We start from the raw sequence: 72,089 nt of genomic DNA, 5'->3' as shown, positions 1-72,089 counted from the left end.
AGGTTGCTTGGGAAGAACCTGGGGAAGGAGAAGGTTTAGGCAACTGTGGGAAAGTGGAAACCTTCAGTCCCCACAACTGCCTCGTGGGGCGAGATCTACTGGGACGAGTTGCTGTGCTCACTAGGCCTGGCCTCCTGAGCCAAACATGAATAAAGAGTTAACTTTGCTGACGCCATGTGATTTATTGCTGCCCTGCTCCTGACACTAAAGGTAAAGGTAAAGGGACCCCTGACCATTAGGTCCAGTCATGGCCGACTCTGGGGTTGTAGCGCTCATCTCACTTTATTGGCCGAGGGAGCTGGTGTACAGCTTCCGGGTCATGTGGCCAGCATGACTAAGCCGCTTCTGGTGAACCAGAGCAGTGCATGGAAACGCCATTTGCCTTCCCACCAGAGCGGTACCTATTTATCTACTTGCACTTTGATGTGCTTTCGAATTGCTAGGTTGGCAGGAGCAGGGACCAAGGAACGGGAGCTCACACCGTCAAGGGGATTCGAACCACCGACTTTCTGATTGGCAAGTCCTAGGCTCTGTGGTTTAACCCACAGCGCCACCCGCGTCCTGCTCCTGACACTAGATGGCTTTAAAAGAGGATTAGACAAATTCATAGAAGAGAAGGTAATGGATGACTAGTAGCCATGATGACTATGCTCTGACACCACAGTTGAAGGAAGAAATGCTTCTGAATACCAGCTGCTGAAAACAACAGGAGGGAAGAGAGCTCTTGTGTTTGATCCCTGCTTGTGAGTTTCCCACAGGCATCAGGTTGGCCATTGTGAGAACAGGACACTGGATTAGATGGGCCACTGGCCTGATGCAGCAGGCTCTTCATATGTATTTGTGTTGTTAAACTGAACACACATGGTGTCTCATGTCTCCTTACAGGCTTTAAGTCACTTTTAAGAACAAAACTGATTAAAAGCAGCATAATTGATAGGAGCCACTTTCCTTCACGTAGAAAAACATGAACACACACGCACACACCCAGGTGCAACATGTCACATCATTAATATCAGCTACCAGGCAGCAAATTGCTTGTCATGCTTCATTTGTACTCATTTATGGCTATACAGGAGTATTTGAAAATAAGGGCCATAAATAAATGTTATACAATTTAGTCAAGCAATTTTAAAATAAATTTTAAAAAATTGTTATAACAATACCTCAGGGTGATTTCTCTTTGAAATCTTAGCAAAGAAATAAATCCAATGGGAAGACAGAGGAGAGAAGAAGGGAAGGGAAGACGTTTGCAAATAAGGACATATAAAAATTTACAAAGAGACGACCAGCGAAGATTTAAGTATTTAGACAATTTACCTAAGCTAATCTGTCCTTAATCGAAGTTAATCTGCCATAAATCTCCTCTCTTATTGCCATTCAGAACAGGAGGGCTTTGCCATAATAGAAAATAAGTGAAAGTGTCGATTAGCTTCCTGCGGTACTTAAGCTGTCTCTCCATTATCATAATGTCTGTGTGCCCTGCAATCTTGGAGGCAATTCTCTTTGCACACAGCAGCTAGTGCAGTGTGTGGAGGAAGGACATCTATTTTCGTTTGACACATGAGAATCTCAGACATGGAGTACTTGGATCATTTCTGTTTCCTGAGCACCCCTGAATGCCAAACTATACATCACGTTAGTCATGAAATGGGTTTTTTGTTTTACAAATAGCACAGTATGGATGTTGTTGTTGTTGTTGTTTAGTCGTTTAGTTGTGTCCGACTCTTCGTGACTCCATGAACCAGAGCACGCCAGGCACTCCTGTCTTCCACTGCCTCCCGCAGTTTGGTCAAATTCATGCTGGTAGCTTCGAGAACACTATCCAACCATCTCGTCCTCTGTCGTCCCCTTCTCCTTGTGCCCTCCATCTTTCCCAACATCAGGGTCTTTTCCAGGGAGTCTTCTCTTCTCATGAGGTGGCCAAAGTATTGGAGCCTCAGCTTCACGATCTGTCCTTCCAGTGAGCACTCAGGGCTGATTTCCTTAAGAATGGAGAGGTTTGATCTTCTTGCAGTCCATGGAACTCTCAAGAGTCTCCTCCAGCACCATAATTCAAAAGCATCAATTCTTCGGCAATCAGCCTTCTTTATGGTCCAGCTCTCACTTCCATACATCACTACTGGGAAAACCATAGCTTTAACTATACGGACCTTTGTTGGCAAGGTGATGTCTCTGCTTTTTAAGATGCTGTCTAGGTTTGTCATGCAAAGGGTTAAAGGCCTCCTTAAAGGTTATTTCCAACACTGCCCCTTCCACTAACATGGAAGATTTTGGCTTGCATAACAGAACTTTCTCCTCCTTTTCTGTCCCCTGTGATCCCCTCACACACCCTCAAAATCTGTTCCAGAGGATTGGGGGAGCATCCACAGCAGATTTTGAGGGTGTACAGAAAGAGCAGCAAAAAGGGAAGTCCCATTGCATGAGTGGAATTCTGAGTGAAGTGCTGGAAACAATTATTTTTCTTCTTTTTATTTTACTCTGTCATGGGTTTGAGTTGTTTTATTATTTTGTGTTTTAGGTATTTTCTCTTCTATTTCAAGCTGTATAATTGTGTATTTGTTAAATACCCTGAGGGTGAGATGTAATATCCTGAGGGTGGGATATAAATATTTTTTTCATAGATAGATGGTGACATGAGATCTACAGTGCCCAACATCAGTGTAGTTAACACAAACTCCTGTTCTCACACCAAATGCATAAGGATCGTGGTGGATGGTGGATGGCTTGCAAGCAGTCTGTGGGTGGAGAATTTGTTGGGGGCAAATAGGTGTCCATTTCTCTAAAGTAACGAAGCATGCCCTGTGTATTCTCCATTGCCAGAGGCACCAATGAATCATCACCCTTCAATCCAGAAGCACTGGCAGGAAAGAAACTGCCTTCTTTTCACAATGATAGCTGATTACAGCAAGCTTTATTGTGAATGCTGCCAAGTTTGTCACACTACATTACTGCATTATTTTGTGTTGCAATGGCACTGTTAGGCTGAACTAGCATGGTGATATGCAATGTTCACAAATATTATTACTGCTCAGTCAGAAGAGAAGGCAATGCCCAGGTAGGAAAGACTTGTCGCGGTAGCAGTAGCAGCTTAATGATTCCTCCTTGCACAAATTAACTTTTTTCTCTTCTCCCTTCATGCCTCCTACATTCTCCCTAAATCTAACCTGGAGGGCTGGGTGAACCCTCAAAACAGCATGTGGAGGAGGAGAGGGGAGATTGTTCCATCGGGCAAGCAGAAATGCTTGTGCTGATGGGACATTTCCTTAGCGCTACTTACATATTTGTGTACATTTTCTCTTTGCTAACTTTTTCACCTAGGGAAATTTGGAAGGAACAAAAAAAAAAAAAAAAACCACACAAATGTAGTCAAAAGCTGAACAATGCTTTTGAAAAAAAGACACCTTCATAAATATTTTTAAATAGATTCAAAGGCAATTTACTTCAATCTCTTAATGGAAATTAACTTGAATGAACATTTGGGATCATTTAGGGAAATGTTGACAGGAATTGTGGCTTGTCACAAGATAGTATTCTCCTGATGTTAGTTAAATGACAAGCTAATGTTGATTTTTATTTTATTTTTCACAATGGGAGATTAAGCCCGTGACAATAGTGATTATATTTCAAGTGTTCTCAGTGTGCCTCAGTTCAGTCCTTTTATCTAGTTGGTGACATTATTTGACAGAAATGCTAAGGGCCTGAAGCGATTGTGATCGGACGAGTCCACCCTCCTGTGTACTGTCCCCAAGAAAGAGCACCAGAAATCTCTGATTGTACTGCGTTTGTGGTCTTTCTGTTGTGAGAGTGTTGTGAGTGTTGTGAGACGAAGTTATGGTGAGATGAAAGAGGACAGAGAGAGAAGAGGGACCTGAGGAAGATCTTCCCTCTTCTCACCTGTCATTTATTAAAAACCTATTCATGATTTTTCTTCCCTGTGGGAGCAGCAGCTGAGGTTGTGGGCTAAGACTCTGGTGCAAGGAATTACATAAGAAGACCTTTATGAAACTGGACCATAAAACATTCCATGGTACTTTCCCCATAATAAAATTTGCTTTATGGCCTGAGAGCAATGTGAAGTATCCATTAGGAATCCCATTTATGTGTGTGTGTATCTAATATGTGCATGGATTGGAGGGAGAATATTATATATAACAAATGGAAATAGCAGCTACAGGCGAAATTCACCCATGGCTAGGAACACGATGCTCAAGAAGCAGCTATAAATATAGATGAGACTTTCAGCTTCATGGCCAAAGAGGAGATTGTGGCATCAATTTAGAAGCAGCCCTCCCTTATGCTGATAAAAAAATTATAGGAAGTCTAGGGCAGGATTTATTAAAAAATAAATTGACACCATTCCAGGAGGCTGGAGTGATAAATAACTGAGAGGCATGCCTCCATGCAATATTTTTGTGTAATTAAAAAATTGAGCTACCCCCTGGTTGATTTGATTTACAACATCTTCTTAATTATAAAGTGCCTTTAATTCTAATTTAGGATTCGGCTTCAGCCTGCGCTGCTCTTTGCTGAAAGCACCAGCTAATGGGAAGATGGGCTATTATTCTCCTGTCTTCCTTCTTTAAAGCCAAGGAAGAGGCAGCTGCTCCAAGGGTAACGGAGATGGAACTGTGATGAAGGGTTCGGTTTAAGAGCAGGGCTGAAAAGAAAGATGGTGTTGGACTTTTGAAAAGGGGGTGGAATGGTTCACCTCAGGTAATCCTGATAGAGAAGGCTGAGAAAGAAATAGTTTTCTGTAGTTGTTCTTCAGTTTCTCCCAGGATATTATTTTAATGGCATTCCTTAATTGACAATTCTTTCAAAATTAAATAAATGGCTGCAGATTTCACACCAAGGAATGGGCTGTATCCAAGTCGGAGTAGATCCACTGATATCAACGGACATCTGTAATTTAAGTCAATTGGTTTCATTGGGTCTACTCTGAGAATGATTAAATTGGATACTATCCAACAGGATTAAGATTAAGATTAGAGTTAACTACAAATAAACGAACTAAATGAACTAAAATAAAATGCTGAATTTTTTTTATAAAAAATGTATTTTAAGATTATCAAAGTGCATTGCACCCAAGTTCCAAGTAGGGAGTGTCGTAAAGTAGTGGAGAGGAGGAAAAGGGGTACTAAGCACTAGGCAGAATATGCGTTTGCGAAATTGTTGAAATGGGGTACAGATCCCCTGATAGTGGTACTGATGAAACCCAGCCCAGAGCATGTCACAGCACAAAGGAGTATCAGTTACATAGGCTGCTGGAGAATCCTACCCAAAGTCCAACTGATATACATTCCAACATAAGATTGAATTTAGAGACTGAAGATACTTGTTTGTAGATATTGGATACTTCATTCCTGGGTGGTAAAATACAGAGCACTGTATTTTAATACTTCGTTGGAACCGCACAGACTGGCTGGGGAAACCCAGCCAGATGGGCGGGGTATAAATTATTATTTATTTATTTATTTATTTATTTATTTATTTATTTATTTTTATTATTATTATTCCATGGGATGCAGTGCATCTTAGCTTGGAAGTTGCACTAGTGCAGAAATGCAGTGACAGCTGTACCATAGCAGAGGATGGAGCTGGGTCCTAGTGTTATACCAAGGGGAGAAGTTGCCCTCATGCACTGGTGTTGGGCAAGTCTTATATATCACTAGCCTCAGTTAAAGATGGAAGAAACTCTGTTTTCCAAGTTTCTCATTTTTCCAATTTTAAATTCAGTTTAATTTGTAATTTTGTTTTGCAGCAACTCCACCCCCCATGAAGATTCATCAATATTTTCATGTGAATTTCTCCTAGAATAAACATTTTTGTATGGAATTTTGACTAATATAAGCACTTTGCAAGCACTCCCACCATTAAATGTATTTAAATGTTATTTTCACTAATATATTTATTTCATGCATATTTTCCCCAATATATATACATTCTAATACATATTGTTTAGTTGCACATCAACATTGCAAAATTCCAAGAAGTGCAAATTTTAGAACATTTGGTTCAAGTAGTGCAGATTAGGTAGTTTCTCATTCACATGCAACCAAAATCTAATTTCTCCCCATCCATAGCATCAGTGCAGCAGGGTGTAGGTCAGATGTAAATGATTTGAATGTGAATATTTAAGCAGCTGAGGTGCAGGTGGGGCAACATTGCTCCCCTGCCTTCTGAATATCGCTGCCAGTTCCTGGGAGGTGCAAGGCACAAGGAGCGAAGCATGGTGCACAGGCATGGCAATGGAGCCAATTCAATGCTCCTGCCGTCCCACCCACACCATGACTCACTCCTTACCCCTCACTCCTCATGTAGATTATGATGATGAAAAATCCCATAGATGATGGAGATAAATGCAAAAGGAGGGAGGAGTCCGATAGATGCTGTTAAGATATCCGATATAGGAAGATGATCATAATAATGCATTTACTGTATGGAATGCTTATCCTCTTAGCTGCAGTTTTATGGTGCTTGTTTACAATACTATGACTCTGTCCTGTTGGTTGGTTGGTTGGTTGGTTGGTTGGTTGGTTGGTTGGTTGTATGTGCATGGTTCTATTTTTTACATTGGTGCTTTTTGTTCTAATTTTACAAGGTATACTAGAAATCTTTTAAACAAATCAAAATGAACTGAATGAGAAACGTCTCATTTATGCCTAATCTGTTTAGGCTTCGTCCAGCAGATGGCACTGATTTTACTTATTTAAAGCTCCTGGGCTTTTCTCTCTTGTTTCTTAAGATGCTGAAGGCAGTTATTAATTACCTGTGCGTTTGACTGATCAACATTCAGAACTGTTCTTCAGAAACTCCGTTTGCTTGCTAAATTACCAGCTCACTTCAAACTGCACAACTTTCACTTACCTGTCAGTCCATATACACCGAGGTAAAAGCAGCAGAGCAAAGATGAAGCAGGCAAGTAGCTAGAATTGGTCTGAGCAATGACAATCTCTTGCAGCAGGGCTGGTTAATATTTAAAAGTTCCCTTCTCACAGTGTCTTTGTCATGTGGGAGCAGTTGTGAATGTAACCTGAAAGGCCCTGGGCCATGTGGGAAGAATCCTCATTATATTTCCCTATGCCTGTACTGTTCCAGTTTTTGGGAGGAGGGGAAATGATCTACTCCCAGGTGCTCTGGGGCTTTTAATGCTAACTTCATGAGGAAGAAAGGAGTTGCATTGCCCCATCTTCCATGCTGCAAAAGGAAGGTGAAAAGAACCCCTTACTCTTTCACATTAGACTCAAATACAGTGGTACTTCTGGTTACAAACTTAATTCGTTCCAGAGGTCTGTTCTTAACCTGAAACCATTCTTAACCTGAGGTACCACTTTAGCTAATGGGGCCTCCCGCTGCCGCTGTGCTGCCGCCACACGATTTCTGTTCTCATCCTGAAGCAAAGTTCTTAACCCGAGGTACTACTTCCAGGTTAGTGGAGTCTGTAACCCAAAGTGTTTGTAACCCGAGGTACTACTGTACAGCCCTGTAGGTCTAGTTTAGGGTATCATATTAGTTGGCTTCATTACACTGTTTTGCAGCCAAATCTGAATGGTAACGTGACTTTGTTGCAAAATCCATTCATAGTATGGGCAGGAAACTCCAAATTGGCTTTGTGGAATTTCCATATAGCCAAATCTGATTGATGGCAGGCATGGCATCTTCATGTTTATAATGTCATTTCCAATTGTCTAGAATCACAGCTGCAGGAATAGCATGTCAGTAAAAGGAAGAAAGGGAGCTTTTCAATTCCTGCTAACTTTCTTTCCCCCAAAATGGGAGTAATTTATCTTTTAAATACTCTATTTACTAAATATGAAGCATGCTTCTCATTGAAGGAAGGAATAAAGGTAAAAAGTAAAACATTTTTCCCTGTAGCAACTTTCTCACAAACAGATGCAAACAAGGTTTTTTTTAAAAAAATATCAAAAATATCCCAATTATATAGATAAAAAGTAAGGTGCAAGCTTTAATTTCTCTTAGAATTTCTCATTTGATCAGGCAGCTGCTGTCTATAGCTTTTAAATAATATTCCATTCCACATAACAGATACTATCAACTGGCAAACTAAAGTTTATTTTACTTTTTTAGATGTTGCCTAAAGTATATGCGGGTGGGTTATTATTCTTTCTTTTCTTTTTTTTAGTGATGCAAAGAGATTTATTCTAGCTATCCTCCACAGCAGAAAAAGATTGACCTCTTAAGAGAACCAATTTTATCTCTCCTCTTTATGAAATACTCTAGGCAAATCCTATCATGTTTTCATCTCTACTCTGTTATGGATGGCTGTTCTGGATTACAAGATCTGGTACTGGTCTAATAACCAATATTCCTACTACGCGCAGCTCTTGACATCAGGCACAATTACACAGGCTGCAATACAAACCTGGCTGGGGAGTGGTGGGGGCTAACAGAGTGCTGTGGCAGGGGACACCACCACATCCACAGTCCTGCTGTTCACACTGACTGGGGCAGAATTTGGGGGCAGGCCCAGAAACCAGTGAGACCAGCTCTGGCAACAGAAGATCCAGGCCACGACCAAGGATTGTGACAGTGACAATTCTTTCCACCCACCTGTTTGGGTGTTCTTTTGATGTTCTTCTTCAGGAGGAGGTCAGCAGGGCTTGGCAGAAAAACACCTCCAAGGAATCCTCCAGCCCCAGCCCAGCACAAAGGGGGCTTGGATTGCATTTTTTTGTGTTGCCCGGGAGGGAAACTTGCAATTCAAATGCAAACACATATTTCCACCTTGCAGGCCAGTGTTTCCCAATTGTTGGTGTTTATACTCCTTTTTTTTTTTTTTTAGATTTGCCTTGAGAAAGTCTTTAAACCTCATTTGTTGATCACCAGCATTAGGCTTTCCATTTTTAAGTTCAGAATAGAGTAGTTACTTTGGAATTTGCAGCACACCAGGTCTAATCCAGGCTTATGTTCAGAATGAGAAGATCCACTGAGCATGCACATGGAACGTCTTTGTGGATCGCTGCCTTTATTGTTCACTAGCAGAACTCTCATAATTACGCTGAGCGCTGTATACTGTAGGCTCTCATAGAAAGGAGCAATGTGTATCAGGACCCTGCACAGAGAAATATACATTGTACCTCCCACAGTGTTCCCCTTGGTGGAGGCCAGGCTATCCTGCATCATGGGCAATGGGCAGGTTATCTTCCCATTGCAACGTTGCTTCAAAATGAGTGAATAAAAATAATTTAAAGTAAGGGGTACTGACGACCATTTTCCTACAGGGTACATTTGGGAGCACCACCAGGAATATAGCAATTGGTTTGGGGTTGTTGTTTAAAAAAAAAAAATGTTGACTATTTTTATTGCAGAGACCAGGACTGCTATTTTAGTGCCCCAATCATAGAAGTCCAGATGGGTGGGTTGATTTGTCCTTGCTGGTCAAAGGGAGATCAGACAAAGGAGGTTCTAGTGCAGGGAGATAATGCTTACTTTCCCCTGAGAGACTGTGAGATGTACATATAGTAGATGATGCCCCAAGACCCCTGATACAGTTGCAGGTTGACCTTTTTTAGGCAGGAGTTGCATTCTTCACACAAATGAGCAAGACATCCCTAACCTTTAAAAGTATTTTAGACTCAATAGCTTAGTAAATCCTTGTTCAAAGATCATTAAACATAGCACAGCAGCCTCATTAAGAGCCACAAGGCTAATTAGCAGGTATCAGAATTATGCTGTTCTCCTCCTTGGCAGGAGGGCAGTCAGTCAGCATGCCTGTGGAAAATAAATGCACAAACCCCACTACATCACCTGGCAAAAACATGTGGTGCAAGTGAAGGGGCAACTGGAAATGAGGGGTGCTTGGTTGCCATAGAAGACTATGGCAACACTCTAGTCAGCATCATTAAAGGTGTGCAGGCAGGTCATTTGATTCCTTATGCTTGCCTAATATTAACCAGCTTGAGAGGGAGGTGTGCAAAGGAGTTTGGGTGATGTGACCAGCAGTGAAGAGTAGAAATGCAGCCGTTCCTTATGCAAATTCCCTTTGCGCAATACACTGTTTGCATACTTGTGTGATACAAACATAAAGTGGTGTCAGGTCTGATTGCCTCATGAAAAATGTATATCAGCAGCCATTGTTAATCCCACGGAAACAGGAGGGCAGACATTCTTAGTTATATTAATTTAAGAAAGATCGCAGAGCATCCATTTGGATGAACAAGCTTCCATCCACGTACATTACCTCTTTGTTTCAATAAATGCCCAGATGGTTTGCAGAAGCAAAGCTAGAAGCAAATGTGGATTCCTTTCATAGGCAGCCATTTTCTGTTAAAAGTATATGCTCTGGAGCTTCGTGTTAGTTGTTCTTCAGGCAGATGCCAGAGGTCTAGAACTATAGGTAAATGGGATGCAATCTTCTTATGTTTTTGACAGTTTATTTTGTTCAACAGACATGTTGTCCCTTTTATATATATTTTTTAAATAATATTTATTAAGGTTTTAAAGGTTACAAAAAGAAAAAGAAAACACACCAAGTTGTTCCTTTTATACTTGCTCCTTTGGATTATGTTTATTTTTGTACATTTGTGCTGCAATACTCAGTGAACTCTTCTAATGCACTTCTGTGAAAAAATTCAATAACATTGTAGGAAAAAGGAAAAAGAATGGCTGTGTTTTGGTTCTCATATTGTTTCAGAAAATGTGAATTAGGTACATTTGCCTTTAAAAGTGAAATAAGTTGGATTTCTCTCCCATCCCTATCTGTCACAGAGACTGTTTTGAGGGTGCACACCCAGTTCACAACAGGCCATGATTAGTCCTGCTGGACCTAGGCATCCACTTGGGGTGTGGGGACAGAAAGCATGGATTAGGGCATGCCCTATGTCACAGGGATTTCTCCCCCCCTTTTTTTTTTTTAGTGTGAGCATTCAGTCAACACAATTCCCCCCCTCCTGGCATATGATATGGTCAGTAAACCAGACAAACATTTACCACCTCCATGAGAACCCTCTTCTCATTCCACCCTGTGGAATGCCCTCCTATCAGATGTTGAGGAGATGAGTAATTATATAACCTTTAGGAGACATCTGAAGGCAGCCCTGTATAGGGAAAGTTTTTAAGGTTTAATGTTTACTATGTTTTTATATATGCTGGAAGCTGCCCAGAGTGGCTGGGGCAACCCAGTGAGATGGGCAGTGTACCACTACTACTGCTAATAATAATAATAATAATAATAATAATAATAATAAGGCTTTGCATTTCCACCTGACAAAGCAATCTTTCCTCCTTTGTGTGGAATTCAGCAAAGTGCTAAGGAGATCATTCAATCAGTGCAAGCATTTCTGCTTGCCTGACATAGCCATCTCCCACCCATTCCATGTGCTTTTCTGGAGGCTCTCCCAAACGCCCAATAGGGGGAACACTATTCCACTAGCAAGAGTCATTGCACTGGTTTCTACTAGCAGAACAGAATAGTTGAATCCAGCCCTTTGTCTCTAAGTTCTGGTTCAGTTCCAGATTTTTGATCCCTTTCATTCTTCCCAAAGAAAAACTTCCTGGAACATTATTAGTAGTGTGTATGAATGTGCCAAATGAATCCAGCTCACTTCAGTTGCTGCTTGGCAAACAGTACACAGCATATATCCATCATGAAGATTATGGATTCATGCCGGCCCTCAGTTATTCTCAGGGGAGTGTAAAGCAGTGTGGTCAATTGACCAATCGATCATAGATAGCTGAATGCATGCTGAGGTAAATACCTGAAAAGAGACTATTTGCACATAAGGAGGCTTCAGCATTTAGACCAGACATGAGCAAACTTGGCCCTCCAGATGTTTGGGACTACAATTCCCATCATCCCTGACCACTGGTCCTGTTAACTAGGGAGTTGTAGTCCCAAAACATCTGGAGGGCCAAGTTTGCCCATGCCTGATTTAGACACTCCAAAGGTCTTAAAGAATTCTAGGCAATGGTTGCTCAGACGATAGCTGCCCATTCCAAGCTCTCTCCATCCATGCCACTCGTCATCTCCTGCTCCTATCCTCACCTCCATGATGCTAGCATTACATTCTAGGGCTGTCCTACCGTAAGTGACTGACCCGTAATGGCATAACAAATGATGTCACATGTGCAGCTGCAATAGCTAAGGCTTGTGTCAGACCAAGGAGGCTGTTGACCAGCTACATGTGGGCCAGCTGCTATATTGGCTTGAGGCAAAGGAGTAAACAACAGAAATAAATAACTCTTATCTCTGTTTCAAGGCTCACTTGGCTCACTCGGCAGTCCCTTCCTTGGAGGAGCTAGGAGAGGTCCCTTTAAAGCAGGGTTTGCCAAACTTGGGTCTCCAGCTGTTTTTGGCTACTATTCCCATCATCCCTGACCACTGGTCCTGCTAGCTTCGGGTGATGGGATTTAAAGCAAGGGTCTCAGACTTTGGATGCTATCATGGAGAAAGGCTGGAGATCTGGTTGATGCTGTGAAGTTGGTTTCACCGGCCTGCCCCTTCTACTTGAACCCAGAAGAGTGTGGCAGCAGGACTGGGATCACTCCAACTGCAACCACTAAGAGGTGGGGGTGGGGCATACACCCCATTACGCTCCACAGAATCATTTTTCCCTCCCTCTTTTCCTACCACTCCCACTTTCCCCATAATCCTGAACCCTTGTTCTATGACAATTTATACAACTTTTATATGCCCAGAGGAAGGTCTTCAGAAAGCAGAAATGGTTATTGCTTCAGAGAAACAAATGTGACAGGCCCATTCACAGTAACCTTTACATGCTGCTTTCCAAGATAAAATAACTCAAGGCACCTGTTTGTCATTAAAGGGAGAAGAAAAATGTCAACCAGCTCATTGAAACTTCAGCATCTGATATACCCATTTGCAAAGCTACCGATAGCTTACTCTGGTTCAAAGCAGAACCAATGATTTATTATTTACTTAAAGTTTTATATGTTTTACACAGCACTACAAAACAAAGCCTCAGTGCTGCCCCCTTAGCCCAGCTAAGACAAAGAGACAAAATGAGAGTGGAGAAAAATTGTACAGAAGTGAGGATGACGTAAAGAGCAAGAGATACACGGATTTATGACTCGAAAAGCTCCAGAAATTCAAACTAGGTAGTCGCTATTAAATGTAGTGTTTGCATCGTGAGTGTTAAATGTTATTCATTCGAGCAAATGACTAGAGATTTTTTTTTGTTGTTGAGGGGATTTTAAGATGTCTCATTCATGTTATTATTTAAATACTTGTGTAGTTTATTGCTAGTGTAAATAGGTATATAACCTTCCAGTATGAAGCACAGGCATCTGCTCAAAGCAGCACTAAACATCTGGTTATTTCAGCAAAGTATATAATTATATTTAATGGCAGAGAAGTGTTTGATGGATTGCAGCCAACTTTCCCAATAAGATAGTTATGCAGGAAAACGATTTGCTGGGATTAGACCGATAAAATATCAAGACTGAGCACAATGCTCTTTTTTGTCCCATCATAACACTGGAGTCATCTGGTGCTGTGGAATTAAGACAGATGCTATGGCCATTATTTTTGGTAAGATCTGAGGCATACCGACTTTTAGTTTGCCACTTTACTCATATTTTAAACAAGGATATTTTGAAAATCTAATGTCACTTTGAGAATAATCCCCATTGTATGGGTGGAGTTGGAGACATACATTTAGAGGTGAAGAAATGAAATACCCAACTCTGTGTGTGCTATTTGTGATACCTCTTTGCAAACCATCACCCCTTTTGCAAGAAAAACCTATAATCCCTGCCATTTTATGCCTGTCTGAGGATTAAAAATTCAAATAAAATTTGAAATCTCTGTGAAGCTTTTTCCTATACAAATCTTATGCAATTTTGCCTTACTCAGTCTTAGGATAATTGACTGTTACAGCCGTGTGTGTAAGCCAAGCATAAAATCTATAAAAACTTTTCTGTTCCGGCTGTTCTGATGCCTTTGATATTTGCAGACAGTGGGAATAGAAATATTTTGTCCCTCCCTCAACTTCTGAAAAGAATTTGATTAACATGTTGCAAATGTGTGATGGGAAAGTCAGTGATTTATAGCACCTTTCAGAGTTCATGAACCTGCAGTTTGAATCAAATTTAGAGCATAGTAGACTGTCTAAGCAGGAGGCAATGATGTAGTCAACTGTCTGTGGCTAGTCATAATGTGAGGACAAAGTGGAGACAAGGTGTGTCACGTTATACAATAACAACAACAACAACAACAACAACAACAACAACAACAACAACAACAACAACAACAACAACAATTTATTATTTATACCCCGCCCATCTGGCTGTGTCCCCCCAGCCACTCTGGGCGGCTTCCAACAAAACACTAAAATACAATAACCTATTAAACATTAAAAGCTTCCCTAAACAGGGCTGCCTTTAGATGTCTTCTAAAAGTTTGGTAGTTATTTTTCTCTTTGACATCTGGTGGGAGGGCGTTCCACAGGGGGGGGGGGGCGCCACTACTGAGAAGGCCCTCTGCCTGGTTCCCTGTAACCTCACTTCTCACAGTGAGGGAACCACCAAAAGGCCCTCGGCGCTGGACCTCAGTGTCCTGGCAGAACGATGGAGGTGGAGACGCTCCTTCAGGTATACTGGACCGAGGCCGTTTAGGGCTTTAAAGGTCAGCACCAACACTTTGAATTGTGCTCAGAAACGTACTGGGAGCCAGTGTAGGTCTTTCAAGACTGGTGTTATATGGTCTTGGCGGTTACAGTCAGGTTTCTATGTAGACATGTGTAACTGCACACTAGGACTGCATTCGCATGGCAACTTATTCCATTTCCCTGACATTTTCCTAACTGTTAATTCCCACATTAAATTTGAGCTTTCACACAATCTAAAATTTGCTTCTGGAAAACTGATGGTATATAGTGTGGAGGCAGACAGTCAGGCCATGTATCCACCGCAGCGACCAGAGGAATGACCACTGGAAGGAGCACAGAGAGAAGAAATGCCATGGTGCACCTGTAGCAGCAAAACCAGATGCCTTCATTTCCCCCATCTGCAATAAAACATGTCCCCCCTGTTTACTGACCACAGTTTTACAAGATGACTCCACCAAGCATCATCCTTCAGCCTGCAACAACCTGCTTTGCCAATGTTCTTTCATTTTTATTTTGGGTCAGAAGCACTTCCAGTGTTTACCTGCAGAGAGAATACTGTATCTCAGTGGTAGAGCATGTGCCTTGCATGTAGAAGGTCCCAGGTTTAATCCCTGGCATCTCTAGAGAAGGGCTGGGGGAAACCACTGAATGAATTAATCACAGGGTTGTAGGTTAGAACCCCACGTTGGGGAAAAGATTCCTGCATTTCAGGAAGTCGAATTAGATGACCCTCGTCCCTTCCAACTCTACAGTTCTACAATTCTATGGTTCTATGAAACCAGTCAGTGTGAGCAATTCAGAGCCACAGATGGAGCAATGTCCAATGGTCTGACTCTGGAGAAAGCAGCTTCCTATGTTTCTAACTACTTCTGTACTTTTCCCTTCTCATTACTTTGTTGTTGTCTTGCTTGGTTAGTCATATGTGGACCAGCCAACCAGGGCTCACATACTTTACAGGATGCCATCACAACTTGGAAGGAAATAATTATGTTGTGAACCACCCTGAGATCTGCAGATGTAGGGAGGTATACAAATGATGGTGATATCATCATCATTATCATCATCATAACATTTGTTCTGGAGAGAAAATGGAAGCTTCCATCTCCCCCTCTAGAATATCCTAAAATGATACAACACCCAGAAGATAATTACAGGAATATAAAATGGTGACTCCACTCTTAGTGTTGTTTTCAATATCCTCTCTGCTACTGTCACAGGACAAAGGCAAGCTCTTGGCCCTGTTATGCATATGAAAAATATACTCAATTGTGTTCATTCCTTACTCATGATCTCTGTTTCAGAACAAATCAAAACTGAACTGAGTAGGCTATATTCAGCTCAATTTTTCATAAATTCTGAAGGCTTCACACACCTAATTTATTTATTTGATGGCATATTTTAATCTGTATTGTTCGTGCTTTTGATGTTTTCATTGGTTGGTTGGTTTTATTTTATGTTCTGTTCCCTGCTCTGGTACCTGCATTGTTGTGTGGGTTATAAATATTTCAAATAAATGAATAATAACACATTTAATTGCAGTAATATATTGGCTGCAGGCTAATTCCTGACATCAGTATTGGCAAGTGACAGCAATCCTTTCTGGAAAGGTGGGCATTTCTTATCCCTTTTTATGCAGCACTCACAGAATTGCCAAAATATGGCACTTTTGATGTTCCCAAAATGTCTGTGAAAAGTAAACCTGCTTTCATCTCAGTCTTTGTACGAATGCCCAGTAAGTAGCAAGCAAGCTTTGTTTCATGGTACATGTTGCAAACAGTGTGGTGGAGTCTTTTGAAGATGCAAAGTAATATGGTTTTTATTAGATCTTTGAGGAGATTCTTCTACAGGTTTTAATCTATAACCCATTCATACTCCCCAATGCCATGCCAAGTCATTTATAGCTCAGATATGCGCTGTACACCTATCACCTCTGCCATTGCTTTCATGAGATCATGTGCCCTTTAACTCAATAGCCAAAGCCATAGGCTGCTGTGGTTTACTGGTTGTTTCCCCATCCCATTTCAGGGAAGAGGCAACACTGAGACCCATAAGGTTGTTTTTGGCCTCTGTGGCCTCTTGTCAGCATTGTGCAAAATCCCAGGTTTCCTTTTCAAAGGAGCTTGGTTCTGTTCCTCAGTGACATTGAGAAATGTTTTTGAAATACGATGGCAAAAATAGTGAAAGGTAGCAAGAAATAAAGGCATGACTATGTGTTCTAGATCTCTGGATTTCTTAGTTCACATTTGATGCTTTCAAGCTGGGTGTCTCCATTTCCCCACAAAAAATCAAGAATGCTGTAATACTGTTAATACATTCTTGCCAGCACATGGAAATGACTGCCACTTTTGTGAATTACATGCATCTAATTTATGCAAATTAACTGCAGCCCTTTGGCTCTGGATATTTCTAAATTGCCTCTCGGTGCTGAACAGGTTGCCCACCCACTGATCTATTCATTTATCCCCAGTTGGCAGGTATCCACCCATCAGGGAATAAGCAGACAGCCCAGCCAGTGCCTGCCGACACTTTGATTCCCTTGCAGCCAGGATTTCGCTGCTAAGGACAGATGGCAGTATGGAATAAATTTTGATGGTTGACAGTGGTCTCTTGGATTGAAATGGTTTGAAAACAATTTGCCAAATGGTCGGAGTAGCGGCTAGCCACCTTCCTCTTCACTTGCACCAAACTGCTATAGAATAATGAAGAACAGGGTAAAGGTGTAGCCTTTGAGGTGTAGAGACAAGACCATTAGGGGTATGCTGTAGCATAAGAACAGAAGAATAACCCCACTGCGTCAGATCAGAGACTTATCAGATCCAGTATCCTGTTCTGATAGTGGTCAACCAGTGGGAAGACAACAAGTTGGTCATGAATGCAACCATGCTCTGTAATCCTCAGCAACTAGTATTCAGAGGCACACCATGTCTGATGCAGGAGGTCATATCATCATCATGAGTTGCCACTGATAGTGTCAGGGAATCAGCGTCCTCCCCAGTGGCAGTAAATAAGCAGGTCAAACAAAAAGAAAGTTTTACCAGTTAGTTTCTTTAATAAACACAGCGAGAGACAAAAGGAAGTGTCTCCCTAGAATGGTGGCACTCTCAATTAAGGCTCACTCCCTGCTCCATTGCTATTAATCTATGCCACTCCTACGTCTTGTAATCTGAGTTTGTACCCTCTGTGCTTTCTGTTCTGAGACTTTCTGAACTCTTCTCAACCTTGGGGAGGGTGGTGGAGGAATGCTGTCCAACGATTATGAATCTGTTAACTCTCTCTCTCCCAGTGTTTCTTCTTCTTCTAGCTGTTACCCATACAGTATTTCCCAGCTTCTGCCTTCTGAACTATGCCCCTCTGCAAACCACTGCTCAAAATCTATGTTGTCCTCCTGTTCCTGGGAAGATTCAGGATCAGGGTGGCTCCCACCATGCCTCTTCAGTGCAGCCCTCCTCAGCATGGTCCCTGACAGATACTATACTACAATTCCCATTATCCCAGGCCATTCTCTGGTAGTACCTATAGGAATTTGCCTTCTGTGCTCTTGGGCCCGTGCTTTGAAACATCTTGGAAAAACAAAATTGCTATGCCCTCTGAACCTACCTCTCTAAATAATAGAGATGTTTCAGATCCAACAGGCTGTTAACTTGCTCCTTCGTTACTTGTAGAAAATGAATAATTGGAGATGTTCAGTGTTCCAGGTAAATGGCCTCACATATCCATTTGCTCCTTTGCTGTCTGATGCAACTAGTCACATTAAAGATTACCAGAGCATTTAGAGAAGAACGGTCTCCAAGTGACAGGATAATGCCAGAGTGCAGCAGTACTTAAAGTCCTGCCTGAAATGGCATTTATCTGCACAAATATTGTTAGGGGTACCTATCTTTAGCTTCCTTATATCTTCTTCAGCTTGCCAGAAACATACACACACAAACAAACCTTGATCTGTGTGCTGAAGCGTTATGTAGTTTTTCTGCTTTCCCAGCAGTGGCAGATCTTGGGGTCTCAAATTTCAGCAATTCCAAAATTCAGTGCCTCTCTACCTCTTGCACTCAATTCTAAATCATATTTCTAGTGTCCCTGGCAGTGCCCCCCGGGCTCTGTGCCTATATATATATATATATATATATTTGCCCACAATCACAGCACAAATTGTGTCCAGGCAGGTAATCAGGGACATCAGTTCTGTTCTCCATTTAAATACAGGCCTAGGGACAACTGGGAATTCATTATGTGGGGAAGATTTCGAATGCCTGAACTGACTCTAAGTCACATCTACAAATGCTGTTGGCTTCACCTGGGAACTGCATCCAACAACTCTTTGAGCTCATTTAAAACTTGATAATATTATGAATGTGCAACGTGCCTCAGCAATATAAATGTGCTAATTTATTATCTTTAAATACAAAACATGCTTCCATCTTTAGCTGCAGGGAAACAGATTTTTGAAGCCAGGATTTCAAAGCAACTTAAGCAGGCCACAGAACCAGGTCCCATGGTTGGACTTGCCCATTACTGTGACGTATATCCCTTGTTAGTGTAACATAAAACAAGTGTACCTATTTTCTGCTGTCAAATAATGGGAAGCATGCATCATTAACCATATGGATTTTCATGTATTTGCCCACAATCTGAACAGCAATGTAAATCAGGGGAGAGCTGGGACTTCATTTGCAGCTCTCCTGCAAATGTGGTTTCCTCCCCTCCCCTCAAATTATTCCGGTGGGGCAGAATGAGGTCACAACTGGTCTTCACTTCATCAGGAACGTGCACAATGCCTCATGTCAGAAATGGCAGGAAGAAAAGGCCATCAAATCCAACGCTTGTTCCTCTCCGGCTGCATCTGTGTGATTGCTGCAAATTGTATGCCAAGTACAGCTCTGCCTTCAGGGAGCAGCAAACGGTTCACAGGCGTGGAGGATTCAAAGTTATGAGTAACATCTGTGGTGGGGACATTGATTCTCTTCCCCCTGTGATGTTTCCTCTTTTCTATGGGTTTTGATATCACAACATGCAGCTGATGCATAAAAGGTGTGTGAGAGAGAGCAAAAGAACAAGGCAACCAGACAATATTAAGCTCCATTTGTACTAACATTGTTTGGCAGCAAACAGAGTCGGAGCTAAACTCCTCCGGTTTTTCAAGAGATCTCCCCACTGTGTTTTGCTTGCAGACTCTGTGCTCTCCCTGGCAATAACAGCTGCATTCTCTCTCCAATTGATTTCAGCTCTGTTGTTTACTTCAGCTGAAGTGCTTGGGATGTAGAGCAGGAGGATGTGTAAGATGCTGGGTAAGTAAGTGTGGACCTCAGACTTTGAGACTCAGAGCTAAATTTCAGCACCTGATGCTGTCATGGGCTACCAACTACAAAAGGCCACCTACCTAACAAAGCAGGACCAATACCTAACAAAGGAGGACCAGACTGAACCATGTCACCTGAGGGCCTGCTGCAACAAAGTCCACTTTTTTCCTGGCTGGAGACAGGGCAGTGTTTGATTACAGAGTCATACTAGCATGACTTTTAGCTCTGCAAAGTAATTTCCCTATCCTCTCCTCTCCCCAAATGCCGCAAACTGGGATTAGGCTTGGTTGGGATTAGATTTTCTAGATGCTGGAACAAGACAGATTTTTAGATTCTTGACTAGTTTGGAGCTCCTCTGCTGCTGGTCCCTGGACTGTTGCTTTCTGATGTTGCCCTGGGATCATGACCCTGGTTTGTTTTTCACTTTGCATGCTTGTCATAGCATAACATTGTTTGGCCATCTTGTGTGTGAGGCCCTAACCTCCTGGGACTTCTGAATGGGATTCAACTCATGAGTCCCATCAGCATAAACACTACACAAAGGTTTCTGCTTGTGCAGTGGGGCTTTCCTCTGTTCCATGCACCTCCCCTCAGAAATTGGCTCTGGATGGGTTGGGGGAAACCATGGAACAGCACATGGTAGGGTGAGAGGGGGACCATTTCACCCGGCAAGCCAAAATACTTGCCTTGAAAGAACAATCACCTCAGCACAGTGTTGAATTCCTCCCATTAGGCCAGTAGGTGATAGGGAGTATCTGCCAGAGTACCTGTTGTTGGGGTGGACAATATTCAGTTGGATGGGCAAAAGGTCTGAATCAGTACAGAGCAGTTTCATGTGTTCCAAAGACTGGAAGCAAGAGCCAAAATCATCAGAGAGATGATTCATTCAAAAATACATTAAAATGTTATAAAAATATTATTTGAGTCCATTATTAAAAATAAGAATACTTCCAAGAATCCCATCACAATTTTTTAGCCTATGTTCCTCTGGGGCCCTGTGTTCCTCTTCATCCTATACTTGAGTTCATTCAGCTGAGGCTATGTACCCCAGCCTCACTCAGTGCGAGTTTGACTTATGGGTTCTGCTTCAGTTGCCAAATATGGACAGAATCTGGACAGGAAGTTTGTCTTTCCTAGGAATCGTGGTACTTTGATGAACAGTGCCCTGCCAAGCATAGCTGCCTTCCATCTCCATCCACACTCTCATTTAAATCATACCAGGGCAGACGAAAACTTGTCTTAACCTTCACAGGGCACCCTGGAAAAAATATCCAAGAAAGAAGGGAGCATAATGAATTTCAGAGTGTTTGCTGCTAAATAGGAACAGGACTTTGAAGCCAATTTCTCAACCCTCATACCAAGTGAAGCCGTTCCCCCATATTGAAGTCCTACAAAGTGTGATCCAGCTGCAACTCACAGTTAGTCTTCATATGCTAACAACAGGGTTACCATATTTCAAGAGGCAAAAATCTGGACACAAAAAGTTGTCGAGCTTTTTTAGGGCATTTTAGCACCTCCACCACTGCCAAGCCTGAGCCGCCTATGCCCAGAGCCTGAACCAGAGCCGCCAGTGCACACAAACAAACAAAATTACCCCAACCCCCAGGACAATTGCTTTAAAATGTAAAAATCCCCCCCCCCCCCGATGGGCATGTAGGACCCCAAAAGAGGGGAATTCCCGGACATATGGCAACCCTAGCTAACAGTGTCAGATGAACATTCTCTGCTAACCACTTTTTCTTTGTCTAAGCTATCTTCAGAGGGGACAGGGTTTTTTTTTTTCTTACAGAAAAGACAAAGAGCCTTTCTACACTTATTATTTATAGTAGTGCACTTGCTATTTGACTCAATGGTTTTGACGGTGAACTTGTGGCTGATTTTCTGCACCTGTGGTCAATGGGTGCCATTACTAGTGAATTTTGGGCAGTTTCTTATCCATTCTAATGGGGGGTTGTGCCTGACTTGAGAAAAGTTCTGGGGTTGTAGTCACGCCCCCTAACATACCCTTGTGTTCCCCCAGCCAGCAAATATCAGAGTTACAAGCGTCCACAAAGGGATCAGAGGTTGAGTTACTAAAACCAGCCTCTGCCAGGCAGGGATACAGGCCTGGGGTTGTGGGGCACAAAAATCACCCCAGAAAAATGTCTCCAGTTATCTGTGTAAGGTTGTGAGTTTAGACAAGAGCTGGGAGCTGAGCCGCAGGAGAAATGGCAAGGCTGTATGAAGGCAGACTGCTGGAGGCTATGGAGTGCATGGCGTATATGAATGTAGTGACAGGCCACCACTGCTGTGGTAAGATCAAATACAGGAGAAGCTTCCCAGTCTTCTCACACTGTGGCACAAAGGCTTATGATTTTTTTTTTTACCTCCTCACCTTACCCTCATTCCAGATGCTTTGAGTACTTGGATCACATAAAACGTAGTAAAGTGGCAATTGCAGTAAACTGCAGATCTTTTTTTTTTTCTTGGAGTGGGTGCCGATTCAGCTCCTTGCCAAGGGCGCAAGGGACCCTAGGTATGCCTCTCACAGGAATAGTCCTTTTGTGGCTTTTCTGTTTCTCTAATGCCTAGTATTCTGGAATTCTAATCCCATAGGGCTCTAGGAGATTAGAAGAGGAACTATGTGTCTGCCTGAGCTATGGTGAACCTGCTTGTTGTTATTAAATTTTGTCTGCAGCTAACGTTCCCTGCCATGGACAGTACTTTGACTCCGTACCATCGACTCTATCTGCCATATCGCTCCTCCGAACTGAGCTTTCAGACTGAAAGGTTGCCCCATTCTGAAGGAAGTGACATGAAAGAGACATCTCCCAAAGCACGTCCATCAATCCTCACCCCCTCCACTCAGAAAGTAGGATGCTGCTTGTACACATGCCACACTGATTAAAATACAAAGTCAGTTTCTTGTGGTTAAATAAAAAGCTTTTCTGTATTAGTGTATGATTAAGAAATATTAGCTGGATAATAATGCCATTGTGTGGCAGCATGCCAAAAAATCAGGGAAGGGGGCAATTATACCACTATAGATTGTAAGAGTGAGAAGGTTTGAAGCTAGCAGCCTAACCAAAATCCTCTCCCCATCCCTCATTACCAAGCATGCTTGACAAGTCATTAGAATTTATGAAAAAATAAAGCAAATCCAATGTAGTTATATCACTCTGTATTTACATGCACCAGTGTACTTTATTCAGGAACTCAGTACTAAAAGGAAAGATGGAGAGTTTTAACAACAACAAAAATGCATCTGGCTTAACCTGACATGGCTATCCTTAAGTGGTAGTGAGTTATGCAGAGATGTTTTGGACCATTAGCAAGTCTATGAGACCAGCAGATGCAATGGGCAGAATCACACCATACATTTAAAACACACAACTTGTTCCCAAATAATCCTGGGAACTATAGTTTCCCCTCACAGAGCTACAATTCTCAGCAGCTTCAGCAAACAAGTCTTCCCACAATTCTCTGGGGAAAATTAAATGTGTGTTGGATGTGTTTCAAGACTATGGTGTGGATCTGCCCATTGTCGTTGGCCAGTGTCAAGTAGGTTTCCTCATTGCTTCGCTGAGGTATGAGGAACAGGTACCATCAACAGAGCTGAATTGCCAACTGTGGCCTAAGCACTTTCCAGGAATTTGAATTTATTATTATATATAATGCAAGAGCTAGACATAAAAAGGGCATGGCAATTAATCCACCACAGGTATTGTCAGCAAAAGCAGATACTACAGGAAGCAATACTGGAATTTAACATCTTTTTTTTTCTTCCAATGAGTCCTACAAAGCAGCCCAGGGAGAAGTCATTCTTAGTACTATAATTTCACCTCGTTGTCACTAATATCTAAGCTATTATGGTAATTTAATTTAATTGCTGTGCTTGTCCAGCCCTGTTAATAAGATATACACTTCTGCATGCATGGACTGGAGGATGTGAAAATTAAGATTTTTAACACAGGCCAGTCACTTTGCAAAAGCAACAAAGCTATAAAGAAAAGAATAATACACGTGAAATTGTAGGAGCAAGGAATCTCATTAATTTTAAGATGGAGCTGTTGAACTTATGAAGCATTTTCCCCTTTTCTCTGAGGCACGAGAAATTACATAGGGGCACAACTCATCTGGAATGTAAATTGATAGAACATGATGACATAAGGAGAGCCCTAGTGGATCACATGAGAAACCATTTACCCAAACACCCTTGCTCTAATAGCTATTAGCCAGATATTTCCAATGTGCCTAAAAGCAGGGCATGAAAGCATCAAACCAATGTTTCTTCTCCTTCTTTGGGAGGGCCATACCTCAGAAGTACTTTGCAGGCAGAAGGTCCCAGGTGCAATCCCTAGGTTCTCTGGAGAGGATTATGAATGTCCCCCACATCTTCCAGTCAATGTAGACATTTCAGCTTGTCACATGGAATGATCCCCCTCTGCTCCCCCTGTGCATTGTTCTGTGAGCTCTCCTGACACTCATAAGCAAATTTTGGGTGCACAAGGGTGCACAAGAGAAAGATCCCATTGTGTGAATGGAAGTCTTTGTGCAGGCTTCTGCTGGTGCAGCTCATTAGTTGAATCCTGCCCCATATAGAGAGAGTGTGAGGAGACAGAAACAGAGCAAGAGTTTGCTTATTCATTCATTTTATATGTTTATTCAGAGTTTGTTTATTTATTTATTTTATTTCAGCTATTTACTTGCCACTTAATCAATGAAGTTTCTAACTGGTGTGCATGCAGTTTACAAAACACATACAGGAGGTAAAAATCAGTCAAAAATAAATAATAAAAACAGAAAATCTCCAGCCTGCTGATATAGGAGGGACTTCGGCAAGTGCATGAAGTTCAACAGGAAGGGAGTTCCGCAGGATCAGACCCACAATGCTGAATGCATGGCTTCTGGTGGATCTAAGACAAGGAGGACCAGGACCACTAACAGGAGTTTTGTTCATGTTGCTGTTACTTTTATAATCCAATGGACTGTGTTCTAAAAGATTAGATGGGAACTGGCATTGTGATGCACTTACTTGGAATTAAGTCCCCCCACTTGAAACAATGAAGATGTAGCAACAGTACAGAAAGCAAGAGATATGAGAAAGTTGAAGGAACTGTATCTGAAGGAGCTAAGAAGACTTAAGAAATGGGGGACATGACAGCACTCTTCAAATATCTGATGGGGTGCAACATAGATGAAGGAAAGAAGAGGCTCCTCTGTTGTCCGTGGAGGCAAGACTAGATCTAACAGGCTGAAGTTACAGGAGAATAGATTTTGGATGAACACATCTTAGGTCCAAGCATATCTGAGAAACCATATTCTCTCATATGAACCCGACCAGGTTTTGAGATCTTCGGGGGAGGATCATCTCTCAGTCCTGCCACCCTTACAGGCACACTTGGTGGGGATGCAGGAGAGGGCCTTCTTGGTGGCTACTCCCAGACTTTCAAACTCCCTCCCTAGAGAGCCTAGACTGGCTCCCTCCATGTTGCCCTTCTCCTGGCAGGTGCAGACTTTCTTGTTCCAACAGGCTTTGGGGAATTGGCTGCTTTTAATTAAAGGGCTGGTGCCGTGGTGTTTTTATTGTAATTATTGTTATATTTTAAACATATTTTATATGTAAATGTGTGTGTGTTTTAAATTCTATCTGCATTTAATTGTATTATAATGATTTATTTTTTAGTGGTTCTTGTTTTTAGCTGTAAGGCGCCTTGAACCCAGCAGGGGAAAAGGTGGGATATAAATAAATTAGTAATAGTAGTAGTAATAATACAGTTGTACCTTGGAATTCGAACGGAATCCATTCTGGAAACTCCTGCAGCCAATCGGAAGCTGAGGAAGCCCAGTTGGACGTTCGGTTTCCAAAGAATGTTTGCAAACCGGAACAATCACTTCCAGGTTTGCGGGGTTTGGGAGCCAAAACGTCCGATTACCAAGGCGTTCAGGATCCAAGGTACGACTGTAATGTGGGGGGGGGGAGTCTTGATGGTAAGAGCAATATAGCTGTGGAAATTACATTGAGGGGCAGTGGTCTGATCCTCTCTGGAGGCCCTCATGCAGTGGCTGGACAAGAGAGGCTAGATTACAAGACTCCTACAGGACTCCTGGTTCTATGACTAACCTGGCAGCATTTCTGCGGAGAAGCAACAGGCGTCCACTATCTGCACTTTCCAGAAACAACTGACATTTCTGCCCATATAAGCTTTCCCAGCTGGATAAATAGGTCTCTGCCTTGGGTATTGCTTTTAAAAAATAATAATCAGATTTTTGTGTGTTTTGGGTTTAATTGTTTTTATTCAGTTTTTGGGATGCAAAATGATGATGATGTCTGGTGCTTGTTTACTTCTTCATGCCTATATTTTTCCTCCTTTCTCTGTGAGAAGGTGAATAGGAATGCATGATCCAAGTTTTCCCTTGTTTGCAGATTATTTTTTCCATTTAAGTCATGCTGGGTGTGGGGGAAGGAAGGATGGGGAGGTTCTTTTCTGAACAATGCCAAAGAAAAGATTGCATTACAGGATCAGTGTGTCATGATTTCCAGGGAAGTTTCAGGAGGGCCAAGAGAAAGATCTTCTCTCTGTTCTCCTGGAGGAGTCAACCTCCTGTTTCAAAATCGTGCTAAAGAATGTAACTTGGAGAAAAACAGTCAACATCATCACTTCAATCTTGACAATGTGTATAAATGACAGATCTGTTGAAAGCAAGAGACTAATTTCCCCCCTCTAAACACTGAAAGCCATATAAGCAGAAAAACCTACTGTTTAGAAAGAGCAAACACAGGAGCCTAATCCAAGTATGATGAAATATGCATTTAATTAGTACTTCCAGTGAACAAAAATGAATCATTCATATATCACCCATCCTTAGAACAATCTCCTGACTCAGGTGGCTGTGAAGCCATCTTTTTGACACTAGCATCACTACTGTTTATGTGGAGCAGTGAAGTCACAGCTACATGGCTACACTGTCAAAACCAATCTGGTGCTTCTACCAGTGCATCCATACAGCCCCATCCTTGCCCCTACCCTACCCCAAACCCATCAAAATAAGTTGTAGGAATGCCAGTGTCTGAAAGGATCTTTTCGTAGTTCTGCCCCACAACACCATCTGATAATGCATTGCAATACCTGCCAAGTGCCCCAGAAAAAAGGGGCATCCCAGGTTTATTTTGTGCGAGACCACGGTGGTCATTTTGGGTACAGCATGAGAACTCCCCCCCCAAAAAAAAAATGCTTTTGGGGGGATGAGAGCGAGGTGCAGGTCATGTGACTCATTCGGGAGTTGGACAGTATGCATTGCACACCCCTGTTCTGCAAACTGAATGACTATAGCTCTTAACAGTTAAGAGGATCTAAGGCCTAGCTCTGAATGCCTAGGCCTAGGTCTGAATGCCTCACCATAACTTATCTGTACACTGTCTTACTATAGTTAAGCCATGCTCAAGGCAGCTTAAAACATCAAAAATTTACATGTTTCCAAATGTATAATGAAATGTAAGTAGTTTAAAAGAAAATGTCTCACTAAGTATGCAATGAAGTCAAACAATCCCTATAGAATTCATAAGGTCAATAATCACTGTACAAAAACATAATACCAATAACAACAAAAATTATCTGAAGTATCTGAAGAAGTGTGCATGCACACAAAAGCTTATACCCGGAAGAAACTTAGTTGGTCTGTAAGGTGTTACTGAACAATTTTTTATTTTATTTTTTATTTTAACAAAAATTAAGCATCTCCAAAATTAAATCTTGACCTCCACAAAACCTCGTAAACAATTTCCTCATCCTTAGAGACTGTAGGCATTCTAATCAGCGGGTCTTGCAAGACTCCCATGTAAGGTTGTCTCAGGCCCCATGAGCAGCAACAGCTTTTGTAGCTGGAGTCAGTCAGAACCCCATCCTCCCAGACCAGTTTGATATAGGCCTGCAGAAGGAAGCAGCTCTCACAGGACACAGAGTAAATATGGTTTAATTTACATTTTTAAAAAAGGAAGGATGGGTGGTGGTGACTGGCACTGACAAAGGAAGAGGGGTGCGGGGGGAGCACACCGCCCCTGGCAGCGTGATCCTGGTGGGGTGCCATAGTGGCTGACCCCCGCCCACGCTGGGCGCCATGCCCCAGGATGCATGCCATGCCCCTCTGGGCAGTGCGCCACACCCCCAGGATGTGCGCCATGCCCCGGGATGTGCACCAGTCACACCCCCACCTGCTCTCCATCCCCTGGTGCCAGAGCATGAAGCTCCACCACTGGTGACTGGTGTTGATACTAGCTATTGCTATAATTATTACAAGGGAAGGATATGGCCCTCCAGATGTTGTTGGACTCCTGTCATACACAGACAGCATGGCTTACAGTCAGGGATGATGGGAGTTGTAGTCCAACAACATATGGAGAGTATGGGTCTTGAAACTTACTGAGAATCTTACTCCACACATTGAAATAGCCCCACTAGCCACGAAACTTTGGTAGGGCCATGCTGAAAGTATCATGTTCAACCCCTGGTATCTCCTGACACAGCTGGAAAAGAGGCTACTGTCTGAGATCTTAGATAGCAGCTGCCAGTGAGCACAAAGGGATGCAGGTGGCGCTGTGGTCTAAACCACTGAGCCTCTTGGGCTTGTCGATCGGAAGGTCGGTGGTTCGAATCCCTGCAACAGAGTGAGCTCCCATTGCTCAGTCCCAGCTCCTGCCAACCTAGCAATTCAAAAGCACCCCAGTGCAAGTAGATAAATAGGTACTGCTGTGGTGGGAAGGTAAATAGCATTTCCGTGTGCTCTGGTTTCCATCATTGTGTCCCATTGCCCCAGAGGCAGTTTAGTCATGCTGGCCACATGACCCAGAAAGTTGTCTGTGGACAAACACTGGCTCCCTCAGTCTGAAAGTGAGATGAGCGCTGCAGCCCCATAGTCACCTTTGACTGGACTTAACTTTGCCTTTACCTTTAGATGGACCAATGGTTTGACTCACATAAGGCAACTTTTTAAATTCCTAAATCTGAGATAATTTCTATGTCCATACACACTGGTGAAAGAGACCTATCAACATGTGGATCCCAGTGCTATACAGTACCCTTCTCTTGTTGCAGTAAAGCAACAAATCAAAAGCAAAAAGAAAGACACATGAAGAAAAAAACCCTTTCCTTCAAATGTTTTGATTAGGAGAGGAGTTCATTCATGACTCTGAGCATCGTTTGGTATTGGCAACTGTTCATCACACAGAGGATGAAAACAGGAAGCTCTCAGGATGAATGTCCTCCAAAATAGTCATGTAAAGAAAACCTTGGTGTTGAGAGTGCTGTAATCAGTAAATATTTTCTTGGTGCCTCCGGGAGGCTGATTTGTTTTAGGCACTGATTATAAACATGCCATACAAGCTTGCTGCTGTGTTTTTCTTCTTTGCCTTCTGCAACTTGGAAAATCTTGAACGAAAGCCAATCAGATATAACATGAATGTGCCCCTGCTCTGGTAGAAAAAAATGATCAGTATGCAATTTATTATTAGAACTGGCCCTGCGAAATCTTTACTCACAGTGCAGCAGGCAGATAGAAGGCACCAAAAAACAAACAACTTGTTAAACTTTTGAGGTGGAACCCTAGAGTTGTAACCTGGCCATATCAGAGGATTAAATACTCTTTAGCCAATCTGACTAAAACCCGCAACCAAAATTTCAAAGAAAAGGAAAGGAAAATCAAATAATCTCATGACCGGGGGGGGAGGGGGGTGTTGTACACATGTTGCTGGTGCTGGAAATGGGGAAGGATATCAGTTTTGTTTGCATTTTAATGAGAGACTACCTAATTTTCACTTCTTGAACCAGTAAGTAAATGAAAGCACAACCATCCATTGAAATTCACACTTCTCTGAATTTTGCAATGCAATTCTCTAACCAATGCATGTGCTAGAGTAAAGCTTGCAGAGTGTGTGTGTGTGTGTGTGTGTGTGTGTGAAAATAACATGTGAAATGCACTATATTATGGAAAAATGTTGACAATAATGTGTCCATTTCCATTAGTCAAAATTGCAGTGAAATGTGTTCATTGGGAGAAATTCTCACTAAACAGTTGACAAATTTGTGAGCACCTAGAAAGGAATACTGTGATCACCAATAGTCAGCATGGATTTCTGAAAAATAAGTCGTGTCAGACTAACCTGATCTCGTTTTTTGACAGAATTACAAGCCTGGTAGATGAAGGGCACGCAGTGGATGTAGCCTACCTTGATTTCAGCAAGGCATTTGACAAGGTGCCCCATGATATTCTTGTAAAGAAGCTGGTAAAATGCGGACTTGACTATGCTACCACTCAGTGGATTTGTAACTGGCTGACTGACCGAACCCAAAGGGTGCTCATCAATGGTTCCTCTTCATCCTGGAGAAGAGTGACTAGTGGGGTGCCACAGGGTTCTGTCTTGGGCCCGGTCTTATTCAACATCTTTATCAACGACTTGGATGATGGACTCAAGGGCATCCTGATCAAATTTGCAGATGACACCAAACTGGGAGGGGTGGCTAACACCCCAGAGGACAGGATCACACTTCAAAACGACCTTGACAGATTAGAGAGCTGGGCCAAAACAAGCAAGATGAATTTTAATAGGGAGAAATGTAAAGTATTGCACTTGGGCAAAAAAAATGAGAGGCACAAATACAAGATGGGTGACACCTGGCTTGAGAGCAGTACATGTGAAAAGGATCTAGGAGTCTTGGTTGACCACAAACTTGACATGAGCCAACAGTGTGACGCGGCAGCTAAAAAAGCCAATGCAATTCTGGGCTGCATCAATAGGAGTATTGCATCTAGATCAAGAGAAGTAATAGTGCCACTGTATTCTGCTCTGGTCAGACCTCACCTGGAGTACTGTGTCCAGTTCTGGGCACCACAGTTCAAGAAGGACACTGACAAACTGGAACGTGTCCAGAGGAGGGCAACCAAAATGGTCAAACGCCTGGAAACGATGCCTTATGAAGAATGGCTAAAGGAGCTGGGCATGTTTAGCCTGGAGAAGAGGAGGTTAAGGGGTGATATGATAGCCATGTTCAAATATATAAAAGGATGTCACATAGAGGAGGGAGAAAGGTTGTTTTCTGCTGCTCCAGAGAAGCGGACACGGAGCAATGGTTCCAAACTACAAGAAAGAAGATTCCACCTAAACATTAGGAAGAACTTCCTGACAGTAAGAGCTGTTCGACAGTGGAATTTGCTGCCAAGGTATGTGGTGGAGTCTCCTTCTTTGGAGGTCTTTAAGCAGAGGCTTGACAACCATATGTCAGGAGTGCTCTGATGGTGTTTCCTGCTTGGCAGGGGGTTGGACTCGATGGCCCTTGTGGTCTCTTCCAACTCTATGATTCTATGATTCTATGAATTTTCAGCAGGAGATTATATATATATATATATATATATATGCGCGCAAATGTGGAGAACTGACTTGAAGATTGAGGGGCAAAATGAGAAACTGAAAGAAACCAAAATTGACACATTTGTCTATCTCTAGTTGGAAAGCTGGGCTCACACTGTGGATGAGGAATCCAGTTCCATTGTTACTACTCCTAAAACAGTCTTCGCCTTTAGATTCTCCTGGCACATAATTAGCATGCTTTTTAAACACACAAGCCTGTTTCTAAATCAGGCTTTTCCTCTTGGAGGACATTCTGTCCCCTCTCTACCCTGACCCCCTTCACACCCAGCCCAAACATTGTGCTACACACGTCTGGCATCAGCATGCTCGGCAGTGTGTGCGGGGCGTGCTGAAGTCACTTGCACGTGGATGTCAGAAGTGTGTGGCGTTGGGCGTGCTGACCTCGTCGTGCACACTCCCACGGTGTGTGTGGCCCTGGGCACCTGTGGTTGTGGTGGCAATCTACCGCCACTGCTTCTGCGTGTCACATTCCTCCATGGGTTCATCTCCTGCAGTAGGCAATCTTTCTCCTTTCTAAGAGCAATCCACCTAGGTCCCTGTTCCAGGAAAGTCCAGTCTGCTTCATGGGAAATTTCCTCATCCTGCCCATCCGACTCCCTTTCAACAAAAAGCTGCTTTTACACTCCTTTTTAGCTGCCTCATTTTCACAGCTTTTACTGCCTGCAGCATATAAGCGTAAGAGGAAAGTTCAGACAAGGAGGAATTTAATAATTTAATGGCACAGCAGTCCCGTTCTTGTTTCCTCATTGTCTTATTTCTCAGCATCCCTGAGGGAAGTTGCATTTGAGGTCAGAAGGAAAGAAAGAGAATTAGTCTGTTGTTTGTTCTCAGTGTGTATCCCATGCTCTACATTTAGCCCAGTTCAAGTGGGACTGGGAATGGTCTAATATGGATATTTCCCCTGGGGAACAAGGACAGCCCTTGATGAACCCACGGTAACATGGGGCCAGCGATAGGAGGCTCTAAGCCTCCAATAAGGTTAAAAATCCAGCTGAATATCAAGTTCTGAACATGCAGATGTTTGATAAGCTGCAGGGCCAGAAATCACACTTTGAAATTCCCAGCCTGCATTCTCCATAGTCAGTCTTCTGTTAATCCACTTTTCTCTTTGGTGTCACGCACCATTCATGTTCATGGCTTTTTGTCCTACATCATCCTGTGACATACGTTAAAAGCCTGCAAAGATAAACTAAACAGTTCCCATATCTGAGGTATCATGGGGGCTGATAGATTGTACTCAACAAAATGCCAGTTTTAGTCAGGGCTTTTTCTTCTTTTTTTCAGCCGGAACTCACGGGAACATTTGAAGCCATTCCCAGGGTGGGGCCTCTCTTGCATGCTGACAGTTTCTAGAAGCCATAGGGGAGAGATGAATGCACAATGTGCACTATCCCAGAAGTAACATGATGTGTCCCTCACGAGAGGAACTACCCCTACCCTAACACCCCACATGCTCCCTTGCAGTGCTTCTGACATTATTTGTAACATCATTTGTATTTGTAACATTTACCAACCATTGATTGCCCATGTGGTCCCAAAGAAGTTTCCAACATAAAATAATATGATAATAATAGTAGTAAAAACAGGGCAATCACGGCAGTAATGGCACAATGCTAGGGATGGGATTTTTCTGAAACTCTACACGTCAAGCTAATCCGCATGGATTATTATTTTTCTAATTCCCACCTCGCTCCTTGATCTCAGAGGCAAGGATATTATTATATTTTAACCAGTTCTGCTAAAAAATATTGTCAATTCCACATATTATATGCATTAATATGCACATTATTGTTTGCCTATTATACACATACGCACTCCCAGTTTGTGTATAACTGTAAAAATAATGATGTATTAATATATTAAAAAAATATGCTGCAGAAATATAGTACCACATGGGGTTTGACTCTTTTACACATATTATTCATATTCATATTAGGCAGGCTACTTTGTTGTTCTGCTTCCAATGCATGCTGAAACTTTTTGTTCAGGCAAGTCTATCCAGACAGATCATTGGGGGGGTTCCCCCCCCAAAAAAAATGTTGAACCACTCCTGTTCTGCAGCCTATTTGCTATACAAACAGTAAGGAAATGTAGTCAGGGGTGGACTTGGGGCTCTCAAATTTCAGTGGTGCCCTGTGCGGCACTAAAATTCAGCGCTCCCTTGCCTCTCACACTCCATTGTACAACATTGTGCCTGTGTCCCCAAAAGCATGGCACTCAGTTTAGCCACTCCAGTCATACTACTCTAAAACTGCTTCTGATGCGGGTGAGAGGCCAAAATAGGGATAACAGCCTGGAGGGCTGCAGGACTACAACTCCCATCATCCCTCACCATTGGCCATGCTGACTGGGGCTGATGAGATGAAGGGCAACAGCTCCGCCATCTCTGTGTGCTTTTTAATGTTTAATGTTTTATTATGTTTTTATATATGTTAGAAGCCGCCCAGAGTGACTGGGGCAAACCAGTAAGATGGACAGGATACAGATATTGTTGTTGTTGATGATGATGATGATGTTGGATGTGGGAAACAGCCTGAAATCCTTGCTTGACAATGACATTCATTGTGCGGCCATGTACAATTTCTGCTTATCAATTTAATCTAAACAGGAAGGCAGTTGTGAGGCTAAAATGATTTTCTGAACCCCTTAGAACAGAGGTTTTCAACCTTCTTTAGTCCACAGCTCCCTTGACCAACTGCAGCACCCTTGTGGGGCTCAGGAGCCCAGTTATGTCACCACTTGCCTCACCCTTTTTCAAATACCCTCCCTTATGGAGTGTTCCCTCAGCCTCCTCTCCTCTCCCCTCTCCTTGGGAGTCCTCTGGGAAGCTGCTGTTGCCGCCCCTGGTCTTTGAGCTGCATTCCCCCCCCCCCCGTCATCGCCCCAAAGAGAGGTGTGTCCATTCCCAACAGCAAGGGCTGGTGGACTGGCCGGCTGGGCTCCCTCACCCACTTGCTTGCTTACTCTGAGGCTGCCTCAGTTCCTAGCAACCAGCACCCCCTGGCCAGCCACAGAGGCACCATTTGCCTGTGGAGCTTGTAGACAGGACTGCTGGAACAGTCATTCAAGCCTTTGGGAGGCAGAGACATGACAGTGCATCAGAGGAGGAAGGGAAGGAAAGAGGGACAGTGGTCAGTGTTGCCCGCGACACCCCTGACCCTCATTCAAGGCACCCCAGGGTGCCACGGCACACTCGTTGAAAACCACTACCTTAGAGAATCAGGGTGCTAATACAGTGGAACCTTGGTTCTCGAACGTCTTGATCCTCAAACATTTTGGCTCCTGAATGCCAAAAACCCAGAAGTAAGTGTTCTGGTTTTTGAATGTTTTTTGGAAGCCAAACATCTGATGTGGCTTTCCGCTATGGTTTCCAGGGTGCCTATGCCAATCAGAAGCTGGGCCTTGGTTTTCAAACATTTCGGAAGTCGAACGGACTTCCGGAATGGATTACATTTGAGAACCAAGGTACCACTGTATATTAATCTCTAGCTTAACAGAATGCACATCAGCTTATCCTATTCCCTTGCAGAGAAGTCACAGTGTGCTATGAAAATACCTGGCACCAAAATGATTCTCATCAAAATGCAAGCAGAAACTATGCCTTCTGAACGAGAATTGTGTTGGGCTCTGCATTAGCTCCCCTGCCAGGGTGATCATGACACAATCATCGTGTTGCTGCACTGTCTGGCTTGTTTCCCGGGTAGTTGTGAAAGCACTTTGTAACCAGACAGAAGATCAAGAAAACAGTGCCATTCAAGGAACATTCCCCTGGGCTATGTGATACTGTAAATGTACGGAAGCATCGATATCAGGTGTCACTTGTCAGCAGGGTCCTGGATTTGCAGCACACTATGATGCTGTAATACCTGACTGAATATTAAGATTAAGAAAACCAGTGTGCTGTAGCAGTTAAAGTGTCAGATTAGGACCAGAAAGACCTGGGTTCAAATCTTCATTTAGCCATGAACGTTTCTGGGTGACTGAGCTAGCTGAAACTAGCATATACCACATTGTTATGAGGATAAACTAGATGGGGAGTCAAGCCGCTGATCAGCTGCTAGGCCATGTTCAAGGTCTTGAATCCTAAAGCCCTGAACCACTGAAGCCCAGGTCACCTGAAAAATGGCCTGTCCTTGTATAGATATGCAAGATCACTTAGATTATCTGGGGAAATTCCACTTGTGGTACAACACCCTACAGAATACAATAGGTTAGTAATTCCAAAATGGGCATTTTTCTGCTATAGTTCCTGTACTATGGAATGCCTTTCAACTTTGTCATACATGAAACAGCAACCACCAGTTGCTTCAGATGTCTTTATAAAGGCTTATCTTTCTGCCATACTTTCCCTGACCCATAATACCAGACCCTGTTTTATGTATTTGAATTCTCTGTATTCTGGTTTTTATATGCTTTTATACTACTGCTTTGTTGGTTTTATGAGGCATTTTTGTATAATGTTATTGTTTGTTTTTATACTGCATACCACTTAGAGATATTTAAAATATTAGGCAATTTATAAATGCTTTTAAACAAAACAAAACAAATATAGAGTCAAAGTATCATAGAATTGTAGAGTTGGAAGGGACCTTGAGGGTCACCCAGTCCAACCCCCTGCAATTCCCAATGTGGGGCTCCAACCCACAAGCCTGAGATTGAGCGCATCATGCTCTACCGACTAAGACTGCAGGCACCATGTTGACAGCCCCTGACCTACATCGGCCCTGCAAGATAGGCAAGTACTATCATTAACATAACACAGAGGGCAAGGAGGAAGCTGAGTCTGAGAAGATGTGCTTGAGCAGACCCAAAGTTACATCATGATCTCATGGCAGAGGAGAGGTTAGTACTGGGGATCTTGCAATTTATAGCTCCTGTTTCTTATCCCACTGGTGTATGCAACCAATTTCTTTCCTCCCACTTTTATCCCTGGACAAATTAGTTTCATCAGTTTGGGAAACACTTCCCCCAAACCTGCAAAACCTGTTTAGCCAGAGGCCAAAGTGGACCAAGCACACAGCTTCATTTGCGCTGCTTTTTGCTTGCTGACGCTATGTTTCCTTTGCCTTCAGCTCTCAGAAACAAACAGACACAACCATATATCTCAAAGCTGAACATAGGGGACCGGGGGGTGGGGGGAGTTCTCTGTGCAGCGAGTCAGAAAAGCTGCCACAGCAAAGAGAGAAAATGAAAGTCCTATTGTTAAATTCTCCCCTGCGCAATTTTGGCAGTGTAACCATTTCCCACCCTCCTCCCTTGAAAATTCACTGTTGTTTTTACCTTATATTACGTTATACATTGCTGGCATGAGATGCATTTGGCTCTCGATTTGAAAGTAAGATGTCTTTGTCTCAACTTGTTGCTTGCTGGAGGTGGAAAGGTCCTAGTAAGCTGATGGATAAAGGCAAAAAAAAAAAAAAAAGTTAGTGCTTATCTGCAAACTGGTGCCCCTCCCCTCTTCCTCGTGTGAGCTGGAGAGGCCAAACTGAATGACACATGTGCTGTTTCCTTTTCCAGTGGTAAATGGTCAAGAACCAGACAAGAAGCTCCGGAACAAGAGCTGCTTTCTCTCCTGGTTTCTCCCAGTCCTGCCAGCTGTTGCAGCTTCATCTGCCTTTGGACTGCGGATAGGGAAGCCCGACTGACTGTCAGTAGGGAAAAAAATAATTTAAAAAAAGATAGGCGGAGAGAGAGAGGGGCAGTTTTGAATGCGTAAAGGATGGCTTCTCAAAACAGTACAACATCTGCTCCGCGTGAGTACTCAATATTTCTCCCCCCCCCCCGTACTATAATGACAAACTGTACAACTCCTAGCTTACGTTTATAGCAAAGTTTATATTATATTTAGATGGATACATCTGTATCTACAGAATCCAAAGAGATTGCCTTTCTAAAGTGTGTCCTTGAAACTTTACTCCCTTCCTTCCTGCATTTGTGAGTGTGGATGTGGGAAATCGGCAGAGAGAGAGAATGTGGAGAAGTCGAGGCAGGAATCCAAACATAACAGTCCTTGGAGAAGATAAAATCCAGATTTAAACTTCTGAACCGTTACTGTTCACTTACCAAGAAAGTGTTGTTTCAAGTAGGAATTAATCATATTTCATTTTTTTAAAAATAAAGAAGTTTTTAGCTGTTTAATATCCTTCCCCCACTCCCCTCTTTCTCTTTCCTGGGACATTACTGCCTCACTGAATATACAGAAATGGAACTGTCTATGTAACATGAGAGCCAAGCCCCAAACTGTCAGACTATATTTAGCCACAATGCATTTTTCTTTTCACTAACTGTAGCAAAACAGGCGTGAGGCAACTGAACGTTAGAAAAATGAAGGGGAGAGGAAAGTATTTCCTGTTTCTCAAATTCCTTACACTTTGGTGAAAAGTTATAGCAGGAAGAAAGTTAGTCCAGGGAGATTTGGGTGGGCGGTTAGGGAGACAGAAGCACACCAGTTTCTGCTACGGAGTTTTGTCAGTCCTGAGTGAGCTTTTGAGAGCAAAAAAGTACTAGCTGTAGACTTCCAACAGAGACTCTGAAGCAGATTCTAAGCTGGAGATCATATTTACCAGTATGGGAATGATTCCGTTGAAACCAGTTTAATAATATTACTGCCATTAAGAATTGAATTATGAATGTCTGTAATAATTAAAACATAATCATCATTTAATGTATTACTGCTGCTGCTGCTGCACAGTCAGTTCATATGTAACTGCATGTAAAGTTTCACAAACAAGACTCTGCCCCGAGGAACTTACAGTCTATCACCAACAGAGAGGAATACACAGAAAGGAGAGAGAGACCAAGGTAGTAAGGGGTGGAGATCATCTGTTCTTCCTACTATGTAACTGGTGCAAACTGCATGGGTCCTCCCTGGCAGGATGTGTGTCAAAGTACTGACATATCTATTCATAGATATTCGGTATGCCCATATCTAGCTTATGTGAAACCTTAGAACATGTTTTCCGGTTCACGGGCAGGACGAAAGGAGGAGGAAAAGAGGTATTTGTGCTTCTTTCTTTCCTTCTCCGCTTTTCTTTTCATTAAGCATCAAGCACACAGTGTTGCATGAAAACTTAAGGCATCTATACTGTGCTATGGTGGTTTGGTAGAGAAGATATTTCAGAAAAATATATAAAGTTCTGTCTAAATCTGCCTATGCAACTCTGATGTGTTTTGCAAATGCAACACCCATTTTAACACACACACACACACACTCCTTCCTCCCCCCCCCCCCTTTGACTATTTCACTTTTGCAGACCCATTTGTTAACTGTTGTGAAACTGTGGTATAACACTTGAATGTCACAGTGACTGTCTTTGTGCTCATTAGCTGTGTCTTCAGGGAAAATGTTGTCAGACTTATATACTGTAGATTGGAGACTGATATAACTGCAGGGAAGGAACATAAATGCATAGAATTTTGGGGTTAGAAGGAACCCTGAGGGTCATCTAGTCCAACTCCCTGCAATGCAACTAAAGCATCGACGGCAGGTGGCGACCCAACCTCTGCTTAGAAACCTCCAAAGGAGAGTCCACCACCTTCTGATGGAGTCCATTTTCCTGTTGAACACTTCTTGGTGTTCAACAGGATGGGGCAGTCTTGGATTGCCACAAGTCAGATCAGACCCAGTCCTAGTGATCTGGAATTGTCGGGGGGGGGGTAGAATCTAATGGTGAGGAGGGGGAGAAAGAGACTATGCAAGGCCCCCAAATCAGTTTGGGGCCTAGATCTGGACTGGGTCAGCCTTGAATCATCCCAAGTCAGGGTGATTCCAAAGTGCCAGACTGGGCCCAAATTGAATCCTGGAGGTGGGTCAGTATGCACAGACATTCTCAATGTTTGCAGCTCTGAGCCCTTCACCAGCTTAGATAATCTGTCTAGGGGCAACAGGTTCTTTCTCGTGCCAAAGGATGGTGACTTTATAAATAAATAAACAAAACCCCTGTGCTTTAAACCATTTAGTTCATCATAACTTGTAGTACCACAAAAGTCATCAAACCCCTTTGTACTGAGGGAGGATAATTAATAACTAAACATTCCTAATTGACTAGGCTGTAAAATAGAAGGTTGTCAGGTATGCTCAGTTTGATTCAGACTGCAGCGTGTCAAAAACTGAGCATAATCAAATACAGGTCATTCCTTGCCTCTGTCTGCACCTTCTCTTTTAAAGCCCTCACCATGTCATGCTACCCCTGGAAAACTTGCATGTGAAGGAGAAGATATGACTAAAATGAAACTTGTGGAGAGAAGCAGGGACAGCAATGGGAAGGGCGGAGCTAGCATGCTTGTCTCAGTGATGTAGCATGGGTTGATGGTGCCCAGGGCAGGGCAAGTGTTGTGCCCCCTGGTAGATTGGACAGCTAGGGGAGGAGGCATGGGGTGTTGTGGAGCCTGCACAGAGGGAAAGGAGAGCTGGCCCAAAGGTGTCTGCCAACCAAGGGGCAGGGCACACAGAGACGTCACTTCACTGGCCACACAGAGAAGGGGGCACTGTCCCAGCCCCGAAGGCCTGGGCTGGACATGGATTGCCTCCCTGCAGCTCTGGAAGGCAGTAGGAACTCAGCCATGTTGAGGGAGCCTGTCGTGGGGGTGTCTGGTTGTGCACCTCTCAGAAGTTTGTGCCCAGGGCCCCCGTCCCTCTCAGTAGTCACTATGCTACTAGCTTCTTTGCATTCACTCCCCTCCCCCCCCCCACACATGCAATATTATTTTAACCCAGACACCAAATGTCTGAATGGGCTATGTCCCAGCATTCCCCAGCCTGGTGCCTTCCAGATGCTTTGGGCAGCAACTCCCATCAGCTCCATTGTATACAGTTTTATTGTGTACTAAGACACCACTATAATTTCCATCATGAAATCCATATCTAACGGAGACTGTATTTTTGAAGCATCAGCTACCTGTTTGGTGGATGAAGGCATGTGGACAACCAGAAAAGCCAGTGTGCCTTGAATAATCTCTAAAACGAGTTAGCCTCTTGAATAAATTTATTCTCCAACAAATGTTTTGGGGATGTCTCTAAATGAAACTGAAAAACTCTGCTGAAAAACTCCTTTCAATTTTTTGCACAACATTACTGGCACCACTGCCCTTCACTCTCCTTACTTTAACAATATACAGAAAAGATCATTCCAAGGAAGACTTTTTTTTTAAGTTCCAAGAAGTCCAAATATGTTGTTGAGCTTATCAATAACTTGCACATGGGAGTCTCAGTGTGGAATGTCTTGAGACTGATAAATTATGATATCCCAGCAGGGTTCTGATGGGGAAGCCTCACATTTAATGCATACACGTTGATGAGGGCAGAGATGTAGTTAAGCAAGATAATGTGAAACAGTGTGAACTGCAATGCCAAGGTCTCTTTTCTGTATATACATTTCTTCTTCCTGCATGGCTTCTGAACTTGGAAGTTCTTGATTTGGTGCTTGCTACTTTAGCTAGAGCTGTGCCAAAGATTTCTTTATTGACCATTCATTGTCAGGATGGGAACAATGAAATCTTCAAGAAAAAAAATGTGAACAGTGGGGAGAAAGAGAAAGATTTTTTTCCTTGAAAGGTTTTGGATACAAATGATATAAATAAATGTTTCTCTGCATCCTTAATCAGAAGTACAGTGGTACCTCGGGTTAAGTACTTAATTCGTTCTGGAGGTCCGTTCTTAACCTGAAACTGTTCTTAACCTGAAGCACCACTTTAGCTCATGGGGCCTCCCGCTGCTGCCGCACCGCTGGAGCACGATTTCTGTTCTCATCCTGAAGCAAAGTTCTTAACCTGAGGTATTATTTCTGGGTTAGCGGAGTCTGTAACCTGAAGCGTATGTAACCCAAGGTACCACTGTAACTCTTGTTGGGTTCACTGAAGTTTACTCCCTATTAAGTGAGTTCAGGATTCTATCTTAATCATTTAAACTCATGGCTTTGACTTAGATTAGTCAGTTTCTGGTTCCTGATAATTTGGCATATGCTCATTGCCTGTTTATTGCCTGTTTCCATATTAATATTTTAAAAATACTAAAATTTCATTTTTATCTCACTGTACACATTTCTAAACATATTTTTGTCATATGAAATACATACTTTTAAAATAAAATTTGGTTTTATTTTCTGAGCTGAGAACTTTGAAGAAGTGCAAAATCCGGAAGATTATTACTTTCCAATCCAGGAGGTTTGAATTAAGTCAGTTGGCTTACAAATGCAGGCTGACTGAAATTCTCCTCCTTTCTGGTTTTGGCATCATTAGATTTGAAAACTGAAGAAAACAAGAAGCCTACCCTCTTTGCCTTCTGGATGTCATAATACCCCTATGAAAACTTTTGAATGCATCATTTATATCAGTTTGTTCTCAAAGTATGAAAAAGGGACGCTACTCCTTAGAAACGATTCTCAGAATGCTAGTAGGAGTTTGCAGGCTTCATAAAACACACACACACCCCTCGAAGTATCATGCAGCCTTAGGCCATCTGTTACCAGCTCATGACATGTAGCCAAAAACCTAATAAAGGTCAATAGCAAGATGGTTAAATGGTTTAATGGAACTGCTGCATTTAGAGGCAGTATGCCTCTGAAATGAATACCAGATGCTAGAGAAAAAACAATGCAAGGGGGGTGGTTGCCTGTGTGCCTTGCTTATGTACTGTGCAGAAGCAACATCTAGTTCCCATGCCCTCTTGTAATCTAGTTGATAACTAATGTTTAAGTGTGTGTTACAAACAGAATCACATGTTGCTTCCCTATTTACTCTTGTCTTCAGTTCATTCCCCATCTTTTGTAGCTTGTCCTGTGTTGAATTTTAGATCTTTAGGGCAGGGACTTCTCCTCTTGCACTTGTGTAAAGTGCTATGTACACTGGTTGTGCTATATAAATTAATACAATGGAACCTTGTTTCTTGAACAGCTTAGTTGACGAACAAATCGGCTCCCGAACGCCGAAAACCCGTAAGTAAATGTTCCAGTTTTTGAGCATTTTTCAGAAGCCAAACGTCCAATGCAGCTTCCAACAGGAAGCACTTGCAGCCAATCGGAAGCCACACCTTGGTTTTTGAACAGCTTGGTTTTTGAACAGCTTCGGGTGTTGAACAGTTCTGGAACGGATTAAGTTCAAGAACCAAAGTTCCACTGTACTAAACAACAGACAACATACACTGGCCATGAAAGAACATGGCTGAAAAGAGGGTGCAAGACTAGATCCTAAATGCAGGACTGATTCTTTATTCTTGTATTCTTCTAACAGTGAGAAGGTCTATAGTCCAGACCTTTGGGTCTGACGTTCAATTCATTGAATCTTCAGCTAAGGCTGAGACCCTGCAGAGCTGCTGTCTGTCATTGTAAATAGACATTGTAGCTTTCTATGTTTCTGTCAGTTGATCAGCATGTGATTGGTAAGCTCCAGTTCAGCTCATGCTACTTGCCCCTTTGGTGATTGCAACTTCCATGCTACTGCTTAAAAGTACAGTGCTACCTTTAGTCATGAACTTAATTCGTTCCAGAGGTCCATTCTTAACCTGAAACTGTTCTTAACTAGAGGCACACAATTTCTTTTTCTCATCCTGGGGCAAAGGTCTCAACAAAGTTCCAGATTAGCGGAGCTTGTAACCTGAAGCATTTGTAACCTGAGGCGTTTGTAACTCGAGGTACCACTGTATGCAGCTAATATGGGTCTCCTCTCTGAATGGCTCTGAATGGGCAGGTAACCCCCGGCCTGCATAATCGATCACAAGCATGGGCATCACTGGGGGGGGGTCAGCTGCCCCCCAATCAATAAAAATACATAGCTAACTGAGATTCTGCCTGCTTCCCCTAACAAAAGGCCTACTGCCCCCTAACAAAAATCCTGGCTACGCCCATGATCACAAGTCGTGACCATTTGAATGGCAATGCCCATCAACTTGGGGGTGGTGGAGGCCCCCTCAAATATTTAATGGGGGGCAAAGGGGCCTTGGCCCCTAGGCATTGGCTCCTATGATGGCCAGGAATGTTGTACAGTATTGGGGTGATGGGTGAGGTTCAGGTTCAGGTACAGAAATCAGAATCTAGCTTGGGCTTTAAATACACACACACACACACACACACACACACTTCTGGGCTTTCTTAAGTCTTCTCTCCAGGCATCCTTCATTTTCCCCCTATGCCAAATCCCCATAGGCAGCTTTATGCTGCTTTTAACATTGAATGCACTTTTTTTTTTAACCTCCTTTTCTCTTAGGGTATTCAAGAAGCATTGTCAGCAGGAAGGAAGGAAAGGAAGTTATGGCCACAGGGGAGGAAGGCATAAATCTTTCCTTTTCAACTCATGGCCTGGGGTGTTTTATTTTTTCACTTCCTTTCTCAAAGGATCCCTGCCCATGACACTGGCTGTCCCCAATTCCCATTTCTGCAGGTGCCAGATATTTTTTTTTTTTAAAAAAAAAAAACCCCGCTCATTTCTACACTAGGGCCCTTGGGCGGGGGGGGGGGGACCATATATACACAAACCTCTCATCCTTGCAAGACCAGCGGAGTTTATCAGTCTCCTTTTAATTTCCAAAGCTGCCTCAGTGGATTGTGCTTTCTGAATTGCAAATGAACCCAGGGACCAAGTCTTTTGCTCTTTGCTTCATGCTCTGCAGGTTTTAAATAAGTTGGTGGAGAGGGAGAGGTGCCACTAGGGATTTACCCTTGGTAGTGAGGCACATGGCAATGGCATCTCTGTCTCTGCACAGAAAGTTGCTGTTTTCCTTGGGCGAGTCAGGCAACCGGTGTAACTTTTACAGCCTGCAGCAGCGACTGACAGCCCCAGGAGCCAAGCGGAGAGTGAATAAAAAGCAAAGCCTTCCTCTGGGGATAAGTTTCGTCACCTCTTCTTAAGAACTAGCTTCCTTCCTGATGTGTGAGCATAGCTCAGCAGTTGCCAAAGTCCCTTTATGTAACAAAATTGGACAGCAAAATGCCACAAGTCTTACAACCTCCTGCAATGCCATATGTATCTGCAGCTCACACGTAGCCACCTTTGCTGCAGAACCCATTTACCAGAGGGATGTCTCTTTGGATCCCTGACCTGTCCACAGCCCCATTCTTCACTCCCTCGATTTTATCCCCTCTGCAACCAGGTTGCAGGGATGCAAGGAGGGATGAAGATTTGGGTAGGGCATATCTCTACTGAAGACCTCTCAGAAATTGGGCTAGCGTGAAACACAGCTGCGAGAATTATGGAATAGGAGCAGCTATGTGGAATGTATTTTTGCCAGTGCCTGAACATTGCTTGTTGGTTCATTTCAAGCCCTAAGCATGTGGCGGAGAACCTTTATCAGCCTGACTTCTGACTTTCTAGGGAACTTTCTGGGTGGGCACATGCTAGTACTGTGCAGGGCTAAAAGCAAATGTTTGAGGGCAACAAATGTACATTTCACCTTTGGAATAATAGGTCAGCTTCTACACACACTTACACACCCCTCTGTATCCTTCATCCAGGCAGGCAAGAGGCATTATCAGAGTTGAAAGAAAACATTTCAGGGGAAGAGGCAGAGGGGCTTGCAGACAGGGGAGGGAATTGGGTTGCTCAACTGTTAAAGCTGAACTCTTCTTCTTTTAAAGAAAAGTTCATTCATTTATTTTTTAGTGTTTGACTTGAACAATTGAGCAGGGCAATTGATCTGTGGACTGAGCAAGTTGCAAAATTCATGTCTTTCAGTCAAGGAACCCTGGGGATTATAGTTCTGTAAATGAGTCTGGATACAAAGCACTAGCCGCACATAACTATAATTCACAGGTCTTTCTGCAGAAAATCTAGAACTGTTAATCTGTTATTAACTGGTTTCCATTTGTACAGAAGGCCCCTCTGCCAGAGATTTATAATGGAGATTCAGAGCATCTATAATGGTTCCTGATTCAATCCGTAGCAGATTCCATCCCCCCCTCCCCAATAAGCCAAAAGGTCATGACCTCTGCAGCTTCTTCACACCACTTGCCCCGTTTCGTTTCCTCCTTGAGAGTCCCCAAAGCCTTGCATCCTGTTTATGGGGCATGAGCCAAGGCTGATTTCAGCTAAACTGTTTTACTTGTTTGAAACAAATCAGGCCTTTGGGCTTTGGTAGCATCTGATTTTTGGTCACAGGACTTGAGACTGAACGGAGCGCAAGTAGCAATTTTGATGGAATGCTTGTTTGAAGAGTTTCTTGCCTGGGTAAACACATGATGGATGAGGCTCAGGCGAGGGGACCAGCTTGAAGAACAGAGAGAGAGTTGATGTGTGAGGATGGTTTAAATGAAAAGAAGGAGCCTGAGGCGAAGGTCTTTCCCCTTCTCTTAGAGGCCTGTCTTTTCCTGAAAGAGAAGGGCTGTGTTTTCTGTCTTGTGTTGTTAACAACATTTCCCAGGCAGGAAGTGAATCCGGCATTATGTTCGTAGCCTCCCTGCTACCCTGCCCCAGGCAGTAATTGAGGAGATGAAATTATGAATTCCATGTGTCCTCTCAACAGTATTGCTTTTCAGTAAAGCCCTCTCCTTAAATCAATGAGGTGGTGTGCACGAGACGCACTCTGCCCCGACTCCTCTTTTTTAAATGGCGCATAAACCGGTGCTGTGACTTACACATCCTGACAGCTGCCTTGAGGTGACCATTCGGTGCATGTAGAAGTGAAACAGTAGCTTGTCTGTCTGAAGTGCAACATGACTATTTTTGTCAGATTGGTAATTGTAGCTATCTCCAGGCGTCTGCCGCACATGTCTTGTAATTAAAGATCATGCTGGTTATTAATTCCACCAGAGCTATTCTCCTTTTCCCTTGTAGCACAAAGGAAACTTAACTTTCTTGAACCAAAAGAAAGAGAAAATCCCCCCAGTTTTTGGTCACAGAAAGGAGGAGGTATCTAGAAAGAATAAATTATATTAGAGTCCCAACAAGAATGGGTGTATGTTGTAATAAGCAAACACACCAGACACCATAAATTCAGGTCAAAGTAACTTAAAGTTAATAAGATTGGTATTTTGCATGCCCTGGTTCTGTGACATCTAGTCATGAGATGCTCAAGTTATAAGGATGAGAGACTGAGGCTTAACATACTGCCTAGTTTTCTTAAGCCACTTTAGCTTCTCTGATGCAAGTATAGAGGAATAATTCACCTCTGCCACTGATGAGCGTGTCAGTATATCTATAACAGGCCTCAGGGCCAGCTTTAGTTTTTGGAAGGCCCTCAGAGCAACATGACCTGGGAAGGCCCAGTGGTCTCAGAGGTCAAGGTGGTTAGGGCCAAAGGATGTCTGAGACCACAAAGACATACCCTCCAACATCCTGCTGATCAAAATTTGGATGCTTCTTTTTTCAGTCCTGAGCTCTCACAGGAGCCAGCTGACTTAAGCCAGAGCTCTGGACCAAAAAAACCAGGACATTCAGGGAGTCAATCAGAAACTAGTATGGTTTCTTTAATTCCAGAATGTCCCACTCAAATCACAATGGTTGAAGTGTATGCAAAGAGAATATCTTAAACTTCCTATATGGTCAAGATGGTTTTTTGGAGCAAAGCCTGGCCAGATCATAGGTCCTGAAAGCTAATATGGTGGCACTGACTTTCTGTTGGTGGGTCCCTTAATAGACCTGGACCCCAGCAGCTGCCTAATCCTGCTGGCCTTTTGTGCTTACCACCCCAGGCCTGTGCACAAAATGAAGCACAGCCTACCAGCCATGTGCGTTTGTCTACAAAGAACATTATAAGTGTCATGTTTTAATTGACTTCTCTGATTGTAAGGAAAGGAAGCATGTCAAGCACCTAATAAGGAAAGTAGTATGGCTGGTAGATGTGCTTGGCGTGGTTGTTCACTAGTTGGGCAGGACAGAACTGGAGCCACAAAATTAGATTCAGAATTGCAAAAGAGTAAGGTCAAAGAGAATGGCAAAAAAATTGGATTGTCAGTTATTCCACCTGTACCCAGCAGTGATTGTGTGTTTGTGTGGTGGGGATAGTAGTTGACAACACTCCTGCAGTAGCAATGAGTCTGGGTGGTACATGAGACTGGTCCTTATGAGCCCAGGATCTAAATCTCCACATCAGCTTCCATGGCCATCAGAAATCACTGAGCAAAGTATGAAATTGTAAGGTACACTGTTTACAACAGTGCCATCAATACTTTCTAAGCAAGTGACAACTCTGATTAAAACCCTTTTAGAATCTATAGTTTTAATTTGTATTCATTACATCATACCATAGACAGCAAATGTCCTCTGTCGGTTTTTATCAAAGATTTGGAAAACACTCAGTTGATTTGTACCCACTAGATGTCATTTGAAGCACCTTGGAACCTAGCAAGATTTTTTTTCAGTACAGCCTAGATATCAGGGAGTTTCAAATGACACCTTCTAGCTGGATACAAATCAACTAAGCAGTTTTAGAGCCTTCACCAAGAGCTTGGCAGCCTAGGGCCAGGTAGCCAAGTATTAAGAGGATGTGATTTCCTTGGTCAATAAGAAATTTTGTTTGCTGCAATTAAAAACAAAACAAAACTGCTTTGTGCTCCTGAAGAACAAATTCTAAGGTGCTCTGAGTTCCCCTTAGTACTTGACTTCTAAGCCCCTCTGTGACATCAGTGCAAATGAACTAACAGCCCAGAAGGTGATAACACACATCTGCCTGTGACATCAGAGCAGACAAGTGACTCTCAACAGCTGGTGGACTGTCAACACACTAGTTTCTAATCAATAATTGAGAACTAATGCCACTTCCTTTCTGGCTGAGGAAAAGACAAGCCTAATTTAAAGAAACCGAACAGAATGATAGAATGATAGATGATAGATAGATGATAGATAGATAGATAGATAGATAGATATGATAGATAGATGATAGATAGATAGATAGATAGATAGATAGATAGATGATATAGATAGAGATAGATAGAGATAGAAAGATAGACAGATAGACAGACAGATAGATAGATAGATAGATAGATAGATGATAGATAGATCGATTGATCGATCGATAGATCGATAGATAGATAGATAGATAGATAGATGATAGATAGATAGATAGATAGAGATAGATATAGATAGATAGATAGATGATAGATAGATAGATAGATAGATAGATAGATAGATAGATAGATGATAGATAGATAGATAGATAGATAGATAGATGATAGATAGATAGATAGATAGATAGATAGATAGATAGATGATAGATAGATAGAGATAGATATAGATAGAAAGATAGACAGACAGATAGACAGACAGATAGATAGATAGATAGATAGATAGATAGATAGATGATAGATAGATAGATGATAGATAGATCGATAGATAGATAGATGATAGATAGATAGATAGATAGATAGATAGATGATAGATAGATAGATGATAGATAGAGATGATAGATAGAGATAGATGATATAGATAGATAGATAGATAGATAGATAGATAGATGATAGATAGATAGATAGATAGATAGATAGATAGATAGATAGATAGATGATAGATAGATATAGATAGATGATAGATAGATAGATAGATAGATAGATAGATAGATAGATAGATGATATAGTTCAACTAATGTTGCTATTATTTTGTTTTATGGCTCACATTGCCCCCAGGGCAAGATACAGTATTCAAAAGTAATAGGTATATTCCAAAATATTCTAAAATATAAAATATACCAAACTAAAGCTACTCAGAATCAAATTACTCTGGGTTGCTAAAATATTGTCAAAGTGGAAAGGTCTTATACCAACTTCTGGGAAATGCTTGGGGAAGAATATTTCATATTTCATGGGTAATGGGCAGCAAGAATGCCTGTCTATGTATGCCTGTTGGTGCAAACACGGTATAATCAAGACCTATATTTTGTTACTTGCCAAGCCAAATGCAGCTCCACAGGCATTGTGGCTTGCAATAAGTTTAATAATGCTGATTTCACGGTCCCAGAAAGACAGTTTATCATGCTCTGGGTGGCCCATGATATATGACTTGTGAGGAGCACTGAGCTAGGTGCATCTCAAGTCGTACAGCTGCAATCAAAAGGAATCTCTCAACTAATCTGAACAATGATCACAATCCAGTGTCAGTCTAGAAATGCTGAATGGATAGTGTGTTATGTGTGGTTATGGAAGGCACAGCGTCAAACTCTCAGACATGAATCTCTTTAGGTGGCGTTAATAAAACACTAACTCTTCGCCTGAACACATTGTCAGGGTTTAACTCGAAAGCATGCAGTATCTTATGTAATAAGAGCCCCTATCAAATGGCTGTCCTACTATTACAAGCTTTTCTTGCCATCAGATCTCAGAGTTCCACCCAGGCTTTCTGTCTTTAGCATGTTCCTGTGGGTTAAAGCCTCAGCGCCTAGGACTTGCCAATCGAAAGGTCGGCGGTTCGAATCCCTGCGGCGGGGTGCGCTCCCGCTGCTCGGTCCCAGCACCTGCCAACCTAGCAGTTCGAAAGCACCCCCGGGTGCAAGTAGATAAATAGGGACCACTTACCAGCGGGAAGGTAAACGGCGTTTCCGTGTGCGGCTCTGGCTCACCAGAGCAGCGATGTCACGCTGGCCACGTGACCCGGAAGTGTCTCCGGACAGCGCTGGCCCCTGGCCTCTTAAGTGAGATGGGCGCACAACCCCAGAGTCTGTCAAGACTGGCCCGTACGGGCAGGGGTACCTTTACCTTTACCTTTAATTTTTCATCAGTGGGAAAAGACTCATACAAGTTTTGACTTTTATATACACCACACAGAATATGTCATTGGTCAGCTGGAGTTTTCAGAGCCATGGTGTGGAGCTGATAAACTAGGCTCATAGCAGCAAGAACTGTCATCCTAATTCAGAGCAGGAAGCCCAAGTGTGAAAGGGTGTCCATGCTTTAAAGACTAAGGCAGGAATGGGCAAACTTTTTCCTCCAGGTGTTGTTGTATCACCAACTCCCAACAGTTCTGGCCAATGTGGCCAGAGGACACAGATGATGAGAATTGTAGTCTTCTGGAAGGCCACAGGTTCCCTGTTTTAGATGTCATAGGTTGCATTTTGATACCTACTTATCTGGGAGTCATTTCTAAGAAGACATGTATAGGATTGCACTATCCAATCATTTTCAAGTCACTCCGTCTTTTGTTAAAAACCTGTCAATAACCCCTTGTCATGCTAGTCTGAAAATACCTTCCAACATCATATGGTGCTGTGACAGCAAAATTTACATGGGGTGTAGCAAAAGGCAGCTACTCCTATTGTACCTCCTCCTCCCCCCAGTATGAGCTGCTACTGTGCCAAAGGGATTATTGCAGCCTTTTCACAGAGCATTCCTTTTTTTGCAGAACAAAACAGCAATCCCAAATATGCTGAGGCAATGCTCCCGAAAAAGTTATGTCTGGAAGCCACTGCATCTTTCGAAGCAATGCTGTGGTGCAGCCTATATGTCAAGTTGTGGTTAGCAGTATTCTGGTTGAAATGTGAGTTCATCAGATTCAAGTGGGGGGAAGACCTGAAGCCTATGCTTTTACTCACTGCAACTAACCCAAGTTTATATTCCCAGTCCTGCAGCCTGTGATTTCTGCTGCTTCTTTGGGACCTGTTGGTCTTCCAATGTCAATGCCACTATCCTCCCTGGTTCACTACTGGGAAACCAACAACAACAAGGCTCTAACTTTTCTCTATCTTTTGACTGAAGCGGGTGAAATTTGCACACACAGTAGGCCCTCAAGAGAGCATAAAGCCTGCCAGTGATTTTTATACTAGGCACCTCTAAAATGTGATTTCACCCACCCTCCAAACAGAAACCATCTCTAACTTTTTATTTAGGGGCAGAATTGGATGGAATTTGCAGGTTGAGTCACCACTTCAGAGAACATGAATCCTGTCAAATTTCAGAAGGATCACTGTAGTAGTTCTGCCACAAGGACTGAAATGGGTAACAACAAAAGGAATCACTTAAATATCCGCATGTCTTTTGTGTGCAATATCCGCATGTCTTTTGTGACGCAGGTGGCGCTGTGGGTTAAAGCCTCAGCGCCTAGGGCTTGCCGATCGAAAGGTCGGCGGTTCGAATCCCTGCGACGGGGTGCGCTCCCGCTGCTCGGTCCCAGCGCCTGCCAACCTAGCAGTTCGAAAGCACCTCCGGGTGCAAGTAGATAAATAGGGACCACTTACCAGCGGGAAGGTAAACGGCGTTTCCGTGTGCGGCTCTGGCTCTGGCTCTGGCTCTGGCCAGAGCAGCGATGTCACGCTGGCCACGTGACCCAGAAGTGTCTCCGGACAGCGCTGGCCCCTGGCCTCTTAAGTGAGATGGGCGCACAACCCCAGAGTCTGTCAAGACTGGCCCGTACGGGCAGGGGTACCTTTACCTTTACCTAGTCTGAAAATCACAGACATGAGAGATCTCCACATTTGCAGACAAATAGGCCCAAAGGCCAAGCACTTTTAAAATGTTTTTGTTATAGAAATAACTAAAAGAGATTCATTTTCCCAACTAGACTTATCAGTGATAAATGAGCTCTGAAATTTTGAGAGAGAGAGAGAGAGAGAAGAGAGAGAAAAAATTTGGCTCTGTAAACATCTTAGGGTGCTGGATATCTCCCTGGAGATTTGATGTAGGAGCACCAGGTTTCTGTTGGCTGCTTGACTGCTTAAACTGTGTGCCTCCACCTAAGCTTGACTTGTCTATTTGAAAATATAAATGTTACAAAACTCCAATAAGCCTCTAGTGACCTCTTTCCAAAGGAAATCCAAGCTGAATGTGTAATGCACCCATGGAACTTTGCTCTTCTCAGAGTAATGGGGCAAAACTAAGGTTAACTTCAAAGGACAGTGAAGCTGGAGAAAGATAAAACACTTCCTGTGTGGCGCTGCACTTCACAGGGGCTATAAAATTCCCCACAGGATTGCTGGCTCTTCTTTCCAAAGAATGAATCACCCTTCCGCAAAACAAGAGGATGGTTTCAGCAACATCTCTGTGCACCCTCCTGAGCAGTAAATCTAGAAATATGAGGAGGGTTTCCCCAGGACCAAACAGTTTGTACCAAAGAGCAAGTACCACAGATAGCACAAAACTTCTTCTGCCCAGACCCAGGCTGAATCTACACAGTTATAGAAATATTTTTTTTTAAAAAAAGCACTGTGAAAATGCCTTTATAATAAATGTAGTAAAGTATATATGGAATTTGCCATTAGCTCATCAGTGCCATTTAGTGTCACATTTGTAAAATGCATTTAAAACAAACTTAAAATGTTGCATTTGCAGCTTTATTTCCAACACGGTTGACTGGCAGATGTTGCTGACCCATTCACAATGAGCCATGGTTTTGCATACCACTAACTCTGGCATGAACTGTAGTGATGTGCAAAATGAGAGTTTGTGCTCATGGTTCATAAGTGGCACATCATATGGCAGAGGCAGAATGGCAGAAAGGGAGAAAATGCAAATCAAACACCAGGTACAAGGTAGGGGCAGTAGCTGATGGGGAAGGCCATAGCTCAGTGGCGGAGAAACTGCCTTGCATACAGAAGATTCAGTCCTCAGAATCTGCAGGTAGAGTTAGAGAAGACTCTTGACTGAGACCCTGAGGAACTGCTGTCATTCAATGTAGATAGCACCGAGTTAGATAGGCCAATGGTCTGACTTGGTTTAATGTAGCTTCCTATGTATGTTGAGGTCTCAAATCACATGATAGCTTGTGCATAGCATCATTTTGTGGCGGCTGTTTCACCCACAAGAAAATGGCTTCTGACTAGATCCACTTGATAAACGCAATATTGACTTTGACACAAGCAGTTATTTCACGTGCATGTCTAAAAACAGGATTTGGCAAACAATTTTTCATATCTGTCTGTTATATAATCTTAACGTCTGTTATCAGCATCTTCCAAAGCTAGTGCTATTCATAGCTTTCCCCTGCATCCAGTTCAACAGCAAGCATTTTGCTGGCATGATGAGGATTATCTTATTCCATATTTATTATTAATAATAATAATATTGCTTTACATGGCTTATAATTTTTATGATGGTGATCTCAATCTTCTTGTTCATTGTTGCCGATTGTGTGTATTAAAAAGTTTAATATAATGGATTTGTATTTTGAAAACAACGTAGCCTGCTTTGTGCAGAATTTTCTCAGAAAGCACAGTATTTGCCTCGTAAATAACTAAATAAATAAATTTATCAAATGGCACATAATGTCAGAAAATAATACTTTGTTGATAACTCTAAAATGAACATGCATTATATTTAAAGATTTCTGGATGGCAGAATACTTTGAAGTCTTTCCTCTGACAGGTTAGGCTGAGGGAGACCCTGTGTGGAATTTTAAAGAATTTCTCTTCAATATTATTATTTTTTACCAGGCACCTATAACCTGCAAAATTCTGTATGTTATTCCATTATCCACTTTGAGCTATACAGTGATACCTTGGTTTGCATACATCTTGGTTTGCATACGTTTTGGATTACAAATGCATCAAACCCGGATGTGCATGTCTCGGTTTGCAACCTTTTTTTTTTTTTTTTTTTACAACCCATTTTGGGGGGATTACGAACAAAAAAATTTGGGAGGCCCCATTGGCGAAAGTGCACCTTGGGTTACAATCTCTTTTGGTTTACAAACGGGCCTCCAGAACGGATTATGGTTGTAAACCAAGGTACCACTGTAATCTTATCTTCTATCTTTAGAGATGTGTGTGACATAGGCAGATGCTTCTAGTGTTCGCCATTTTGTTTGCTCTAAAGTGTTTTGTGGGAGCATTGTTTCAGGACATTTGGGGAAGAAAGAATGCTTACCTCCTTGTAAGCAATACAACCAGCCAGAGGCCAGGTAAATGGTGGCATCCTACCATGCCATCTGCTACTGAGAGGGACAATGACATCTCTGCCTACAAGGTTCCACTATGATATCAGGGCAGATCAGATAAAACCTTAAGAAGGAATAACATGGAAATGCACCAGTAGTGGTGGATGGAAGCTCACAAGAAAAAGGAAAACTTTGGCAAGGCACCTGAGAGCCCTGAAGACTTTTTCCTATACCTGATAAAAAAAGTAATCTTCTAATCTGTCCCCCAACCACTTCTCCTTTAATTCATTCTAGTTCTCCTTTTTTAAAACAAAAAACAAAAAACCTTTTACTACCCCAGTTCTTGACAAATCATTGTTAGGCTTTGCAAAATCCCAAATTGTGTGCTCCTCACAGGGCATCATTCAAATGCAGCAGCTTGGTGTATATTTGCATAATGTGTTCTAAATTGTGGATTTCGGTTATCTAAGCCAAACTACAAGCGCATTAATGTGCAGTATGTAGCTATGTTCCCACCCTTTTGCTTTTATAAATTACAGATGTGCATGGTGTGTGTACAGTGGTACCTCGGGTTAAGTACTTAAATCGTTCTGGAGGTCCATTCTTAACCTGAAACTGTTCTTAACCTGAAGCACCACTTTAGCTAATGGGGCCTCCTGCTGCTGCCGTGCCGCCAGACCACGATTTCTGTTCTCATCCTGAAGCAAAGTTCTTAACCCGAGGTAATATTTCTGGGTTAGCAGAGTCTGTAACCTGAAGCGTATGTAACCTTAAGCATGTGTAACCCGAGGTACCACTGTATATGTATGATCCTTTTGAGAAATGCAGGTTGCAGGGAGGTGTGGTTTATCTCTCCTCTCTTCAAACTGAAATTGCCCCCTCCTATAGAGTACCAATACTTGGGTGGGGGATATAATTTGTTTGTTTTATCGTGTCCTCCATCATGGAGAGCACGAGTTGTGGTGAGATCACCCAAACTGCCTTCCTGTGGTGGGGCGGGACCATTTGGATAGCCACAACACCCCATTGGTTGCCCTTCGGTTGCTGGGGCAGAAATTTGGCCTGTTTGGTTGTCTATTGGCTGCCAAGGGGCCATTTAAGCTGCTGCACATTGCTGGGAGCTTTCTCTTTCTTGCGACGTGCATCCGATCACCCGCCCTCCTTCCCTATATTTAGGGCTGTCCTTTTGGCCTTTCTATGCCTGTCTAGGGGTCATCTGTCGTGGAGCAGGGGCCCAGTAGGAATTTTGCCATTTGGCTGATTGGCTGTTGCCATTTGGTTTTTGCCTACCGTGTAGCAAATTGTCACAACTAGGTAAGGTTGGTGGTTAGGCATTGGTTCAATGTTTTGCAGAGGGGAAGTGGTTGGCTGTGCCTGCCCCTCCATTGCTGCTAGGGAATTCCGTTAAAGGAATCCAGGGACTCTCCTTGCTTTTGTCCTATCCCCTTTCAGGGGTTAGGGCCACGCCAGAGTCCCTGGGAACATATGGGGTGAACTGGAGCCTGCACTCAACTCTGTGCTCCCCCAGCATGTTTTCCCTTACTGACCTCTGGTGGAGTCCAGTTGTCAGTCCTGTTCCTGCCATGGAGCAGGGTCAGGTAGTCGGGAACCAATGCCTAGGCAACCACTCACATGCTGTAATTCAATAAAGTTCTGCCCAAAATTATTGCCAAAAACCTTAAACTAAAATTCTGTGTCTATTGTGTATTTATTTTGGGGGGTGGTTTTGGGGGTCTTCACACGCAACTACTAGCCATGCGTAGGAGGGCAATTTATGTTCCAGTCATGCTGGAGAGAGAAAAGATAACTTTCTCCCCTTCTCCAAATGCTAAATTCCTGGTAACGATTATCCTCTGCTCCCCACAAAACCTGCACTTGTAATTAATAAAAGTAAAAAACGAAGAAGAAGAAGAAGGGAAAGGAAGCTACATATTGTATAATCTGGCTTTCAGCACAGAATTTCAAACTGAGTAGAACATGCCAGAGTACAATCAGCCCTATTTATTAGGTTCATGGCATCACTATCTGAAGGCCACAAAAAAAGAAACAAAGATATTTAAGAGTCACTGGATTTCATCTGGGTTGCCTTTAAAACAAAAAACTGCTGTTGTTTTCCTGACCACAATATGTGATCTTTGTTCGCTGCCTTTGGAACATCTAAACAAAAGAGCATCTATCCTCTGGGAGCTGTATACCCATCACCCTGCACTGATCAATAAGCAATGGTACCACACGGATAACACTGTTATGGCTCACAGGACTACTGCCTTTCTTTGATTCTTATTTTTAAGGAAGCGTTAAGAAAACTGTAAGCCCCTAGGTTAATTAATGGAAGTGACAGCAGCAGTCTTAGGCAGCAGGAATCAACGCCGGCAGTTCTGCTGTATTTTTCAAGCCAAAGGTGGGCTGCTCAGATTATATGGAGTGCATTAACATAATGAATTTAATTCATCAAATACTCCACAGTTTAACTATGTTGTTTCTGTGGAAAAACATCCAGCAAATACCTGGGGCCTATAATTTTATTTGCTACCGAGGCAATTAAATATTTGCATCTGAATGCAATTCGAGGCACAATCCCGTTCACTCTGAATGGCCATTAGTTCTAGAAGGATGAACACCGGGCCTTAAGTGTTTTGATTTTGAAGCAATCTGTGTGTTTATCTGCATTTTTCTCTAACCTCGCCTTTTGAAGACGATCCATTTACAGTCACCTAAACAATCAGTGTGGTTGTTATATTTCCCCCTCCCCAACCCACCATTATTATCCTTGTAATAATTTAGCATATAAATGGAGGCCAAATTATTCTATCTCCTGTCCAGATTGACAGATGAGAAACTGTTCCTTAATTTTCAAAGAGCGGCGTTGATGAGTTTCACCATCTCGTGGAAGGCGGTGATGGGTTTTTCAGTGAAGAGAGTGTCAGATTGATGAATTTGCTCTGATGACCCCTTCAGAAAAGTGGATGCCAACTCCAGTGGGGCACCAGAGTTGGCAGCAAGTATTCAACTAGATAATGGGTAACGGTTTAACTGTTCAATATGCAGTTTGAACAGAATCCTTTTATTAGAAAATGGATTTTGCAAGCTCTCTCTCTCTTGATTCATGCACCCTTAGGCCAGCCTTCCCCAGCTCCCATCAACCCCAGCAAGCATGGCCAATGGTTAGAAATTATGCGAGAATATCAGGCTGGGGAAAGTCCACCCTAGATGACTTCACACACTATGTTGGGGCGATTCTGGGCTTGTCTCCAAATGTACTTTAAATACAAACTTGCAGTCAATCATGGCTCCCCAATATGGAGAAGCGCATAGCTCATGCAAAAGGTCCCAATGCCTGGCATCCCCAGGTAAGTCTGGACATGGGCACAGCCAGAGGGCAGCAGAGGGTGGCATCTGCACACACCCACACCCAGATCAAGTGAATAAATAAAAATACTTAGCTAACTGACCAATCACATCACAGATAGTTCAGTTCTTCCCCCCACTAACAAAAATCCTGGAGGGGCCTGGAAGAGACCCAGGGGCCTGGAAGAGACCCCTGCCTGAAATCTTGGAGAACTGTTGCCAGTCAACATAGACAATACTGAGCTACTTAGGACAATGGTCTGACTCGGTTTAAGGCAGCTTCCTGTGTTCCAAATAATTGTACCTGCATGATGCATGCATTTGTCACACACTTTATTTTTCAGTGAGCACCCAAAATGTAACAAGTCAAGTGACCTTTAGCAATCTTTTCTTGTACTCCTTGGCCTCTAGCCTGAGATTTAAATCTATATGGCAAATCAATGAATGACAGGTGTTGGCAAGAGAAAAAAACATACACACTAAAAGCAGGGAGGATGGACACAATTGCAGAAGCTGTGTGGTTTATAATTTTATAGCCAGAAATACAGAATGTGATCCCTGTCCTGTTTTTTTCCTCCAACCCCTTTTCTTCTGCAGTGTAGTCTGCACTGGCAGATCTTACTGCAGAGCGGGCACAAGCTTTTAAGATTTAGAACTGGAGCTTCTTCGGGGTTGGGTCACATTGCTGAGAACTGTCAATTCCTCACACAGGACAAAGCGGTTCCTTTCCACGTGCCCAGTGTAATCTGTGGGCCAAACTAGACAGGAACACAATTAATGTGCCTCCCTTTTTGTTATGTAGTTAGGAGTCTTGGGATGGTGGAGAGGGGAAATCTCAATCATTCTCCCACTGCAAACAAAATTGCCTCTCTTGAAATTGCTATTTGCATTTCAAGGGCACCAGTGAGAGATTTCCTTGAAATGGAAATAGTAGAGGTTTTGTTGTTGTTGTCAGGACTGTGACATGGCGATAGAGAGTTAAACGCCTCCTTCCAACCTGTTGCAGTCCAGAGGCTGCTCAGGCATCAAGAGTGGCCAGCATTTTACATAGTAATAATCCACACACACCTGAAAATAGGTGCTGAGTTGCAAAGTGGGAGGATGGTTTTCCCAACAAAATCCATCACTTTGGCATGGGATGAATGAAAACCTGGCCAGCATCATGGTCATGCACCTGCTGAGAGCCCATATCCCAGCAGGCAGCCCGCTGACAAGAGCCCCCTTGGACCTGCTCCTCCCCTTCCCCATTTCAGGGTAGCTTGTTCACCTGACTCTCCCTCTGGCCAACCAGGGATGAGCAAGTAAACATAAGTGGAAGTGAAAAGGAGGAGGAATAACTGCCACTGCATTCTTGCTCATTGGCTCTGTCTGGCAAGAAAATGGCTGGCAACAACAGTAACAAAAGCATGAACTCACTGAAGGAAGGGGTATTGAGGGTGTCTTGCAAAAGCTCCCTCCTCCAGGCTTTCCCCTCACAAAAAAGAAATAAAATAAAATTCAACCCATCACTGGCAACAGTAATAAAAGCATGGTGTGCTTTCAGACAGCCTGTGGAACGAACATTCATTCAGGTTGGTTTGTGGGGAGATTAAAAAACGGCTGTTGAGGAGCATTCATTCAATTTTTTGTATGAACTCTATACAGTGGTACCTCGGGTTATAGGTGCTTCAGGTTACAGACTCTGCTAACCCAGAAATAGTACTTCGGGTTAAGAACTTTGCTTCAGGATGAGAACAGAAATTGCACGGCGGCGGGAGGCTCCATTAGCTAAAGTGGTACCTCAGGTTAAGAACAGTTTCAGGTTAAGAACGGACCTCCGGAACGAATTAAGTTCTTAACCTGAGGTACCACTGTATGGTGTTGCATCAAAGCAAGTGCAGGTGCATTGCCCTGTCACATTTCTTATTCTAAAAGGTCTGATCTTTGGGGGGAAGTGAGTGTGTTGGAAAAGACCTCCCAATCAACATTAATTACACAACCTGAATGTGCCAGTATGTGATTGAATCCCACCCAAAATCAGCAACAGTCTGGAATTGCTCTACGAAAGCTTACTGCACTTGGTTCAAGGTGTTTAAATTAGAGTTGTGCTATTTGTGTGTAGCTGTGGTAGCTGCAGTCTCCGACCTATGCACTCTGGTCCTGTTTATTTATATACAACTTCAATGCAAGATTATAGCCATTACAGCAGATAGAAAGAGAAAAGGGCAGGGTAGCGGAACTAGGGAAATAAGAGCCTCTCAGTTTGCTGATGCATTAAGTATCTTGTAAGATAATGGGAAAGAAAAAGGGATTTGTCTGAAGTTTCCTTTCTTCCTGCAAAATGCTCCCACCCCCCTTTTCCCTGCCTTTGAGATTTCATGCCTACTTTTTTCAACCTCTCATAACTCTCTCAAACCAATTCCTTTTCTTAGATTCTTTTTTTAAAAACACACACGCACACCCCAATGTTGGGTTTTATCTAATTCTGGCATTGTTATAATCCAGTAGAGAATGTAATTGGAGTTCCAGAAGCCAAATTCAGCCTTGTGGTAAGCAAGTGCCACTTCACAAAAACTGCACCTGTTTATGACAAATGACCTAGATATCCATTTTTGTTGTTCCTTCTGCAGCAGTCAATTGTAGTAAACACCCAGCCTTCATTTTTGAGACAGACTTTTGCTCTTACTGAAATGATACAACTGTGGATGGGCTGTACGAGTTGAAACTATGGAGGGGGCATTCACTCTGCTGAATGATTCTCTTAAAACAACAACTCTGCACATAGAAAATAAAAATAAATGTCCTAGTCAAGCCTTATTTCCCCATTTTCAATGTGTTTTATGAAGAAACATGCAGCCGTGTGAGTCCCCACCTGTGGTATGAAATGGTACAAGCCAGGGACAGATTTGCCAGTTGAATAAGTTTTGGGCCCATCACAACGCCTGTAAGCCAAAGGAGAGAAATTACTCACAGTAGAACCACATTCATCAGAAAGGGCAGATGAGATTCCCCTCCGATTTCAAACTGGAAGGAAAAAAATAGTGACCCAAAAGCAGCCTCCTACTGTGTGATTTTTTTGAAAGATCACTTCATTATTTATGTTCTTTTTATAACTCAAGAGAAAAATTCCAAACTAAAGATGGATACTACTACTACTACAACAACAGCAACATTATACATACATAACATTGATGGCAGCTTATAAAGTCCTAAAACCGATGCTTGAAAGAGCACAACTTACTATACCAGCTTGCCCAACTTTTGAGCTCTGCAGGGGAAACCATTCTTGCCCACTACTAGGTGGGGACATGGAATAGGGGTTTCTCTTACTCCTACAGGTTAGGCTCCAAGCCTCTAGAATCTAAGGTCTCACAGGCAAGACTCCAAACAATGTAGAATATGTCAAGTACACAAAGTGAAAGACAAACCAGGATCATGCATAATCCATCAGTCTAAGTCCCAAACATGATCAATGTGTCATTGACACATCTTCTGCCATTCGACTTAGAACATACACGTTTCTTTCATGGATTTTGTGCTTGTGAGGGAAAATGAGGGAGGAAATGCTTATGCTTTCTGAATTTTCACCCAGAAACGTTGACAGAAAATATTTGTAACATTTTGTAGATGTTTCCTTGGGCTGCAGAGCTACTACACTGGTGTGCTAGTGATATATTTTCAGTGTGTACAGCAGGGATGGAGAACCTTTGGCCCTCTGATGTTGGAGTCAGCAGTGATGGGAGTCATTGTGCAACAGTATCTGGAGGGTCTCAGGTTTCTCATCCTTAGTGTGGGGCATCCTCAATGCTTGAATTAGGCTTCTTTTTGATTTAGTTGAGATTCCTGCATTGCAAAAGGTTGGACCAGATGAACCTCAAGGTCCCTTTCCAATGCTACAATTTGAGGGTTCTAATTGCTGCCCTTTGCAGTCCAGATCCTTCATATTCTTGGTTTCATGGGAAGAAAACGAATGGAATGCTTAAAAAAAACACAGAATGCTGCTCCATTCAGTGCAGTAGCTGTGGTTATTTATCACCCAAGATCTCCTGTCTAATTAGATTTTGTATATTCTATTTCTAGCTGCAAATATTGGAAGCTCTCCGACTGCAGCTGATATTGCAGTCATCGGAGGTAAGAACACAATCTTGCTTGAACAAAGGCTGTATTTCACAGAACAGAAGAAACAAAATGGGACTCTCTGCCTATGCCCAGAAAAAATAAGTATTATAATATACACCTACTCAGCTTTTCTGTTGAAAAATCAATGGTGTGATGCAATATGTCTCTGTTAATAGTCTGCGAAAATGTGATAAACCATTCAGGCCGAACCTGAAAAGACATCCATAAAGCTGCTATACAACAGACTTTCTAACACATGCAATGACGGCTTCCTTGGGGAGGGTGGAATATTATGGGGAGGGTACAACAAAATGTGCACTCTCTGTATGTAAGACATTTATACAAAAAGGCAAGGCTCCAGATTTCTAAAAGTCTGGCTTACAATTACAACCTTGCTGAAACTACCACAGACCTGCTGAAAACAGGTTGGAGCACGGCACTGGAAGTGCAGAGAGAATTGGCAGAAAATATGTTTGATGCTTGCATGGATGGGGTAAGCAGCCCAGGGATGTAGCAGGCATATGTACCCGGAAGGCTTCCTAGTTGGGAGGGGAGAAGAGACAGGAAGTAAAGCCATTGTATGTTTACATCAGGAGGTATTTAATATCATTTCATAAATTATTATTATTATTTTAAATGCAGCGTCACAGAGAGAAAGGAGGTCTAGACTGCACAGTCCCAGTTAGAGTGCTAAAGTCTAGAGAAAACCATACACAGATAATAGTAGGATTCAACCAGGTCTTTCTGTTAGCAGAAACCAACACAAAGAGTTCCACTAGTGTAATAGGGCTTTCCCCCACCCCTCTGCCTTATGCACCCCTCTTGCCTTCTCTAAATCCACTTTGGCGGGTCAGGAGAACCCTCAGAACAGTGCAGGGGGAAAGATATGGAAGATTGTTCAGTTGGGCAGGCAGAAATCCTTGCACGGATGGAACAATCCCCTTAGTGCTAAATTGAGCACTTTGATCCCCCCCCACACACACACACACATACAAAGGACTAAACAGATAAACCCTGTAAAATGAGGGTATAGAAGATGAAAAATAGGGGCTATATCCAAATAAACCCTACTCAGATCCATCAACTGACATGACTAATTCAAATAAATTTATTTGTGGGTCTACTCTAATTCCGATTTTATTATTATTAATAATACAAATAATATTAATGATTTAGCAGGCAATAATAATATTGTGGAAGACAGGAATGCCTGGCGTGCTCTGGTCCATGGGGTCATGAAGATTCAGACACGACTAAATGACTAAACAAGAAGAAATAATAATATTAATGATTTTGCAGGCAAGAGAAATGAAGAGGTGAAAAGCAATAACTGAGATTAAACAGGTCAAAAACTTGATTCAGGAAACACAGTTTAACCGACTAGCTATTCAGACCAGTATGAAGGGAGTGCTTTAATGCTTCTCAAAGGTTTGTATCTAGTGCACTGCTAAGCAAGCATCCCATCAGTGCAAGGATTCCCACCTGCACAAGGGGACTTCCTACCACTCTCCTCCTCTATGCACTCCCTAATTCTGTTCTGGAGATTCCCCTAATCTTCCAGAACTGATTGAGGAGGGTGTGGGGCAGAGCTCAGAGTGGCATCTCATAAATCACCCATTGCCTCTTAAAAAATGTGGATGTGCAGAAGGTTCCTCACTGGAGCTGAATGCAATCCCTGTTGGTTGCACCATACTTTGATTATTATATAGACTATAGACAGCAGCCTCACATGGGGCTGCTCTGCCTTGTGGGTATCCTCACATTCCCACCTCTCATTTTAAAATCTGCGAGAGCCCAGGGCAGCTGAAGTCATGGGATTCCAGAGGATACTGTCCCAAAACCTTGCTGTGTGAGGCCTCCTCTTTTTCTTCCCGCTCACGGAACTTCACTGTCTCTCTGCAAGTTTATCCGTGCACATACAAAACCATCTTAGATTATCAACTGGTGTTAAGAAGAGCATTCCCTCTCTAGGCTTTTCCACTGATGAGAGCTACCATGACAGAAACTTGTTACAGCAATTTTGCTACAGTCCCATTAGCACATTGTCGTACTAATTCAAGTTGTTCGCTTGAATTACTATTTCTCCCCAAAGAAGCTTCTTAAATGTTAAGATGTATTATTTGGGCCTTCTTTATTTCTATTGTGTTTGCTCACTTCCTTGCTGTACTTGCTAATTTCAGTAATTCACCAGGTGGATTCCCCGTCATTAGTGGAAATTAGTGAAGTTCTGCTGTATTTCCCTTAGGTTCCATCTCCTGTAACTTTAATTTCAGCTTCCTACAAGTTACTAGGAGGAAAATTGAATTGTGCTGAGTCCCTGAGGCTTATTAATACTGTACAACATCTAAAGAGCATTATAGCCTATTGTGCTTTGAGAGTCCATCACGGGCCTTAAAAATTGATGAATTCCCTATTGGAGTCGCATTATTATACCAGAGGCAACATCTTTACAGGGGCAATTTTCTTTTTCATAGCAGTAACTTTGATTCCTGGAATCAGGCAGCAAAAGCTCTGAGGGTTTCTTAATGCTTCAGACTCGAGTGTGCTTTGCACAGGTAAAGTGATTTCCCATACCCTACCATAACCATTGTGGGGTTGCTTCAGGATCCCAGGTATGCTGATAGCTTCAGAGTCAAATGTTTGTGGTAAGCCAAGCTTGAAAGATTAACTGTCGAAGCTCAGACCCAGATCTGCGCAGAACAAACAATGAGTAAAACTGAAGTCCTGGTTCAGACTGGTTGGGTGGACTATAGAAAATGAAATGAGAGGAGAGGGGGAGACCATGCTAGAATTATTGCTTGAGGAATTCATTTTTTTGCCAATTCCAATATAAACTGACTCTATTCACACTCCTGGTTCAGACTTAAGCTTGGTTAGGAGCAATGGAGAGAGTCTGTGGCAGGAATGGAGAAGGGATTAAGTAGCATAGAATCATATAATTTGTACAAAAAATCTGTGGCCCACACCAAGTTTGGCTCAGAATCTTACATACATAAAACCATGGGAGATGGAAGCACTGACAAGATCTGAAAGTCTCAAGCAGCTGCCAACATGGGTGCAGCAACAAGTCTACCAAAATGTAAATATGGGGGGGGTGATCTTGTTGTTTCTTGTTTTTGTTTTGTATTGCTTATATTTTTTCCTTAATCCAGTCTTCATCATCACAATGTCAAAGCCGCTTTCTGATGTGTTGATGTTTATGAATGCTTTCTCTTTGAAGGCTTCAGCAGAAGCATCCATCTATGCAAAACAAAAACAAAAAACCTTCAGCTATTTGAAATCATTAATGAAAGGGAACATTCAAATGTTTCTTCCTCCCCATAGGTGTCATTGCAGCTGTGGCTTTTGTCTTGATTTGCCTCTTGGTAGTGATGCTGAGATACATGTACCGGCACAAGGGCACCTACCACACCAACGAAGCAAAGGGAACCGAATTTGCCGAAAGCGCAGATGCCGCTTTGAAAAATGACCCTACCCTTCAAGAAGCCATGGATGAGAGCCGGAAAGAATATTTCATCTGAGAGCAAAGGCAGCCCCACTGAGTCATACTTAGTCATTCTCTCCTTCCCAAGGGAATCGATCAGAGACATCAAAAAGCACCGGGATACAGCAATTGCACAGAGGAGAACAAGGGGACTAATTGAAATATTGCTGCTTGCCCCCAAGAAGAAGCAACACCAGATCCATGGCTGTTTATTTGATTTTAACAGCACAACTCAGTTCAATATCAGATCAAGAGAAACAAAAAAAAAACCCACAAAACTCAGGATGAGTGATTAACTGATAACAGATAATAGCATCAAATGTCAAACCTTGACATTTGGCAAAAAATAGCAGGTACCAACTGAAAGCATCCTCATAGGTTCGTTGATCCATCCCACACTGATACAGCACCTGAAAGTGAATTTTAAGCTGCAACCCAACAAACGTTGTGATGTATAAAACAGTGGATCTTGGCACAAGCACTACTTTGAACACATATATTGTATCCAGATACTTGGTTTTTCTTAACATGCATAAGCTTGCCAGTGTGAATATATTTGTGTATATTTGTTTTGAGAAGACTAAAAAACAACAGCAACCAGGATCTGACAGAAAATGCAAAGAAAACACTGAGGAAAGTTAAAATGAAGGATTTTATTTCCAGATAGCTAGTGTGGTGTCATAATAAGACTCTGTGGTGGGAGTGTAAATTGGTTTGCTTGGCGCCTGTGTTGACTTATAGTTGTTGTTGTTTAAGAAGAGTTGCCCTTGAGCTGCTCTTTCACTGCTCTTCTGAGATTTTATATTTGCCTGTATTAAACTGGCTCCACCTGCTTAGTTCCCTGCATTTCTTGAAGCAATTCTGCCATAACCCAGAAGGCCCTGCAGAAGAGGGAACTTTACAGACAAACACTATGACATCAGAGTCCTTTGTCCTGAGCCATTCATCCTAGTTCAAATGAACAAAATGGGTAAGTTGCAACCATGGCCACAGCCTAAATCGAACTTAGAGTCAGTCTACAATCTATACCAGGTGGGACCCTCCAGATGTTGAAGAACTACAACTCCTACATGCCCCAGCAAGGATGATGTGAGTTCTAGCTCAACAATATCTGGAGGGCCAAGTTTCCCCACACCTGGTCTTTGTGTTTTTGTAGGCTGGCTCTAAGGTTAAGAGAGTACTGTATGCCCTCAGGTCTATACGACTCCAAGTCCACAAGCCACATATGATCACCTGCGATGTGCTTGACAACAACCCACAACCACAATTCTTATTAAAGAGAAAGAAATGGTTTATTCTGGTGGCCAAATTTTAGAGGGGCCATGGGGGAGTCCCTACTTACATTTTGTGGTATGCCCCTTAACTCCCAAAAGTAAAGGGGTACCATGGTTTGGAGTTGTCATTAAGGGCCCCCATAACTCTCCACCACCACAATTCAATCATTCATTCAATCTCTACTCACCCTCCCATTGGAGGCTACTTCTCCTTGCCTCACTTGAAAATGTTTAGCATGGCTTCCCACATGGATCCTCCTAAACCTATAATGATTCCTTATGGCAGTACTAGATTTCATGGGAGTATTCATTACTGATGTGAAAAAGCTCCATGTGACCAGAAAAAGCCATGTGGCTACATGTTTCAGTCATGATGTAGGCTTTACATGGCAGAGAGTTCCAACATGGAAGTACCCTTCTTGGGCAAGAAAGTAAACCATGGAATGACTCTTCATGTTACAAGAGACTTGGGGAAAGTGAGAAGGAAATAAATGAGCTAGTGAAAACAGCAATTTTTACTTGAAGGTTCCAAATTCATTATAGAGAGCCAAATGATAAAACTGTAACAGGTCTGGAATATCTTCAAAGTGCACACTGAGCATGCATATGGAACTATGGTGAACTGCAACCTTGCTATGGCTGTGAAGAGAGAAAGCAGTCAAATGCCACTTATACAGCTGAAAACACATCACCTAAATTCTTTCTGAATTGTGCTACTAAGCACCATTCAGGAAACCAACCATCATTTGGTCACAATAGAGTAGAATATTCCATACATACACTGCCTTAGGGGAACAAGCCTTGTTCCAGTCCTATATTCTTTTAATCCAGATTTTAGTTCCCACACTCCAGATTTCCATCTTTCCATTGGCAACCATAAGGAGGCTTCTGGCAATACGAGGTGGCCCAAAATGTGCTAGCTAAGCCTATGACTATTTTACCCAATATGCAAATCTGATTCAAAATTGGTATTATGTCTCAAAGAAAATTAACTTTTGATCCCACCCAAGTTATCAGTTTGACCAAACTGCGGGAGGCAATGGAAGACAGGAGTGCTTGGCGTGCTCTGGTCCATGGGGTCACGAAGAGTCGGACACGACTAAACGACTAAACACAACAACAACAACAAGTTATCGGTTTATTTTATATTTATTTGCTTTCCTGTTTTGTTGACAGTATTCCTCTAACCAAAGAAACAATCAAAGTGCAATGGCTCTTCCCCCTCCCCCATTGCTATTTAGCAATTTTAGTTATTAAAACACGTACACAATTACTTAGTTTCTATTGCTTTCTTTTCTTTTTCTCTTCTTATTAGGAGTAGTAGTATTAAACAGGATGTCACTATTTTCATTGGATAAATGATGGAGGGTATGTGTTTGGAGCCAAATGGCTACATTTATCTCCACTGAACTCAGATCCTGGTTTATATGCATAATGCCACTACAATTATGCTGAATACTTGACTTTCAGTCACTTGAGTCAGTGTGCTGTGTTGTATGTAACAAAAGTAAACTTGTCTTTATTTGCATGGCACACAGACCCTTTCGGTGTCTGAATACTCCTCAACAGAAAACACCTAATTGATTTTTAGGAAGATGAAAAGTCTCCTGTTGCTTAACCTCTTCCCTTATCCTGCAGCTGCTGAACTCAAAACAGGATGCATGAAGTTGTGCAAGCGAGCACTAAGGGTCCAGTCCAGATGTTTGCAACTTTGGGGAATATTATAATTGAATGTCTAGGTACTAGCATGGACTAATTTGTATACCTAAAGCAGTCTGGTTGGATTTTTGTTCAAATGGGTTGTTTCTCTAGTGTTCATTTTCAGTGAACAACGAAACCTGATGTCAGAGGTTCTGACATCAGGTTTCTTTGTGCACGGAAAATGAGCATCGGAAACCTATTCATTTTTGTGTTTGTTCTGAAATAAGCCAAACCTCTTTGTGAATTCAGAGCATTGGATATCCCCAGTTCTTTGTGAAATCCAGCTTCAGAGCTGTGTGATTCTTTCCTGGCATTCTCTTTAATTGTTCTGTTTTTGTTTTAATTCAAAGGACCCCGGATAGGGTATAAGGCTGAGGCAGCAGAACACAGTAGTAATGTTCTCTAGCACTTTATACTGCTGGCAATGGTCATATTAATGAATGTTTCTGCAACTAAAGAACTCCCTGCAAACAGAAAACAAACACAAAATGGAGCAGATTGGGCTAGAAACTTTCTCCCTGATGTGTTAGCTTTTTACTTGCAGGAATGTATTTGTGTAGGGGAGCATTCAGAAATGGTATTTCCCCACCTACAATCTGAAGTAGTACAGCCTCTTCAATCATCTCAGATTCCTACCATCTCTTTTTGCTGCATGGGAAGAGACAGGCTTATCTCTTAATGTGGAAGAGTCTGAGACAGGTACTGAGCAAGAAAAGCAAACAGCACCTTCTGCATTGTGGATTTTTGAAGGGGTATTTACTGAAATCACTCCCAGGAGCCCTAAGAAGCATTGGGGGACACACTGGCACCCATGGGCACACATAGGTGACCCTTGCATTAAGACAATTGTCTAGAAATGCAGTTTCTAGGTGGCAGCACATTTGCAGCAGCAAAAACAGTGGAAGCAAGGACGATGGTGGGTAGGAGGTGCTTACTTGACCTCCCAGTCACTGCGGCTTACCAAAAAGAACAGGGGTGAGGCAGCAGTGAGGTCAGCAGACCCAGCCTGGTGTTCCTGCCAGTGAGTCCACCATCTTGTCCCTTCCACTCTTGGTCAATAACAGCAACCCACTGTTGGAGCCAGCCATCAAAAGTGGTTTAGCATAGCAAAGAAAGAAGACACAATGAGGCAGTGAGTGTTTTCATAATACTGGAGGGCAACTCCTTCCAGCCTTTCTCCTCCGGCAACTTTTTATTATCTCCTTTGTTCTCCCAGCCGCATGGCCGTTTTCCAAAGTCTCCTGTTACCTCATCCGGTCAAGGCTTGACACTCCCCTGTCCGTATAAGGTAATCATTGCCCAGAGGAATGTCAGGGGGCACCCTGCAGTATTTACAAGCCTCTGCCTTGCCTGTATGACTCCCACATGCCCTCTTTCTTTATTTTATTAATTAGAGTCATAAATGTCCGTTTCAATATGATTATATCGAGTGTGATAAGCGACTCTTGTGAAACCGGAAGCGGGCCGCGGACTGGACAACCTTGCAGTACATATAGAGATTAAAGAAGAAATACATTGAATACATCAACACAAAATAACGCAAATAACTACTATAATGATCACTAAAATTAATAAATGTCGAAGCCAACTTCCATCCGGAAGCCAAGAATATAAGAATTCTGATTCCAAGCTGCATGGTAGGCTTCCTTTCTAGTTTATAGCCATGCACTTGTGTCACTCCTACAGCACTGAGATTGATCACTGTATGTTCCTGTAAGAGAACAAGAGCTATTAAAAGTGAATTTCAATGTATATTGCCAGTTTGGATATATGCCCCATGATTCTTTCCCCTCTCTAATTTGAAAACAAATGGGGGCAGGCTCATGGAGGGTCAATTGTACTGGAGGCCAAAAAGTTTGGTTAGGTGATATAACATTTGTAAATTGAAAAGACCATTAATAGGCACACCATGAAGCATTATGCCTGAGTGGTTGGCAAAAGGGGGCATGTGCATACATAACCAACATTTAGAAGCATGCAATAAACTAGTAAACTTAATCATATCTTGCACAAAAATATTATTCCTCCATATCTTATGATAATTTTCTCCCCTAAAAGTCTTATTCAACAAAGCTGTTCTTATAGTTCGAGAGTGGCTGAGCCGTGGATGCTGCCAGCCAGAGTAGGATTCTGACGACTGCGGCTTGCCAGCTGATAAGGTGAAATATGGTGGTTTCAACTGGACTGGGTCGTCTGCTTCTCTTCCTTGTATAACGGTGCAACAAAGGATGGTGAGGCAAATGATGAGGAAGGCAAACACTGCCAGATGCAGTTCGTGTGTAGCACCTCTAGGTGGCGCATGCGGAAAGGTTTCGATGCTTCATCCACAAAATGTTGGCAAAGTGTAGGGGAGTTCCGCATGCCTTGTGGCCAAACAACCCACTGATATCGCTGGGTGGGCTGCGAATTGTTATATACTGGCAATGTAAAAGCAAACCGTTCCTGTCTGCTGGGGCCAGTGGGATGAAGGTGGTTCAATGTGGCCGAAAGTCAATTGTTCAGAAATAAGCTGTTCAGAAACGAGATGGTGCCATTGCTGCGGATTTTTCTTTTGGTGGAGGCCACTCTACCCACACTGAGGTATCGGTGATCTTGGTTTGCCACGCTGGAAACATTGTATCGGTGGCTACAGGCTGGTTTTTATTTAACGCTGCCGCCAGCAGATGAGCCTTGGGGGTGGCTGTACCTACAGACTGACAAATGCGAAGCATAGCTGCTGTGTCTGTGGTAGGATTGTGTATTATCGGGCGCAACACAACCTTACAATCCTCATTTGCATTTTCAAAGGCCAATTGTTTGATAATTATTTGTTTGGCTTCAGGATTTTCAATTTGTCTACTCACTGCTGTAATCAGCCTGTCCATAAAGGAAGAATATGATTCTCTAGGTTCTTGTCTGATTGAACCCCACCTAGACTGAATACTGGAGGGTTCCGGGATTTTTCTCATTGCTTGTTGAGCAGCAAGAGCAGTATCCCTCAATAAGATCTGCAACAGTGTGGCTTGTACTGAGGCCTGAGCGAAGGGACCACACCCCATCATGGCATCCATCACATCTGCGAGGGTAAGATTAGGATTATTCCCTCTTGCTTGTTGCAGTAAAGCAGGAGCATAAGCACGACAGGCGATTTCCCATTCATGGGCAAACAATACACCAGCTGATGGGGGTAAAACTGTATATGCCAAAAGCTTGATGTCATCTGGAACCAACAGCTGGGCTAATGTAGCTTCCAAAAGAGCTTGTGTAAATGGAGCTTGCAGTCCATTTGTCCTAACTGACAATTGCAGTTCTTTCAAGATTTTAAAGTCAAAAGGTTGGTGCTGGGCTTGAGTTCCTGCTGGAGCACCAGCAGGGGGCACAATAACAGGGAATGCCATAGTATCCTGTGATAAGGAACAGGCAAGTACTGCACGTTGAAAGGGGGTCGCTTGTTCTGCCGCTGAAAGAGCAGGGTCATTTCCAGCCAGACCACTGTATTTTTGCAGGATTGGGTCCTCTGGTGAGGCACTGTAATCTGGAGGTTTGGGGTCTGGGGCTGCTGGCAAAACAAGTGCTGGAACACATGGCATAATAGCATGCTGAATTAAGGAAGCTGAAGGTTGTTTTGGCAATGCAGCCATGGAGATATTTTTTGGTGATAAAGAGCCCATAGCATAACGAATCTTGCACCATGCATTTAAAATTCGAACACCGAAACTGGGATGTCCATGAAAATGTGCTCCAATCTTATCTCATTGTGTTAGTTCCCATGTCCCCTCTGCTGGAAACCAAGGACAATGCTCATTGATGGCCAGAATGAGCTGTATCAAATCACCATCAGGAACTTCCAATTTGTTGGAGGAGAGGAGAAATTGTAAGTCTCTTAAAAATTTCTGTTGCGGAGATGACAGGGAATTGCCCATATTTCTAAAATCAATATAAAAGGGATCGAACTCACCAGGGATCCTTAGATGAAATCAGCGCTGTGTAACCCTTTCCGGGCGTGATGAGTCAATGATTGAGAAGCCTCTTACGGTTTCCTTTGAAGTTTGAAGTCAGCCTCAACTGCTTCCTTTAGCCTTTGAAGTCCGTCTCAACTGCTTTCTTTAGTCAGCCTCCTTTCTTTTAAGTTTTCCTCTTCTTTTAATTGAGCCTCACACGGGGCACCACTTGTTGGAGCCAGCCATCAAAAGTGGTTTAGCA

At 42.7% G+C, this 72,089-nt stretch overlaps 1 protein-coding gene across 2 annotated transcripts; it reads left to right on the top strand.

Moving 5' to 3' along the window:
* Nucleotides 1–36,802: 36,802 nt before the first annotated feature.
* On the top strand, nt 36,803–65,768 carry GYPC (glycophorin C (Gerbich blood group)). Of its 2 annotated transcripts, XM_079969720.1 has the most exons (3): nt 36,811–37,036; nt 61,410–61,460; nt 64,773–65,768. In XM_079969720.1, exons 1-3 carry the CDS (start codon nt 37,003–37,005, stop codon nt 64,967–64,969), a joined length of 282 nt encoding a protein of 93 aa, XP_079825846.1. In that variant the 5' UTR covers nt 36,811–37,002; the 3' UTR covers nt 64,970–65,768. The 2 variants fall into 2 exon arrangements, with proteins under 2 accessions (XP_079825847.1, XP_079825846.1); XM_079969721.1 differs by lacking the exon at nt 61,410–61,460 and having other exon boundaries at nt 36,803–37,036.
* Nucleotides 65,769–72,089: the final 6,321 nt, after the last annotated feature.

The sequence above is a fragment of the Podarcis cretensis genome (genome assembly GCF_951804945.1).
Source record: "Podarcis cretensis genome assembly, chromosome: 1".
NCBI lineage: Eukaryota > Metazoa > Chordata > Lepidosauria > Squamata > Lacertidae > Podarcis > Podarcis cretensis.
Note: the sequence above shows the minus strand (reverse complement) of the source record. Positions and strands in the feature narration are given on the sequence as shown.

Bases quoted from the DNA above. Each gene is read 5' to 3' on its own strand.
- GYPC (XM_079969720.1), top strand. From the start codon at position 37,003: ATGGCTTCTCAAAACAGTACAACATCTGCTCCGC. The intron at 37,037-61,409 runs GTGAGTACTCAA...TTCTATTTCTAG, and splicing joins CAGTACAACATCTGCTCCGC to CTGCAAATATTGGAAGCTCT. The intron at 61,461-64,772 runs GTAAGAACACAA...TCCTCCCCATAG, and splicing joins TGATATTGCAGTCATCGGAG to GTGTCATTGCAGCTGTGGCT.